Consider the following 72,089-nt stretch of genomic DNA (forward strand, 5'->3'; position numbering starts at 1 on the left):
GCAAAAGCTTCTATAGATATATGAAGAGAAAAAGATTAGTGAAGACAGACGTAGGTCCCTTGCAGTCAGAATCAGGTGAATTTATAATGGGGAACAAAGAAATGGCAGACCAGTTGAACAAATACTTTGGTTCTGTTTTCACGAAGGAAGACACAAATAACCTTCCGGAAATACTAGGGGACCGAGGGTCTAGTGAGAAGGAGGAACTGAAGGAAATCCTTATTCGGCAGGAAATTATGTTAGGGAAATTGATGGGATTGAAGGCCGATAAATCCCCAGGGCCTGATAGTCTGCATCCAGAGTAGTTAAGGAAGTGGCCCTAGAAATAGTGGCTGCATTGGTGATCATTTTCCAACAGTCTATCGACTCTGGATCAGTTCCTATGGACTGGAGTGTAGCTAATGTAACACCACTTTTTAAAAAAAGGAGGGAGAGAGAAAATGAGTAATTATAGACCAGTTAGCCTGACATCAGTAGTGGGGAAAATGTTGGAATCAGTTATTAAAGATGAAATAGCAGCGCATTTGGAAAGCAGTGACAGGGTTGGTCCAAGTCAGCATGGATTTATGAAAGGGAAATCATGCTTGACAAATCTTCCAGAATTTTTTGAGGATGTAACTAGTAGAGAGAGAGAACCAGTGGATGTGGTGTATTTGGACTTTCAAAAGGCTTTTGACAAGGTCCCACACAAGAGATTGGTGTGCAAAATTAAAGCACATGGTATTGAGGGTAATGTACTGACGTGGATAGAAAGCTGGTTGGCAGACAGGAAGCAGAGAGTCAGAATAAATGGGTCCTTTTCAGAATGGCAGGCAGTGAATAGTGGGGTGCCGCAGGGCTCAGTGCTGGAACCCCAGCTATTTACAATAGACATCAATGATTTAGATGAAGGAATTGAGTGTAATATCTCCAAGTTTGCAGATGATACTAAGCTGGGTGGTGATGTGAGCTGTGAGGAGGATGCTAAGAGGCTACAGGGTGACTTGGACAGGTTAGGTGAGTGGGCAAATGCATGGCAGATGCAGTATAATGTGGATAAATGTGAGGTTTGGGGGCAAAAACACAAAGGCAGAATATTATCTGAATGGCAGCAGATTAGGAAAAAGGGAGGTGCAACGAGACCTGGGCGTCATGGTACATCAGTCATTGAAAGTTGGCATGCAGGTACAGCAGGTGGTGAAGCAGGCAAATGGTATGTTGGCCTTCATAGCTAGGGGATTTGAGAATAGGAGCAGGGAGGTCTTACTGCAGTTGTACAGGGCCTTGGTGAGGCCTCACCTGGAATATATTGTGTTCAGTTTTGGTCTCCTAATCTGAGGAAGGATGTTCTTGCTATTGAGGGAGTGCAGCAGAGGTTCACCAGACTGATTCCCAGGATGGCAGGCCTGACATATGAGGAGATACTGGATCGACTGGGCCTGTATTCACTGGAGTTTAGAAGGATGAGAAGGGATCTCATGGAAACATATAAAATTCTGACTGGACTGGACAGGTTAGATGCAGAAAAATGTTCCCGATGTTGGGGAAGTCCAGAACCAGGGGACACAGTCTAAGGATAAGGAGTAAGCCATTTAGGATTGAGATGAGGAGAAACCTCTTCACTCAGAGAGTTGTTAACCTGTGGACTTCTCTACCGCAGAGAGTTGTTGATGCCAGTTCATTGGATATATTCAAGAGAGAGTTAGATATGGCCCTTACGGCTAATGGGATCAAGGGGTATGGAGAGAAAGCAGGAAAGGGGTACTGAGGTGAATGATCAGCCATGATCTTATTGAATGGTGGTGCAGGCTCGAAGGGCCGAATGGCCTACTCCTGCACCTATTGTCTATGTTTCTATGTTTAACTACTCACGTATCCCCAACCCACCTGTTTTTTTTCGGTTAACTTCACCCCATTGTGATAGCGGTGTAAAGATCATTAAATGGCTACAACAGACTTTAATTTACAGACTAAATTATTACAATGGAGTGAATTGCTTTTTGGTTATTTTTATGACTGTCGATTAGATAGCTCAGCAGTTGCTTTAGTCAGTGTACAGACGGTTGCTTGTTTCACTAATGGAAGGGAAAGGGCTTTTGGATCCATTCCAGTCAGGAAATGGAAATTATTTCACCTTTTAAGCTGAGCTTACCAGTTATTGACAGAATCATGATTTAGAAACCTTATCAGTACAATCACTTCTTCTGTGTGGGATGCCAGATTGGGTGAGTGTGACAGGCAATATGTGACACCCTTGACATTGAAAGCTCCTATCGCAGTGAGACTTACATGCATAACTGGTACTACATCAATATACTGGGTTCAACTTTGGGGGTACGATGACCGTTTTAGATGAAACACTGACCTCGCATACCGATTTTAAGATACCATCAATAATAGCTGTAGGCTTAAAAATGTTTTCAATTCTGTTTATCCACTCATTTATTCTATGTTTTTGTTACCAGGGTGAATCGGGACCTGTCGGAATACCCGGACCAGTGGGTGATATCGGACCTGAGGTTGGGAGGAATAGACACGTGTTGTAACTAAACTCATTGTTTTAGTCCAATGCTTAGTTCACAAAAAGGTTTAGTAATACATTCTTCATAGTTGGAGCGAGTGCTTTCGATTTTTTCTCAATTGGCATGCAGCACAATTGCAAATTACTGTCGAATTACTTTTATGGACATTGCACATTTGTGGAAATCCACAGTTTTTGGGTGCTGGGCAGGAACATCTTGGATTAGGAGTTGGTACAATGAATCTAATTTCAATAAAGTAGAGACTACGGGCCCAAGTTTCGGGCCACGCCTAGAACAGCACAGCCCCGACCTGGACGCCCGTTTTTCGCGCCAGAAAGTGCGCCTAAAAAATACTCACCTATTCTCCGGCTCCCTGCAGGTCCTCTGGAGCTGGGCGCGGTGCAGCACGAGCTGTGGGGGGGGCGGAGCCAGGTCCCTGCGCTGAAAACAGTCGAATGTCCTCACTGGGGCTGCGTGGATCAGGCTGCACCTCCCTCGCCCAGCTCCTGCTTCCTCCCGACCCGATCCAACTCCCCCCCGCCCCCGGACCCGACCTGACCTGACCCGACTCGACTCCCGTTCCCCCCAACCCACCCGGACCCGACCCGACTCGACTCCCGCTCCCCCCCCCACCCCGCCCCCGGACCAGACCCGACCCCCGCTCACCCCTCCGCCCCCGGACCCGACCTGACCTGACCCGACTCCCACTCCCACCTCCGCCCCCGGACCCGACCCCCGCATTCGATCTCCCCCCTCTGCCCCCCGGACCCGACCTCCCCCCCTGCCGCCCCCGCACCCGAACTCCCCCCGCACCCGGACCCTCCCCCCGCACCCGACCTGCCGCCCCCGGACCCGACCCCCGCACCCGATCTCCCCCCTCTGCCCCCCGGACCCGACCCGACTCGACTCCCGCTCCCCCGCCGCCCACGCACCCGACCTCTCCCCCCACCCCCCCCCCCGCACCCGACCTCCCCCCTCCGCCCCTGGACCCGACCCGACCCCCCCCCCCCACCCCCGGACACGCCCCCCTCCCCCCGTTCCCTTCCTCCTTCCCTTTCCCCCTCCCTTCTCTCCCTCCCTTCTCTCTCTCCCCCCCTCCCTCCTCCCCCCTTCTCTCCCTCCTCTCCCTCCTCCCCCTCCTCCCCCTTCCCCCCACTCTCTCCCTCTCCCCCCCCCCACTCTCTCCCCGCCCCCTCCCGCCTCCCTCCTCTCCCTCCCCTCGCTGTCAGAAACACAGACAGAGAGTGAGAGAGACATACACAGGCAGACAGAGAGATAGAGACACTGACAGAGACACACTTGGTGTGGCGGGGGCCGTCCCAGCACGCTGTTGGAGGACTCCCGATGCTGCAGTCGGTAAGTAGAAAATGTTTTATTTATTGATTTTTAAATTTTTTATCATTTTTATTAATTTTTTTGATTGATTTATTGGTTGATTTATTGATGTATTTATCATTTATTATTGATGATGGCTCTTTATTTGTAAAACTGAAGTGTTTAATGTTTGTAAATTTCCCTTTAAACCCACTCCCCCAGTAACCTACGCCTGATTTGTAACCAATGCCTGATTTTCTAAGTGTCGGCAAGGTTTTTCTGAGCATACAAAAATCTACACTTACTCCATTCTAAGTTAGTTTGGAGTAAGATTTCACTGCCTAAACTTTCAAAACGGGCGTAAGTGGCCGGACTTGCCCCCTTTTGAAAAAAAAAATCTGTTCCAAACTGAAACTGTTCTAACTGACTAGAACTGGAGCAAACTAAATGCCGAGAATTGCAATTTCTAAGATATTCCATTCTAAACCAATTGCTCCAAAAAAACAGGAGCAACTCAGGCCGAAACTTGGCCCCATAGAGAGGAAGAAGAATATGTTGGACAGCATATTTGAGATGCTATCTTCAAAGCATTTGTCACTTTGAAAGATTCCTGCTATGTTGTAGAATGCTGTACTGGTTTATAATGGTCAGAACTGCCTGAGCCTCAGGCCGTCTCAATGCAGCCTCTTGTACACAAATCAACTGAGCAATGCAGCTTGCCCTATATGTTCTTCTCCCTGTAACTCCACTTGGTTGGAATTAAGACTCACTGCACTCATCTCGTCTAAATTGTTCCTTCTCTTAGCTCCTCCTGTGTTCCCTTCCTCTTACAACCTAATGCCCAAGATTTGCATAATTGAATCACAACTCCTAAATTTATGTTCTCTTCTGGTTATTTACAAACTTGGTCATGTCCTGTACTTTGGTTCTTGACCTTTTGCCTAGATTTGTCAATTTTAAAAAAGCTTTCAGAAGTGCAGGACACAGTGCAAAGGTTGCTTTTCCTCATCTTCATGCCCCCGGGAATACTCAGTTCCCTCAGATGCAGAGGTTAGGGAAAAGGAGCAGAGACTCAGACGGCCCGGGTCCTGCACCTTTAGAAACATAGAAAATAGGTGCAGGAGTAGGCCATTCGGCCCTTTGAGCCTGCACCACCATTCAATATGATCATGGCTGATCATGCAACTTTAGTACCCCATTCCTGCTTTCCCTCCATATTCTCTCCTGACCTCCATCATGCATCTCCAGGATTTCTGGGGCTCTCCTGGGGTGGGATAGGGCTTAGCTAAGCCTTTACCTGCAGAGGGTGCAGGCCTGAGAGAGCGATTCTCTGAGCTGGGACTGGTGTTCCCTGCTTCCTGCCTCATTCCCTAGTCTCTTTGATTGCTGGGCACTATCGGGAATGTTCAGTCAACATGGAGTATCTGCAGGATTCTGGGGCATGGCTGAAGAATGGCAGGTGAGAACTGGACGACCATTCCTAACCCATGCAGGATTTTCAAATGCAGTTGGGATCTGCAGATCTCCACCAGCAGCCAGAAAGTGCTGATCTCCAAGCCCCGAGAAGCAGCTGCAGACCTGTGAAGCCTGTAGCTGCCCCTGATTGGCCCTACTCTCTTCGTTGGTAGGGCCATTTAATTGGCTCAGCGCAGAAAACCAATGGGATCCCAGTGCAGCATTAAAGGGGCAGGACCCGGGCTATCTGGCTCTCCTATGCTCCTTTTTCCTGACCTTTGCATTTGGAGAAACTGAGCATTCCCTGGGGCAAGGATGAGGAGCAGCATACTACAGGTGCACTGCTCCTGTTTGGCACCAGGGGGCGTGAGGATGTGGAGAGTGGAGGAAAACTTTCTGTGAGATGCTATCATAGGAAACTAATAGTTTTGTCTCGACTGATTTATGGATTATGCTGCTGTGACAGCTTGAGAAGAAGAATTACTGACCTGTGGTATAACCTGTCACTTTCACTGAAATTGAAATGCCATTTGTTTTTTGCTTCGAGGCAGCACCTGCCCCAGGTATGTTCTAGTAATGAAGTGTGACAGAGTAGGTCTTCAAATATTGTTTCCATATATAAGTGATCACGCTTCAGTTAGATAACGTGTTTATTGTTTGCTCACATTATATGAAGTGAATTGGGTTTTTTTAAAGTAAAACCAGGAGATAGCTCAAACTGTGTCATGAGTCTAAAGTTTTTTTTAAATCACTAGGGGTTACCCGGTGAAAAAGGACAAATTGGAGATCTTGGCAATCCTGGAACCGCTGTAAGTATTCATTGTCATTAGGAAAGTGAAAATGCATCTGAAGTTGAACAGTTGCTGAAGCAGTTCATTTTCATTCATTTTATTTTCGTAAAAGATGCCCATTTTGGGGCCCAGAATTGGCACTACACAAGCAGCGCATGCACTTGCCAGAGAGCCCGAGTTCAGCCTAAAATTAGGCCTCAGACCTCTTTTTAAAAAGTTTGGCAGCTTGCCGATCTCCGAAACCAAATTTTGGGTTGCTTGCAACAGCCCTCAGCTGAGTGTCGGGAGAGAGGGAGGGGTCTTATTGTGACCATCAGTGGTGCCAAGAGGAGCAGTCCTGTACCTGTCGGAGCCACCTGCATTAAAATAAAATTGCTTACTTTTTGGTGCAATCGTTTGCTAGGCCGCATAGACCCCAACTATTTACAATCTATATTAGCGTCTTGGAAGAAGGGGCTGAGTGTAACGTAGCCAAGTTTGCTGACAATACAAAGATGGGAGGAAAAGCAATATGTGGGAGGACACAAAAAATCTGCAAAAGGACATAGGCAGGCTAAGTGAGTGGGCAACAATTTGGCAGATGGAGTATAATGTTGGAAAGTGTGAGGTCATGCACTTTGGCAGAAAAAATCAAAGAGCAAGTTATTGTTTAAATGGAGAAAGATTGCAAAGTGCCGCAGTACAGCGGGACCTGGGGGTACTTGTGCATGAAACACAAAAGGATAGTATGCAGGTACAGCAAGTGATCTGGAAGCTCAATGGTATCTTGGCCTTTATTGCAAAGGGGATGGAGTACTTGCTACAGCTATACAAGGTATTGGTGAGGCCACACCTGGAATACTGCGTGCAGTTTTGGTTTCCATATTTACGAAAGGATACACTTGCTTTGGAGGCAGTTCAGAGAATATTCACTAGGTTGATTCCAAGGATGAGGGGGTTGACTTATGAGGAAAGGTTGAGTAGGTTGGACCTCTACTCATTGGAATTCAGAAGAATGTGAGGTGATCTTATTGAAACGTATAAGATTATGAGGGGATGCAGAGAGGATGTTTTCACTGATGGGGGAGACTAGAACTAGAGGGCTGCCCATTTAAAACAGAGGTGAGGAGAAATTTCTTCTCTGAGGGTTGTAAATCTGTGGAATTTGCTGCCTTAGAGAGCTGTGGAAGCTGGGACATTGAATGAACTTAAGACAGAAATAGACAGTTTCTCAAACAATAAGGGGTTATGGGGAACGTGCGGGGAAGTGGAGCTGAGTCCATGATCAGATCTGCCATGATCTTATTGAATGACGGAGCAGGCTCGAGGGGCCATTTGTCCTACTCCTGTTCCTATTTCTTAAGGTCTTATGTTCTTATCCACGCCTGTAAAACCTGAGCAGAACAGGCCCGAGGTCTGCTCAAGGCAGTCCAATTTCCCTGAGGGGTCCTAAAACAGATGTTAGGCCCTCATTACCATATGTAAGGGGCCTAATGCCTGTTTTAAAGAGCCGCCCTGGACACCTTGAAAATGGTCCAACCCAATTTCTAGTTGGCATTTATGAGACGTCCTTGGGGCGCACAATGTTGGTCCCCAAAATTGGGGCTCATTGCACATGTAGAACAGGCAAAACAAGGTTCACTTCCTCCTCTGTGATTCCTTTGTGCAGCAGAGTTAAACTTCTTCATTCTGAAAGTTGTATATTACCAATTACAGGATCAATTATATGAGCTGTTTTAAACTGAAACATTTGTTTTAATGTGGATCCCATACTTTCCAAATATATGGACCTAAATATGTGTGTTGCACTGGAATTAATAATTGTTTATATGTGAATCTTATTCACTCATGTTTGAACTGCAAATCATATATCACTTTGGGAAATGTAACATGGATGTGGTACTAATATATTGTTGCAAAATAACTGCTTTCCTACAATTTCTTACAAACCTGTTGACTTATTATCTGATCCAGGGTCCACTAGGTCTTGTGGGAACCAAAGGTTTACTGGGACCTAAGGGTGAAATTGGACTTCAGGGAATGAAGGGTGAAAGAGGCCACGAGGGAGATACAGGACCCATGGTGAGTATCTTGCTTTACTCGGACATGACAGAAGATAATCACTTCACGGAAATTATTGAAGTGATGATCTTTTTATTTAAAACCTTCACTTGGTTTTAGATCTTACTACTTTGGTTAAACGAACATATTACTGGAGTGCAATTCTTGTTTTTTGATGTTTAATTAGATTCTGTGGATTTGCTACATCTTTTAACCCTTAAACTGCCAGAAAATGCAGGGAAATACCAATGTCCCTGGGCTGAGACTATTTTCCGAGTCTGCACTACGCATGCTGTAATGTTGAAACAAACCCTGGATATTACAGCATTAAAGCTATTCAACTGTCAGGATATTGTTATTATTGTAATTACATGTCTATAAATCAAATAGCTATATAAATAAAGTATAAATGCTTTATTTCTGCTCATCCTATAATCCCTATTTCCTCTTACTCTTGCTTTGTCTCTGTTCTGTTTCTTTGTCCCATGTTAATTATTTCAATTTTACTTTGTTTCTGCCTAATATTCTAAACTCTGATTTAATCTCCTTCCTGGTTCCACCATCCATTTTGAAGATTGAAGCATTACTTTTTAAAAATTTGTCACAGCCTAGGATTCTCAAGATTGGGCAAGTCTTAAGCTTAATCTTTTACACAATTTTTTTCGGCATCAGTTACAGCAACACTACTACTGGACAATAACCATCAGTGTAAAAACATTTCTCTTAAGATTGTAAGAAATTGAGAATTGTAAAAGACATAATGGTATTGTAAAAGGTCATGGGTTTGCCTAGCTTGGCAGCCAATATAAGTTGTTGACACAGAAGGATTCCAGTTATATCAGATAAGGAGTTGTACTAAGAGCTCAGTTACAAGGGATAATGCAGAAACAGGCCTCCATAAGAGGTCGAACAAGGAGCCTTGTGATAAACAAACTGTGCAAGAGAAGGTAACCAGAGGTCCAAACAAGAGATAAGCAAAGGAATGATCTCATGGGACGGCTGAAAGTTGAGACAAAGACCTCGACATACCCCTTGGTTTAGGAAGAACCCTTACAGGTTAGATAGTTCTGTCCATATTCTACCCCAGGCCCACTCCTAAAATGAGAATAAAAGATATAACTAAAGAGCTTTTAGCACAGACGGTGGAGGGAAGAGCTGTTCGCGCAAACCAGTCGTCCGATCGGGGCCGATACCAGCTGCTTGTCACGGTCGTATGGCTATACGTCTTTTCTGATTGCGTGTTGTATTGGATTATATTTGAACTATTGCTCCTTAATAAAACGACCTATGACTCCTAAGACCTTTTTGGGTAATGACCTGACTCCTAAGACCCTTTTGGGTGATCTGCGTGTGATCTGTGATCCAAATCTTACAAGATTCCCTTCATTTTCTAAATGATGATCTTAAATTGAAACACTCTAGTTATTGACTTACTGACGAGTGGGAATCGTTTTTCACAATTTATTTTGTTAAAGCTTCTCACAATATTGAATGCATCTATTAGTTCTCTTCCTAAATTTGTATTCTTTAATAAAAAGGGGCCAGATTTTCCAGTGTCTCCTTATACCTAAAGCCTCTCATCCTGTGTCCATCTTAGTGAATCTCTTCTACACCCTCTCCATGGCCTTGACATCCTTCCTAACTTAGACAAAATACATCAGTTTTTCAGAATAAATGCAATTATTTTATTGTACCTCTGTACTGAATAGAAACATAGAAACATAGAAAATAGTTGCAGGAGTAGGCCATTCGGCCCTTCGAGACTGCACCAACATTCAATAAGATCATGGCTGATCATTCACCTCAGTACCCCTTACCTGCTTTCTCTCCATATCCTTGATCCCTTTAGCCGTAAGAGCCATATCTAACTCCCTCTTGAATATGTCCAACGAATTGGCATCAACAACTCTCTGCGGTAAAGAATTCCATAGGGTAACAACTCTCTGAGTGAAGAAATTTCTCCTCATCTCGGTCCTAAATGGCTTACCCCTTATCCTTAGACTGTGTCCCCTGGTTCTGGACATTCCCAACATCGGGAACATTCTTCCTGAATCTATCCTGTCCAGTCCTGTCAGTATTTTATATGTTTCTATGAGATTCCCTCTCATCCTTCTAAACGCCAGTGAATACAGGCCCAGTCGATCCAGTTTCTCCTCATATGTCAGTCCTGCCATCCCGGGAATCAGTCTGGTGAATCTTTGTTGCACTCCCTCAATAGCAAGAACGTCCTTCCTCAGATTAGGAGAACAAAACTGAACACAATATTCCAGGTGAGGCCTCACCAAGGCCCTGTACAACTGCAGTAAGACCGCCTTGCTCTTATACTCAAATCCCCTAGCTATGAAGACCAACATGCCATTTGCCGCCTTCAGCACCTGCTATACCTACATGCCAACTTTCAGTGACTGATGTACCATGACACCCAGGTCTCGTTGCACCTCCCCTTTTCCTAATCTGCCGCCATTCAGATAATATTCTGCCCTCGTGTTTTTGCCACCAAAGTGGATAACCTCACATTTATCCACATTATACTGCATCTGCCATGCATTTGCCCACTCACCTAACCTATCCAAGTCACCCTGCAGCCTCACAGCTCACACCGCCACCCAGCTTAGTGTCATCTGAAAACTTGGAAATATTACACTCAATTCCTTCATCTAAATCATTGATATGTATTGTAAATAGCTGGGGTCCCAGCACTGAGCCCTGCGGCACTCCACTAGTCACTGCCTGCCATTCTGAAAAGGACCCGTTTATCCCTACACTTTGCTTCCTGTCTGCCAACCAGTTCTCTATTCACATAAAAACTGACTGCAAAAGCTTCTATAGAGATATGAAGAGAAACAGATTACTGAAGACAAACGTAGGTCCCTTGCAGTCAGAATCAGGTGAATTTATAATGGGGAACAAAGAAATGACAGACCAATTGAACAAATACTTTACTCAAAACATTACTCCCAATACCATGTGCTTTAATTTTGCACACCAATTTCTTGTGTGGGACCTTGTCAAAAGCCTTTTGAAAGTCCAAATACACCACATCCATTGGTTCTCCCCTGTCCACTCTACTAGTTACATCCTCAAAAAATTCTAGAAGATTTGTTAAGCATGATTTCCCTTTCATAAATCCATGCTGACTTGGACCGATCCTGTCACTGCTTTCCAAATGCACTGCTATTTCATCTTTAATAATTGATTCCAACATTTTCCCCACCACTGATGTCAGGCTCCCAGTCCATAATTACCTGCTTTCTCTCTCCCTCCTTTTTTAAAAAGTGGTGTTACATTAGCTACCCTCCAGTCCATAGGAACTGATCCAGAGTCGATACTGTTGGAAAATGATCACCAATGTATCCACTATTTCTAGGGCCACTTCCTTCAGTACTCTGGGATCCAGACTATCAGGCCCTGGGATTTATCAGCTTTCAATCCCATCAATTTCCCTAACACAATTTCCTGATTAATAAGGATTTCCTTCAGTTCCTCCTTCTCACTAGACCCTCTGTCCCATAGTATTTCCGGAAGGTTATTTGCGTCTTCAGAACCAAAATATTTGTTCAATTGGTCTGTCATTTCTTTGTTCCCCATTATAAATTCACCTTTGTCTTCAGTAATCTTTTTCTCTTCATATCTCTATAGAAGCTTTTGCAGTCAGTTTTTATATTCCCAGCAAGCTTCCACTCATATTCTATTTTCCACCTCCCAATTAAACCCTTTGTCCTTCTCTGCTGAATTCTAAATTTCTCCCAGTCCTCAGGTTTGCTGCTTTTTCTGGCCAATTTATATGCCTCTACCTTGGATTTAACACTATCCTGTGAGCCACAGTTGAGCCAGCATCTCTGTTTTATTTTTAGTCCAGACCAGGATGTACAATTGTTGAAGTTCATTCATGTGATCGTTAAATGTTTTCCATTGCCTATCCACCATCAACACTTTAAGTATCATTCGCCAGTCTATTCTAGCCAATTCACGTCTCATACCATCGAAGTTACCTTTCCCTAAGTTCAGGACCCTAGTCTCTGAATTAACTATGTCACTCTCCATCTTAATAAAGAATTCTACCATATTATGGTCACTCTTTCCCAAGGGGCCTCGCACAACAAGATTGCTAATTAGTCCTTTCTCATTACACATCACCCAATCTAGGATGGCCAGCCCTCTAGTTGGTTCCTTGACATATTGGTCTAGAAAATCATCCTTAATACACTCCAGGAAATCCTCCACCACCGTATTGCTACCAGTTTGGTTAGCCCAATCAATATGTAGACTAAAGTCGCCCATGATAACTGCTGCACCCTTATTGCATGCATCCCTAATTGCTTGTTTGATGCTGTCCCCAACCTCACTACTACTGTTTGGTGTTACGGTCTGTACACAACTCCCACAAGGGTTTCTGCCATTTGGTATTTCACAGCTCTACCCATACAGATTCCACATCATCCAAGCTAATGTCTTTCCTTACGAGTGTGTTAATTTTCTCTTTAACCAGCAACGCTACCCCACCTCATTTTCCTTTCTGTCTATCCTTCCTGAATGTTGAATACCCCTGGATGTTGAGTTCCCAGCCTTGGTCACCCTGGAGCCATGTCTCTGTTCTGCCAATTATAACATATTTGTTAATAGCTGCCTGCGCAGTTAATTCGTCCACCTTATTACGAATACTCTTCGCATTGAGGCACAGAGCATTCAGACTTGTCTTTTTAACACACGTTGCCCCTTTAGAATTTTGCTGTAATGTGGCCCTTTTTGCTTTTTGCCTTGGGTTTCTCTGCCCTCCACTTTTACTTTTCTTCTTTCTATCTTTTGCTTCTGCCCCCATTCTACTTCCCTCTGTCTCCCTACATAGGTTCCCATCCCCCCTGCCATATTAGTTTAACCCCTCCCCAACAGCACTAGCAAACACTCACCCTAGGACATTGGTTCTGGTCCTGCCCAGGTGCAGACCATCCGGTTTGTACTGGTCCCCCAGAACCGGCTGCAATGTCCCAGGAATTTGAATCCCTCCCTCTTGCACTATTCCTCAAGCCACGTATTCATCTTAGCTTTCCTGCAATTCCTACTCTGACTAGCACGTGGCATTGGTAGCAATCCTGAGATTACTACCTTTGAGGTCCTACTTTTTAATTTAACTCCTAGCTCCCTAAATACAGTTTGTAGGAGGACCTCATCCTGTTTTTTACCTATATCGTTGGTACCTATATGCACCACCACAACTGGCTGTTCACCCACCCCCTCCAAAATATCCTGCAGCAGCTTCGAGACGTGCTTGACCCTTGCACCAGGGAGGCAACATACCATCCTGGAGTCTCGATTGCGGCGACAGAAATGTCTATCTATTCCCCTTACACTAGGATCCCCTACCGCTATAGCTCTCCCACTCTTTTTCCTGCCCTCCTGTGCAGCAGAGTTACCCACAGTGCCTGAACTTGGCTGCTGCTGCCCTCCCCTGGTGAGTCATCCCTCCCAACAGCACTCAAGGCGGTGTATCTGTTTTAGAGGGGGATGACCGCAGGGGACCCCTGCACTACCTTCCTTCCCATTGCTCTTTCTGATGGTCACCAAGTCTCTATCTACCTGATTAACCTTTGGCTGCGGTGTGACCAACTCATTAAACGTGCTATTCACGATATCCTCAGCATCGCGGATGCTCCAGAGTGAATCCATGCGCAGCTCCAGTGCCGCAATGCGGTCTGTCAGGTGTTGCAGCAGGATACACTTCCTGCACATGTAGTCGTCAGGGAAACTGGAAGCGTCCCTGAGTTCCCACATAGCACAGGAGGAGCATGACACAGGTTTGGGCCCTCCTGCCATGACTTATCCCTTAAATTAACTTAATTTGGCAAAGGATACCTACTGATAAAGGAAAAGAAAAAGAAGAAAAACTACTCACCAATCACCAGCCAATCACTTACCCCCTTGGCTGTGACGTCACCCTTCGATTTCTTTTTACTTCTTTTTTGCCATAATTTATAATCGTTTGAGCGAAGAGCATGATTGGCTACACAATCAATTCTAGTGTGTTCAACCCATTTGATCAGATATGCAATCAACTTGACATGAAAAATTTGCAAAGTACAGTGTTTAGTATTGTATTCTGTTCCTTAAGCAAAAATAATTGCATAGAATTACATAGAATGTACAGCACAGAAACAGGTCATTCGGCCCTACCTTTCCATGCAAATGTTTATGCGCCTCCTCCCACCCCTCTTCATCTCACCCTCTCAGCATAACCTTTTATATCTTTCTCCGACACATGTTTATCTAGCTTTCTCTTATCTGATAATGTCAATTTAGTTTCAATAGGAATCAAAAATCTGCCATGATTAAACAAGGAAATTCATATTTTCAGGGACCAGATGGACCAGCTGAAGATACAGGCCCCGCAGGACAACCAGGGATGGAGGTTGGTAACAACGTTGACATTTTTAGCCTAAGAATGGCTGAAAAGGGGGGAGGGGGAGGTGACATCTCATTTCATTTTGCATTATTGCTCCTCCCTTTATTGTGAATTTACATTTGGAAATATATTGCTTTATTATTAGGGTCCTCTTGGAGAGCAAGGGCCACAGGGTGAGGTTGGACAACCAGGCAGAATGGTAAATATTATTGTTTGAAACATTAACTACAAATACACAAACCTCTACTCTACAAAATGGTTCATGTGACATGTTTACATCTTTAGGGTCCAAGAGGCCATCAAGGTTCTGAAGGCAGAATGGGGCTCCAAGGAGAAAAGGTGAAGTAAATGCAGAGAATGACTGTATTAATTAATGCCTGATGATGAACACCTTTCATTTTAACAAGACCTCTCGGGCAATATTACCTTCTCAAAGAGGTACCTTACACCAGTGAGTTAGTGAAGGAATGTGCAGATTTACAAGAGTTGGTGCTGGTTCAGTTTCAACATTCATTACAATGCATTGCTCTGCACAAGACTCATAAATGTCTGCATTTTACATACACTTCATAATTTATTGGACTTCCACTAGAGATATATCACCTGTGGGATAACCTCTGCTTGGCCTCTCCAGATGGCGGGGCACTAAATGCCCCCAATAAAATAAAACGCCATGAAAGGAATGTGACTAAATCTGAGGTAATCCAAAGGAAGTCAAAGGGAGAGTCTTCTAAATTCCACTGATCAGTTACTGAGTAGCTCAGATTATTTTATTTTATTGCAATGTTCATCAAAGCTTTGTGGCATTTTTCCGCCTTTCATCTGTCAGTGATACATTTTAAAGATGAATTCAGCAAAGGTGCAAAAGTCAAACCTTTATGCACTTACGCAAAAGTACCTTGCAAAACTGTTGTGTGCCTGGTTCAGAAAATAGTGGCTCCCTAATTTTGAGCTTATAGAAATCTGTCTGCTGCAGCTCAGCTGAACATTGACAATGGTTGTATTAAGCCTCTAGCTATATCTTCTTGCGATTGCCAATCATTTCACCTCAGGGATGGGAAGGACTAGAAGCAGAGGCTCCGAAATTCTGCGATCCCGCTCCAGCACTGTAATCATGGCAAGGCGGAACTGTCACCCACTGGTCTCAAATGCACCCTGGCCCATATGGAATTCCCACAGTCAGAATCTATGAGTAAAATAGTCAGCTTCTCATGCCAGAATTGCATAGCTGAGGTGTCCACCAGGAAGGGTAGAAAAGGATGAGTTGACCAGCCCTTGGGCCTAAGTACCAACAGGTCCTCCTCAATAAGCTTTGAATTGTCAAGAATTGGTCCTTTTCCAAGAAGGCCACTTTCCACAAGGCAGCTGATTGGCTGCCACAAGGAAATTGGCCCCTCCTAATTTGGTGAGACACCTGATAGGTAATGTATGCCAGCTTCATGTGCACCCAGAGACGGAATTGGCAGGAATGTCACTGTATAGTGTCATCCCGCCAGTCTGGTCTGCTTCTCTTACATCAGCAGCAAAGGGAACGGATGCAAGAATCTTCTACCACCCACCCCTCCCTCAAGGAAATGCTGACGCATCCAAAACTGGGCTCTGACCTGGCTTAAACGGGTCCCGCCCTAGTTTCCACCACCATTAGCTTCTCCCACCCCAACAACACCCCCAGTGTGCCAAAATAAAAACAAGGAAATTGGGGACTTAACTGTCTCACTTCTCCTCTTGGCTGAACAAGAAAGAGCATTTGGACTGGTTGTGGAGAGATCTGTGGGAGCGAGTGTGTGACATGTGCTCCATTCCACCAATGAAAAAGACTGCCTAAGCCATGAGTTACAAAAATAAGTGGAATAAATGGACTATCTGATGTTACAGTGCATTGTTTTAAATACCACAAGTAAAAAATGTAAATGTATAAAACTAATATAAACAGAATTAAAATATTTGGTAACACCATTAAAAGCCTCTATAATGTAATGAGAAAACTATTATAGCTACATGAAGAAACCCTATTTGATGGTTTATATTATAATATGAGTGATTATAAAGGCAGCAATCACTCTTGTGAATTAAGAGTTAAAATGATGGACTTCATCAATGGGAGTTTGGGTCATTCAGTTGACTCCCTGCCTGTTAGCATCTGGAAGCCTGTGGGGCACTAGGGACAGTGTATAAAGAAATTATGGATTGTTAATTTGTGACATCAATCTAGTTGCAAATAATGAGCTGGCTAAGGGCTGCTCAAACATTGGGGCCCAAAACAATAAATATAATTGTTTTGTGAGATGATGAATATTGCCCGAGGTTACATGGTGTGTTAACATGCAGCAGTTGTTGGAATAGCTGTGTTGTAGGATGTTGCTGAGCAGAAAGTAGACTGCAAACCCAAATGGAAAAGTTGATGACCAAAGACAGAAGCCAAGACAGTTACAAATATACAATACAATTCTAGGCCATCCAGCAAGTGGAAGAGAAAAATAGGTTGACCTTAAAGGTACAGCTCTTCCTCTCAACTTAACATCTCACATATTACAGCAACTTTAGTTAGCATTATTTATATTTTTATTTTAAGGGTGATAATGGGATTAATGGAGATCCAGGAGACCCAGGAATTCCAGGAACGGTGGTATGTATCCAAAAGCCATTTGAAAATTGCTTCCACTTTGAAACAGATCACAATTCCCTTGTCAAAAAAGTTATAAAATTCTAACATTTAATATTCCAGGCATATTCTCTTCTGTCTTCTAGGGGAGAAGAGGAAAAGCAGGATCAAGAGGACTAAGAGGGAAAAAAGGCTTAAAGGTAAAATGCAGTTCTTTATACCCTTTAATTTATTCAGGATTCATGTTAAAGGGGCACTATTTTCATTAACTAATGTCTGGGAGATTTTTTTTCAAAAATGTGAGATAATGATGTAAAGTATTTGAAAACACATCATCTCACTATGTGTGGCACGATTGTGATGAACATGATGTATGGCTGTCCCTTAAGAGGCTGAGGATATTGCCAGGAACTAAAAATAATGAACAGAAATGTTGGTTATCCGGAGGCACATTAATGAAAACCTAGATATTAAGACCACTGAAGATGCTCAAACACATAAGGAGTTGGACACACCTCTGAGAGTGATCCAAAGTATAAGGACTAAAAAAAACCCTGGACTAAGACTAGTAGAAAAGACCCAAAAACCCAAGAGCCAAATGAGAGAAAATGTGGCCTTTTGTCTGATAACATAGCATGAAAATCCTGCAAGTAAAGCGTGATTTGACTTTAAATGGGTGGTACATGTTTCGGTCATGGTTTCTTTCTTGTATATCTTAATAGATTGTCTGTAACACATTACGTTTTGTTTGTTCCATATTTTAATTATGGCACCTTAAAGGTTAACATGAGGTTTAACTAAAGAAATTACTCAAATGGGGCGATATACTTCAGTAAAAGAACAAACTTAATGGCTTGGGGTTTCCACCGTGCTCTGCTCGTGACGATCTTTTTATCGGCAGATCTAGAGCAAGCAGGGATGGAAAGCTACTCCAGGACGTTTTCCAGGAGTTAGACCCCCTCAGGCCAAGTACCCCCACCCATATGTACTTCAGATAAGGGAAACAGGGCCTCTCTAGCGTGTTCTGCATTTGCTCTGTTGGAATCCTGGACATGGGTCACCTGTTCAGCCTCAGGCATTCACTGATCAAAAGCCTGTGGAGAGGGCCTCAAGGGTTCAGAAGAGAGGCCTGTGGGAGCATTCTCAGAGTGTGGCAATGCATAGGTCACATTACCAAAATGTTAAAGTAAAAAAGAATTTTCTTCAGGCAGCTCAACGGTCGTTGATAAAACAACAACAACAACTTGCATATATAGCGCCTTCAATGTAGTAAAATGTCCCAAGGCACGTCCCAGGAATGTTAGCAAACAAAATATGCCACTGAGGAAGATATTAGGACAGCTGACCAAAAGCTTGGTCAAAGAGGTAGGTTTTAAGGAGCATCTTAAAGAAGGAGTGAGAGAAGGGTAATTCCAGAGCTTAGGGCCAAGGCAGCTGAAGGCATTGGCACCAGTGGTTGAGTGATGAAAATCAGGGATACGCAGGAGGGCAGTATTGGAGGAGCGCAGAGATCTTGGCGGGCTGTAGGGCTGTAGGAGGTTACAGAGATAGTGAGGGGCGAGGCCATGGAGGGATTTGTAAACAAAGATGAGAAAATGTGTACAAAAACTGGTTTACCAGCGCCTCCTTAGTGATTTTAACCATGATCTCTTCTGTTCACATGAATGGAAGTGGATTAGTGTATTGAAGGTTTTAACCCTTGAGTAAACATACAAACATAGAAACATAGAAAATAGGTGCAGGAGTAGGCCATTCGGCCCTTCTAGCCTGCACCGCCATTCAATGAGTTCATGGCTGAACATGCAACTTCAGTACCCCATTCCTGCTTTCTCGCCATACCCCTTGATCCCCCGAGTAGTAAGGACTACATCTAACTCCTTTTTGAATATATTTAGTGAATTGGCCTCAACAACTTTCTGTGGTAGAGAATTCCACAGGTTCACCACTCTCTGGGTGAAGATGTTTCTCCTCATCTCGGTCCTAAATGGCTTACCCCTTATCCTTAGACTGTGACCCCTAGTTCTGGACTTCCCCAACATTGGGAACATTCTTCCTGCATCTAACCTGTCTAAACCCATCAGAATTTTAAACGTTTCTATGAGGTCCCCTCTCATTCTTCTGAACTCCAGTGAATACAAGCCCAGTTGATCCAGTCTTTCTTGATAGGTCAGTCCCGGCATCCCGGGAATCAGTCTGGTGAACCTTCGCTGCACTCCCTCAATAGCAAGAATGTCCTTCCTCAGGTTAGGAGACCAAAACTGTACACAATACTCCAGGTGTGGCCTCACCAAGGCCCTGTACAACTGTAGCAACACCTCCCTGCCCCTGTACTCAAATCCCCTCGCTATGAAGGCCAACATGCCATTTGCTTTCTTAACCGCCTGCTGTACCTGCATGCCAACCTTCAATGACTGATGTACCATGACACCCGGGTCTCGTTGCACCTCCCCTTTTCCTAATCTGTCACCATTCAGATAATAGTCTGTCTCTCTGTTTTTACCACCAAAGTGGATAACCTCACATTTATCCACATTATACTTCATCTGCCATGCATTTGCCCACTCACCTAACCTATCCAAGTCGCTCTGCAGCCTCATAACATCCTCCTCGCGGCTCACACTGCCACCTAACTTAGTGTCATCCGCAAATTTGGAGATACTACATTTAATCCCCTCGTCTAAATCATTAATGTACAGTGTAAACAGCTGGGGCCCCAGCACAGAACCTTGCGGTACCCCATTAGTCACCGCCTGCCATTCTGAAAAGTACCCATTTACTCCTACTCTCTGCTTCCTATCTGACAACCAGTTCTCAATCCATGTCAGCACACTACCCCCAATCCCATGTGCTTTAACTTTGCACATTAATCTCTTGTGTGGGACCTTGTCGAAAGCCTTCTGAAAGTCCAAATATACCACATCAACTGGTTCTCCCTTGTCCACTCTACTGGAAACATCCTCAAAAAATTCCAGAAGATTTTGGATCTTCTTTCACAAATCCATGTTGACTTGGACCTATCATGTCACCTCTTTCCAAATGTGCTGCTATGACATCCTTAATAATTGATTCCATCATTTTGCCCACTACCGATGTCAGGCTGACCGGTCTATAATTCCCTGTTTTCTCTCTCCTTCCTTTTTTAAAAAGTGGGGTTACATTGGCTACCCTCCACTCGATAGGAACTGATCCAGAGTCAATGGAATGTTGGAAAATGACTGTCAATGCATCCGCTATTTCCAAGGCCACCTCCTTAAGTACTCTAGGATGCAGTCCATCAGGCCCTGGGGATTTATCGGCCTTCAATCCCATCAATTTCCCCAACACAATTTCCCGACTAATAAGGATTTCCCTCAGTTCCTCCTCCTTACTCGACCCTCTGACCCCTTTTATATCCGGAAGGTTGTTAGTGTCCTCCTTAGTGAATACCGAACCAAAGTACTTGTTCAATTGGTCCGCCATTTCTTTGTTCCCCGTTATGACTTCCCCTGATTCTGACTGCAGGGGACCTACATTTGTCTTTACTAACCTTTTTCTCTTTACATATCTATAGAAACTTTTGCAATCCGTCTTAATGTTCCCTGCAAGCTTCTTCTCGTACTCCATTTTCCCTGCCCTAATCAAACTCTTTGTCCTCCTCTGCTGAGTTCTAAATTTCTCCCAGTCCCCGGGTTCGCTGCTATTTCTGGCCAATTTGTATGCCACTTCCTTGGCTTTAATACTATCCCTGATTTCCCTTGATAGCCACGGTTGAGCCACCTTCCCTTTTTTATTTTTACGCCAGACAGGAATGTACAATTGTTGTACATTCATCCATGCGGTCTCTAAATGTCTGCCATTGCCCATCCACTGTCAACCCCTTAAGTATCATTCGCCAATCAATCCTAGCCAATTCACGCCTCATATCTTCAAAGTTACCCTTCTTTAAGTTCTGGACCATGGTCTCTGAATTAACTGTTTCATTCTCCATTCTAATGCAGAATTCCACCATATTATGGTCACTCTTCCCCTCTTCGCACAACGAGATTGCTAATTGATCCTCTCTCATTACACAACACCCAGTCTAAGATGGCCTCCCCCCTAGTTGGTTCCTCGACATAATGGTCTAGAAAACCATCCCTTATACACTCCAGGAAATCCTCCTCCACCGTATTGCTTCCAGTTTGGTTAGCCCAATCTATGTGCATATTAAAGTCACCCATTATAACTGCTGCACCCTTATTGCATGCACCCCTAATTTCCTGTTTGATGCCCTCCCCAACATCACTAATACTGTTTGGAGGTCTGTACACAACTCCCACTAATGTTTTTTGCCCTTTGGTGTTCTGCAGCTCTACCCATATAGATTCCACATCATCCAAGCTAATGTCCTTCTTAACTATTGCATTAATCTCATCTTTAACCAGCAATGCTATCCCACCTCCTTTTCCTTTTATTTTATCCTTCCTGAATGTTGAATACCCCTGGATGTTGAGTTCCCAGCCCTGATCATCCTGGAGCCACATCTCCGTAATCCCAATTACATCATGTTTGTTAAAATCTATTTGCACAGTTAATTCATCCACCTTATTACAGATACTCCTTGCATTAAGACACAAAGCCTTCAGGCTTGTTTTTTTAACACCCTTTGTCCTTTTAGAATTTTGCTGTACAGTGGCCCTTTTTGTTCTTTATCTTGGGTTTCTCTGCCCTCCACTTTTCCTCATCTCCTTTCTGTCTTTTGCTTTTGTCTCCTTTTTGTTTCCCTCTGTCTCCCTGTATTGGATCCCATCCCCCTGCCATATTAGTTTAACTCCTCCCCAACAGCACCAGCAAACACTCCCCCTAGGACATTGGTTCTGGTCCTGCCCAGGTGCAGACCGTCCGGTTTGTACTGGTCCCACCTCCCCCAGAACCGGTCCCAATGCCCCAGGAATTTGAATCCCTCCCTGCTGCACCACTGCTGCAGCCACGTATTCATCTGTGCTATCCTGCGATTCCTACTCTGACTAGCTCATGGCACTGGTAGCAATCCCGAGATTACTACTTTTGAGGTCCTACTTTTTAATTTAGCTCCTAGCTCCTTAAATTCGTTTCGTAGGACCTCATCCCTTTTTTTACCTATGTCGTTGGTACCAATGTGCACCATGACAACTGGCTGTTCTCCCTCCCTTTTGAGAATATCCTGCACCTGCTCCGAGACATCCTTGACCCCTGCACCAGGAAGGCAACATACCATCCTGGAGTCTCGGTTGCGGCCGCAGAAACGCCTATCTATTCCCCTTACAATTGAATCCCCTATCACTATCGCTCTCCCACTCTTTTTCCTGCCCTCCTGTGCAACAGAGCCAGCCACGGTGCCATGAACTTGGCTGCTGCTGCCCTCCCCTGATGAGTCATCCCCCTCAACAGTACTCAAAGCAGTGTATCTGTTTTGCAGGGGGATTTAGTACGGCTTTAACTTATTAGAGCTCCATCAGTTCGGGCTTCACTGCACATGTAACGTGTTATGCAAATGAACCATCATTATCTTTGCTGATTAAAACAAACTCTAGGCTTAATTTTTTTGTATTTTAGAGTCCAAGAGGTAAAACAGGACCTGCAGGGCTACTTGGATCAATTGGACCTCCTGTAAGTTGTACATTTTTAACTCTGAGCTGTTTACTGCTTTCAGACTCTCTGGGGTAGATTTTCATCTTTACCGCTTAGGGCTGGATGGCAGAAAGGAAAATCTAGTGGAGAGGATCACCATCCCTTACAGAACCCGCCAGATTTTCCCTTCCAATAATTTCAGTCCTCCTTGCCAGATTTTCCTCTCTGCGCTCTTCCCAGATGATGCTTAACACCCAAGCGGTGAAGACAAAAATCTACCCCTATAGGAAGTTGTTAGGGTAAGATATGAAATAATATTTCCCCACCAATACAGGCACAAGTATTGGAGAGACTATGCCAGCCAGACAAGTGTGGCACTGTGTGAACACTCTCATGGTATATGCTGCAACAACAGCCAAACGTGTGTACCTAATACTCTGACTTCAATCTCAGCCTAATCTCAGTCGGCAAAGTATCAATAATCAGAAAATCATTTTTTAGCAAGCCAGCCAGTATAAGAATATCGCAGCCCATTGATTTAGTCATTTATATCCGGCTCTGTGTGAGGCTGTTAATATAGGAACTGGAGTAGGCCATTCAACCCCTTGAACCTGCTCAGTCATTCAATTAGATCATGGCTGATCTCTACCACATCTCCAATTATCTGCCTTAGCTCCAAATCTCTTGATACATTTACCTAACAAAAATCTATTGATGTCAGTCATATTACATATAGGGAGATATATTTCCATGTTGTCCAAATTAAAAAATATGACTTCAACATTCTACAGACATTTACCCAAATTTATTGCAGGAAGTTCGACCATTTTAATGCTCAGTTATTTCAGGAAGTGGAGGGAATGTCTCCAAAATTAACTTGCAGAATCACAGTTTTATCATTTCTAGGCTGTGTTATCAGGTTGGATTGTCTCGCTCGTGTGGAAATGGGGGACTAGTGACATGACTGACTAGCCGTATACGCCTCCTGGAATGATAGAGAAAGGTGTGCAGGAGTCCACAAGTTGATTGCACAGTTTTGATCCACATGGCTGGTTGCTGGTGCATGAGGCCATATTAAGAGGAATGGAAAACAATATGGTTGACTTGGGCAGGGCGGGATGGGGCCAGGGAGGAAAGCATTCAGTTTATGCTAATAAAATGTTCAACCTGACAATATTGCTATTCCACCTGATTTCAGCTTCTGTTATAAACAAGAGTATTCTACTGCCGTGCTGCGATTATAATATAACAGTTCCTCATATCATGCAGCAAAGTAACATTTAATATTACCACAGTTCAAGTGTGAGTTGATCATGAATCAACCTTTGCCACTCACTACAATAGCATTCTGCGAACAAAATAATACCTTCTCCATTAGGGGAAGTTCTCCTCTGTGCACTGTGTAGCACAATTGGAAATACAGTCTTTGTAAACACATTTATGATCTTGTGACACACAGTACACAGAAAAATCTTCCCTCCTCCCTCTATCTTTCCAGAATAACCTAGATTGCAGTGTGTTTCAAGTCATCGTGAGGTCATGAGCGATATATCACTTAAGCTTTGTTGACACAATTCCGAACATTGTCCCAACATCTAGATGTGTTGCAGCCTTGTAACAGGCTCCAACATATATGTTATTCTATAGCGGGCAATTTCTTAATACCCGCAATGGAACAACTGGAGGTTTTTTTTAAACATAAAGATTAATCTTCAGGGGGGGAAAGTGCAAGAAAACTGGGAATAGTCAAATTAAATACTGTATTATTCCACAGGGAATTCCAGGACTAAGAGGAGAAAAAGGGATTGGCAGGCTGAAAGGGCAGAAGGTAATTGATGTACCATTTACCTGGACAGCATGCTGCTTGAACTGTCAGGAACTTTCACTTAACATTACCACAGCTCAGATTTCTCTCTTGTTAAAGGGATTGATGGGAGATGCAGGACTTCAAGGACCTCCTGGAGATCTGGGGAAGAAGGTATGTGAAGGAATATTGAAAGGTTGCTTGTATCGAAAATGAGCTTCATGTAGTTTAGTGATATTTCTTAATTAACAACCAAAAGTAAAACTGAGCTTCATAAAACAGCAGACTGCATCTCTAATGTTAGATACAGTTTAAGTGCAGTGCATGTTCTCGTTGATGGTAGTAACCTGTACAAAGCAGACCCAGGTTTGATTCCTTGTGCTTTAGCTGATGTCAGCCAGCGATTGGTGTGCACAGTTGTCCCTGGATTACAGAGGGCAAAGGTTAGTCCCGCCTCTCATTGCTATTCCATGGTTCCTGCTGGAAAGTGAATGTGTACAGGTGATAGGTGAGGGAAGAATCGTGCCCACCAATGATAGCTCCATGGATAATAGCCTGACAAATCTCACTGCCCAGGCTCACACATGGAGAATGGCTGAGGTACCAGAGGTTGGATGAATCTGACTATCAATAAGAACATATACGGCCCCTCAAGCCTGCTCCACCATTTAATGTGATCATGGCTGATCTGATCATGGACTCAGGTCCACTTCCCTGCTCGCTCCCCATAGCCCCTTATTCCCTTATCGATTAAGAAACTGTCTATCTCTGTATTAAATGTATTCAGTGACCCAGCTTCCACAGCTCTCTGAGGCAGCGAATTCCACAGATTTATAACCATCTGAGAGAAGAAATTCCTCCTCATCTCAGTTTTAAATGGGCGGCCCCTTATTCTAAGATTATGCCTCCTAGTTCTAGTCTCCCCTATCAGTGGAAACATCCTCTCTGCATCCACCTTGTCAAGCCCGCTCATAATCTTACACGTTTCGATAAGATCACCTCTCATTCTTCTGAATTCCAATGAGTAGAGACCCAACCTCCTCAACCTTTCCTCATAAATCAACCCCCTCATCTCCGGAATCAACCTGGTGAACCTTCTCTGAACTGCCTCCAAAGCAAGTATATTCTTTCTTAAATATGGAAACCAAATCTGCACGCAGTATTCTAGGTGTGGCCTCACCAATACCCTGTATAATTGTCGCAAGACTTCCCTGCTTTTATACTCCATCCCCTTTGCAATAAAGGCCAAGATACCATTGGCCTTCCTGATCACTTTCTGCCATCTCCATGTTCCCCATCACTAATTCCCCGGTCTCGTCCTCTAAGGGACCAACATTTACTTTAGCCACTCTGTTCCTTTTTATATACCTATAGAAAATCTTTCTATCTGTTTTTATATTTCGTGCTAGTTTACTTTCATAGTCTATCTTCCCTTTCTTAATTATTTTTTTGGTCATTGATTACTGGCTTTTAAAAGCTTCCCAGTCTTCTGTCCTCCCACTATTTTTGGCCACTTTGTATGCCCTTGTTTTTAATTGGATACCATCCTTTAGTTCTTTCATTAGCCATGGATGGTTATCTTTTCTTTTACACTCTTTCCTCCTCACTGGAATATATTTTTCTTGAGAGTTTGAAAAATTTCCTTAAATGTTCACCACTGTTCATCAACCGTTCTACACTTTAATCTATCTTCCCAGTCTACTTTAGTCAACTTTGCCCTCATACCTTTGTAGTCTCCTTTATTTAAGCTTAGTACGCTGGTTTGAGATCCAACTTTCTCGCTCTCCATCTGAATTTGAAATTCAACCATGTAATGGTCACTCATTCCAAGGGGATCCTTTACTAGAAGATTGGTTATTAATCCTTCCTCATTACACAGGACCAGATCTAAGATGTTGCACCAATTTTTTTTGGGGTGCGTGGTCCCTTTAATAGACTGCGCGGCCCATTCAAGATTTCACACATGTGTGAAATGTCCCGTTGAAAAGCTGGTGATTGGCCTGTGTGGGACCTTCAGGCAGCCACGTGGCCACACAGATTAGCGGGATCATTGCTGACTATAATGAAGGTTTTTGTCATTAGCGCTATTTAATGGCTTAGTTCAGATTTAACTGGGACTGTATTGTTTTCAGTGGGTCCAATGCAGCAAATTGAACTGATAAAAATATAAACGGCATAATTATTATACATAAAATCTACAGAGCAATTTTAAGATTGGTATATATTGTGATTAACTTCATATTAGTCAAAGTGTTAATCCTATTCTCAAACACTGCTGGTATCTAATTAAGTAAATCCTGTTATATTTAAATTCAGTTTTAGAACTATCCTTGTTCAGCAGATAGATACATATTAATCAATTATTATCAACAAAAACTTCTAGGCTCAAAATCGGAGATATAAAATTTAATTTGGTACTTAATCTTCACGGTGAAATTGAATGGTGATGTGTAAAAGCAAGAGCTGAATAGGATTGCAGTCTGAAAAGATTTTTGTGTCTCTTTGTTTAAGGGGAAACCAGGATCTGAAGGTTTACCAGGATTGCTAGGCCTTCAGGGTCAACAGGTAAATACCACAACCCTAAACCCAATTGTGATGTAAAATATAAATGACAGGCTGCATTCTGTATGAACCAGTCAAAAAGGATTCTGAGTGGCATGGTCACATTCTTGGGTTTGTCAATTTTGACATATATTTTCCTTGATGTGGCTTCACCAGCCATTTGCATATGTGGACTTCACACACCCTATAATCTGTCCAATATCTCGGTAAATGATAGCGAGACTCAGGGATCGTAACTGAGCACCCTTACTTTGTACACCAGCTACTGGAATGTACAATAGCCTTCTTCTCAAACAATGAAATGGATACACACCAAAATGAAATGCAGGCTTTGAAGCAACAAGTAATTTTGTTTACACAAAATAGATGAAAAACTAGTTAACAGTATAACTCAGTAAAATGGATATTTCTCTATGCTCATCAATACACAAAAATAATGTAAAGACAAAACTTGCTTTCTTTTTAAACATAAGGGCTAACCTGCAAGGGGAGTCTGACAGGATTGGATTGGGCACCCATTTTATACCCTTCCCGATGTTACTGTCTGTTAACTTTGATGGAGAGTAATATCGGGCACAGTGTACCGTGGGTGCCAATCTGATCCTGTCTGTTTCTTGCTGGGCAGTTTAAGTTAAATTTAGCCCTCTTGTCTCAAAACAGAAGTTTACTTTCCATGGCCACGATCTAGCCGGGCTGCCTTTTTCTAAGCTGGTATTCACTTATGAAACACAGACAGCCCTTTGGCTGTTGCTTGTGAGATTCATTCACAGAATGCTGACTTAAAACCCACTCCCAATATAATTCTGTGAGAGGAGATCCATAACTAATGAGTTGTCAATCTGCGAGGATTTCAGCTCGTCCATGACCTTGCCCACTTCTCAAAAAAGCTCATCTGTCACGCAAAGTCACTTGGGGCCTACCCTTTGATCTGTGGCCAGGTGACTTGCGACCATCCTGACCTGACACAAAAGGAGCAGATAAAATACCTTGCATGATTTCATTACAGCAAATCACCATTCATCAGAATTAAATAAAGACAATCTCTGACAATGGCCTAAAATCCTAGCCATTGAAAGTGATAGTTCTGTCCAATTGACAACTCGAATTTACTGCTGCTCTCATCAATTCACATTTATTAAGAATGCTGCAGCAAGCTGGTTTAGAATTAAACTAATGTGTTTCCCTTGGAGAAATCCCCTAATCCTTGCACGATGGCTCACTGTATTATTTTTTCTCCCCTGTTTAAAGTGTCTTGGGACATCTTCTACATTAAAGACATCATGTTGTTGTCTTCTGGGTGGTCTTAGGAAATACTGGAGCATGCTATGGAGAATGTGGATGTGGGGTAATTTTATGGGTATATTTGATGTATATTGATCCATTTTAATGTCATAAATAATGCTGATAATTTGGTTCCCTGCACACAACAAAAATCCATAACATAGGATTCAAGCACTAACACTCAATAATTCAGCATCTTGAAACTAATCTTTGTTGTGAACATGAATTGTGTTTGTATCTATTGAAGTCTCCATTGGAAAGTATCATTATCAGAATATGTAATGGAAAGAATATTGGTGAATATCTGGAGGAAGGTTCAAGATATACAACAACAGTTTGTGAAAATTCCCTCAAATCTGGCCTCCAGTATTTCAGCTGTTGCTCTTTTATCATAATTTCATATGCTGACTTTTGGGCAACTTTTTGTTTGCTGTTATAGAACAAATTTGGGATTGACTGAGGAAAGGAGTGCTGAAAAGCTTTATACTGTAATGAAAATGTTAGCACTGCAACTGCATTATTCAGCCAGAGGAGGGCAGCGGCTGGCCATATAAAACAGGCCTGTTATTGTTTCATGAAAACAATGGATTTTTGTCATTGTCATTTTGGAGTTTGAAACAATGAAAATGCCACTAAGCATGAAATTAGGTGAAGGTTTGCTACATTGTGGTGAAGTTATCATGGAAGGGACATTCATGAATATTTAACATATCGTCTAATCTCCATGATATTGTGGGTACTTTGGCATTGTTACTGCAAGCTCTTGGAGAATTTGATGACATTATCCATTTAGAATAGGCTATCAGTTATCTATCCAATTTAAATAAAATAATTTAATTTGATTAAAAATACTGAAGCATTTCAAATGGTATGGAAGCCCCACAGTTTAGCACATTCAATTAAGATGTCAAACCCTCAAATTACCGAAGACTCTCATAATTATTTTTAAATATGAACAGCATCCATCTGGAAGCCAACAATGTAACATTTAATGAGATGTTACTAAGTTCAGTATTGCAATTAAATCCAAGTATTTGCTTTCTTATCAGATTGCAAGTAGATGATAATTCAAATTGGGCCATTTACTGCCATGAATACTAATTTAACCAATTGATTTAAGGGGATGGCAATTCTTGGGGCCACTACTTTTTATTCCAAGTACTTCCCCGTTTTATATTAGAAAAACATATGTTCAGGAAAATATTTTCCAATGTTTTTTTTTAAAAAAGCACTTTTCTAAATTGAAAGGCACCAGATCTGGTCCCCTCCTTCCTGTGAAATTGTTCAATGACGTCAGGGTCCTGGATTAACTATGTGGACAGCAATGCAGGCACGAGTTCTGACCACCCTGAGGGTTGCCCTGGAGCTGCCTAATTCAGGGATAGCTTGCTTCTGACTGGGGACACAACGTGCCCAATTGGTGCCAAACTATACCAGGGGCTATTGACTCTGAATCAGCTCTAAGGGTAGTCTGATGGTCTGAAGTGCTTGCTTTCAATTGAGCCACTCCCATTAGTGATATCATGGACCATCCCAGCAGGCAGGATGAAACCAACCTGGTTTACTATAAAAAAAAGGAGTAGGTACTTTGAATAAGGAGTATTCTCTGTAGATGTTCCATCCACTTTAAAAAAAAATGGTATTTAATTATAATTCAAGAATCTTCTTAAAAATATTAATAGCTTGGAGTATTGGTCCCATCATTTGATGAAATTAAGAGTGTAGAACCTTACACTATTTCAATTGTGAAATTGGAGACAAAATTAAATTAAAACCTCATACTATATGGCCAGCCCTGTTGATGGCACCAGGCTGGTTTTATCTTGTGCCCACCCCAATTGTTAAACTGTAAAGCTGGGGAAAATGATGCGTATAATTGTCCCAAGCCTCTTCGTTAGGCTTTGCCCTTTTTTAAAATGCTGTTCTTATTTAATGAATTCACAAAGTCTGAAAGTCAGATTTTCATCAAAATGAATTCCAAAAGACCCCATAGCAGGGGCACCTTCCAGTTCAGTTACATTATTATTGTCACATTTTCTGTAACTGAAGGGGGTAGAAATTCGTTCGCTTAGCACCCTCGGAACAGGAGAGCTAAAGGGGTCGGAGCCGCGAGCGCCGGCATTCACGCCGCTCGGCACAGTCAATGTGTCAATGCCAACGGTGCTGACCAGTATCGCCCAGGAGTGTCGAGCCGCTGTGCAACACCCCCGGTTTTGACAGCGCAATGATTTTTGTTTCACGCTGACCCTGTAGCGCCCCATAGTGGGACGGCCTGGGAAAGCGGGCGGTCCGAGCAGTTCCGGCAACAGTGAGGGAAGGAATAACTAAATGAGGTAAGTGTGATTGTTTAACGTTTTTTTATTTTTGAGATTTATCTTGATGTGGGGTGAGCGAGGTATTGGGAACGTTTTTTGTGGGGGTTTTTTGCGCTTTCTTTTTCTCCACAGAAGCCTCTCTTAGGACACTCCCGGGCCTGCTCTTTAGCAACGGATTTTCAGTTGCTCAGCTGCCTAACACCCTAAGAGAGGTGTGGAACTCCTCCCTTAGCACCCCACTCCACACTCGAGGCCCAGCTCTGAATTTTGTGGCTGCAGGCGCAAACCATTTCCCAGCGCAAATATAACGCCCCGCTACCATTAGCGTTCGAAGTAGCCTCCGACCGAATTTCCACCCCAAGGACTTTTTCAATATGTATCACATCCCATGACTGAGTAGCAGATAACATCTGGATTAGTTTTCAGTCGTGGACAACTACATAATCTACAATAGATTTGAGGTACTTACTGAAAGTAGGCAAATGGTAAATGTAAAACAGATTGAGTAACAGAACTTGGGGTCTGCAGATTTAATTAGCCGTGATTTACACACTGAATTCTCTGGTCTGATTGCCTATTATCCAATAGATCATTCACCACAGCAGTAAATGAATGTGGTTTAAGTTGAATACTTTAGAAAAAGAGGGAAGAATCCTGTGACTAAGGACGTTGTCTAATCTTCCATCCCAGTTCCAGACAGAGCAGGTAGAAATGGGTCTGAAATTGTTGATACTCTGATATGTATATTGCAGTACTAGGGGCACAATATTGTTATGGCATGGAACAGCCTGGAAATGTGTATGTGCTCTGTTGTACATCGTTCTCGTGTCTGGAATAGAAAGTCATGAATAATGTTAGAAATTTGGCGATGCCTAAAAATGTTGCGAATGTATAAAACAGATAGGAATGCTGTGTTTAAATCGTTGTTTTGAACTGGAGACTAATTGTCTATTGGAGATGCTCAGAAATGCTAATGTCTTGGTACGCTGCGAAGATGTAATAGTATTTTGCACTATGGCAACCATTAACTGTGGTTTTCAAATTAAAGCTTCAGTTTGTTCATGTATCTTGAAGACAATTTGGAGAGGAAAGGCTTAGGGCTAGAATTTCCGATGGTTTGCTGCCCGGTTTCTGGGCAATATTGGCCATTGTGGGCACTAATCAGGTAAGCGGAAAATTCCCTACCTGAGTTACACCGGCAGTTTCGAGGTACCGCTGGGGAGCGGACCGCCGGCCTGTACCGTCCTGAGATCGCCCTGGCACGATATTTGGGTCAGCAGTCACCCATAGGTGAGTATGAAAAAAAACGCCCATGGGGATCAGCAGAGCTGGGCAGTAGGTGAGTACCTGTGCAAGGAAAAGGTTAGTAATTGTTTTTTTCTGAATTATTTAAAAAATATATTGTTATTTAGTTTAAAAGGGTCTTGGGAATGTTTTTTTGATTTTTTTTTTAGGGATTTTTAAAAAAAAATTATTTTTATTGTTTTTCTGCTGCTAGGCTTCAAGGTAAATTTTTATAGATTTTCTTATTTATCGCCCATTTTATTTAGGAACTACCCTTAAATTGCACTTTTCCGCCCAGAATGGGGGTGCAACGCCCATGTTTTTCGCTCGGCGGATTTTTTGGGGCAAGTTTTCGCCGATAATAATCTTCAGTCTTTTGGGCGCTGGTGGGCTGATAGAAAATTCTAGAATTAATGGAAATTATAAGTTAACATAAACATGTTTTTACATCGTAAAAGAGATAACGAGCAGTTTTCTGGTTTGGGCCTCATAGTTCAAAGGATTGGCTTTGTATTGAGAGAATAGGAACAAGATGGATGAAATATTTTCCACATGAAGAAACCCTGGGTTAGTATAAACAGAGAGATATCAAAGGAATTCTACAAAAAAGCGACTTCGATAAGGTATAAACAATGCCATATGGCCAGAATGGTAAGACATGTTTAAGGCGGGTTCTTGAGACAAAGAACTAGAAGTCTTATTGGATATTAAGGTTTTGAGGGGAACCTCTATGGGTCAAAAGGTCTTGTCAATATCCAGGTTCAGGCCCACCCCTTAAAAATAGGTTAAAAGTGACCTCTCGGAAGCTTGTAGTCACAGATGGTGGCGGGGAGAGTGGATCAGGTCAAGCTGGCCGAACACTCTTCAAGAGTGATCCCATGCTTTATCGAAGGAAGCTCTAGACAGAGAAAGAGGCTGCAAGCTAAAGAGAACTGCTCACGTGCACCAGCCGTTTGTCCAATCGGAATCGGTATCAACTACCTGTTAAGGTTGTATGGTTTTGATACATAGCTAACGTGTTATATTCTGTCTTAAACTCTGATTAAACACAATATATCCACCAGATTGGTTTTACAGTTGATCCTGATTATTGAAGTGAATAGAGATGGCCTTAACCTGGCATATTTCTAACAATAAGGAAAGGGTCTGGGTTTCAACAGGACGAGGAGTAATATAATTCCCATGTATTTGCAATTTCCAAAAAATGCAGCAACCTTCCCCATCTGTTTGATCTTTTACTTTGTATAAAGGTTTTGGTCAATCCTCCTCCTTGTTTTATGGTGCCTCCAATGTGATAGTAAAAATAGAGGAATACATGATATAATACTTGAAATAATATTACTCAGCATTACTGGATAAAATGGACAACCGAGAATATAATTTTCATTTATTCACTTGCAATAAATATCTATAATTGTACGAGGTCGGTTTTCACACATTACATCATGGAGTCAGACCCTTGTATTGCATGAGTAACACAAAGTGATATCATTTTTCGATCATGGCAGGGTGAGGTTGGGCGCCCAGGTGCTGAAGGAATGGAAGGATTGCCAGGATTGCCGGTAAATGGTGCTCACGTTAATTAGTATTAATATTGTATTTAATTAAAACTTTACATTGTTTGCTGCATTTTAATCATTAGCTGAACTATTGGTCCAAAGTTCAAATATTGTTTAAAAACTGGATGCAGATGCATGTACTTTGGTGCATGTATTGTCCAGAACAAGATCCCAGCTTCAATCCATGCATGGTGCTCGGTCAGCTACCTTCAGATGGCACTGCGCTAGAGATGGTACAATGAGCCTCTGGAGCTCAGGGTGGGGGAAAGGAAACAACAGCCAGGGGATGTGGTTCTGATTAGCGCCCATTGCTACAGGGAAGTGCTCATGGACAGACATCATCTGAGGACAGGAACAGGCTCAATTGTGATGCTTCCACAGTTGAATTGCCGGCCAACACTGCTGTGGCCCACATGAGATGAATGGCACCTCTGGTGAGGTTGTGGAGGTGGAGTACTTGTTGAACTGTACCCCAGTAGGCATCGACAACTTCAGAGAAGGAGAAAATTCAGTGGGCAGGGGCTTTTTAATAAAGAAACAAAATGAATAGAAAATGCTTTTTATCTGGTTAATATATGTATCAGCTTAGAGCTCAGGTTCATTTTTAAGTGCTGTCTTTAGGAGAGAAGTATCTGTAAATATAAGTTGTTCAAGTTGCACTATTTTATTTCATGAAAATAAAACTGCTTCTGTTTTGTGCTTTGTTGCAGGGTGTATTTGGACCAAAGGTAAGCAGTTTCCTACCAGTTCAGTGAGTGTATAATGTGTCTTGGTACAAGTTAGACTGTTTATAAATTTTAAAGTGCATCATGGTGAAAACCATTCAAAGATTTATCAAGATCAAGTAAACACAGCTCACAAAACTGAGACTACAGAAAAAGAATGTTAGTCGTATGTTGTGTCAAGTTGCTCTGTATGATATTAGTGGTGAGTGCATTATTCTGTTTGTATGACATTCTTCTGCCCACTAATTTAACCAATCTGTTAACTTGTTCAAAAGAAATGTTTTTTTACACAGCGAGTTATGATCTGGAATGCACTGCCTGAAAGGATGGTGGTGGCAGATTCAATCATAACTTTCAAAAGGGAATTGAATAAATACTTGAAGGGGAACCTTTTGAAGGGCTATGGGGAAAGGGCAGGGCAGTGGGTCTAATTGGATAGCTCTAGCAAAAAGCAGGCACAGGCACGATGGGCTGAATGGTTGCCTTCTGTGCTGTATCGTTCTATGATCCAAGGTGATTGACTTCAGTAAAATAGCAGAGAAATGTATGTAAATGTCTTAACGTTTGTTGCTAATATTGAACGAAGTGATTTCTACTTGATGGTGTGTGCAGTAAATGAGACACAAGGAATGCCAAGATGTTTCTTGAACAGATGGTTTTCAAGTAATTGATTTGCTCAAATGCAGTAGAGTTGGTTATTTTACTGTGATATCATTTGCATTGCCTTTCATTTGTGCATATCTTCCGTGAAAATCAAGATCCATTCATTGATACAGCGTATTACCAAATCTTGAGCTGCATACTTAAAAAAACTAACAAAGCAGAGCTCTGTTAGCGTCCCTCATTGTGTGACAAGATTTGCTATTTATATTCTTGTTGCCTTAGTTGCGGGCTTTAGAATGGCTTTTGACAAGTTGGAAAACTCTGAGATTCTGGGCCCAAATTTGGTAGGAGTTGCTCCTTTTTTTTGGAGCAACTTGATTTTTCTGGAGTCATTCTGCATATTTAATTTGCGCCAGTGTAAGTGTGTTAGTTAGGATTTTTTTTTGTTTCTTTTTTTTTCAAAAGGGGACGTTACCAGCCACCTATGCCTGTTTTGGCCATTTAAGCCAGTTTGGACAGCTAATAGATGCTCCAAACTAACTTAGACCAGCGTATATGGCCACTTGTGGCCACACAGAAAACCCTTGCGGAGAGTTAAGAAATCAGCGCAGGTAAATACATTCTAAAGCACCAAGCACTAAACAAAGCACAAAAATAAGCATTCAATAACAAATAAAAAATATAAGGAAGCTGAGGGGACCTGCACCTAGCACCAAGACTTACAAAGCACTAAACAAAGCACAAAAAGTAATAAGCAATTAATTAACAAATAGAAAATGGAAGGAACCCTGCACCTAAAGCACCAAGACCAAAGTAATAAGCAATAAATTAATCAATAACAAATAAAAAAATAAAAGTCCGACCAAAACATGGCCCGGGAAGGCAGCGGGCCACCGATGAGGGAGCCCATTCGGCCAGGGATAGGGGCAGCGCGCTTCGGCCCCTCCCACACCGCCTGCAGCACATTTTCACAGATTCTGGGGGCGAGGAGCTAATGCGCATGCGTGCACACTCTAGCGCGCATGTGCAGAGGTCCCGGCACTGTTTTCAGTGGCGGGACCTGGCTCCACCCCCGAATCTAGTTGCCACGCTGTGCCACCATCAAGGAGAGGCTGGGGAGCGGCCAGACTTGGTCTGAAGATGTTTGGAGTTCTACAAAAACGGCGCACCTTTGGTGAGTGCGCCAGAAATCTGTACTGGCCAAATTTGGGCCCAAAAGCTCTCAAAATAGCAGTGTGCATTGGGGTCCAAGAGGAAGAGGATGTGGCTGCACTGTGGGAGAGGGGAGAAAATGTTAGGTGGGGTCAACATAAGAGGTACCAGCAGTGTTTGGGACAGGAGAAAACAACTGGACTATCCTGCACAGCTTTCAAACATTCCATTAGTTTCCTTCCATGATTCCAGAACAAACTGCCCTGCGTCCCTTTCCCAACAGGAATTCATCTTTTTTTAAACCTGCCATAGGTTTTGTTCCACCTGGAACCCACTCTACCGAACTCAGGAACCCACTCTACCAATCCCACTAGGAACCCACTCCACCAATCCCAGAAATCTACTCTACCAATCCCACCAGGAATCCACTCCACCAATCCCAGGAACCCACTCCACCAATCCCGGGAACCCACTCCACCAATCCCACTAGGAACCCACTCCACCAATCCCAGGAACCCACTCTACCAATCCCACCAGGAACCCACTCCACCAATCCCAGGAACCCAATCTACCAAACCCACCAGGAACCTTCTCGACCAATGCCAGAAACCCACTCTACCAACCCCACCAGGAATCCACTCTACCAATCCCATTCGGAATCCTCGCTACCAATCCCAGGAACCCTCTCTACTAATCCCACTAGGAACCCACTGTACCAAATCCATCAGGAACCCACTCTACCAATCCCTGGAATGCACTCTATGAACTCCCACTTTACCAGTGTACCTGGAATATTCCTTTCTCAGATAATATGATTTACCTCCTGTCAGTAACAGAACAGAACAGAACAGGGGGTGAGAAATTAATTTGAATTTCTGCTCATAGTTGCTATGCAACAACCTTTGCTGGAAGAGAGAGACTGTGTGACTGTGTCTATGATCATTCAGTTGGGGATATTATGGATTTGTTTGTGATGCCTTTGACCCTGATTGACCCATCTTTGAGGATGTAACAAACAGGGTGGATAAAGGGGAACCAGTGGATGTAGAAACATAGAAACATAGAAACATAGAAAATAGGTGCAGGAGCAGGCCATTCAGCCCTTCTAGCCTGCACCGCCATTCAATGAGTTCATGGCTGAACATGAAACTTCAGTACCCCCTTCCTGCTTTCTCGCCATAACCCTTGATCCCCCGAGTAGTAAGGACTTCATCTAACTCCCTTTTGAATATATTTAGTGAATTGGCCTCAACTACTTTCTGTGGTAGAGAATTCCATAGGTTCACCACTCTCTGGGTGAAGAAGTTTCTCCTCATCTCGGTCCTAAATGGCTTAACCCTTATCCTCAGACTGTGACCCCTGGTTCTGGACTTCCCCAACATTGGGAACATTCTTCCTGCATCTAACCTGTCTAAACCCGTCAGAATTTTAAACGTTTCTATGAGGTCCCCTCTCATTCTTCTGAACTCCAGTGAATACAAGCCCAGTTGATCCAGTCTTTCTTGATAGGTCAGTCCCGCCATCCCGGGAATCAGTCTGGTGAATCTTCGCTGCACTCCCTCAATAGCAAGAATGTCCTTCCTCAAGTTAGGAGACCAAAACTGTACACAATACTCCAGGTGTGGCCTCACCAAGGCCCTGTACAACTGTAGCAACACCTCCCTGCCCCTGTATTCAAATCCCCTCGCTATGAAGGCCAACATGCCATTTGCTTTCTTAACCGCCTGCTGTACCTGCATGCTAACCTTCAATGACTGATGTACCATGACACCCAGGTCTCGTTGCACCTTCCCTTTTCCTAATCTGTCACCATTCAGATAATAGTCTGTCTCTCTGTTTTTACCACCAAAGTGGATAACCTCACATTTATCCACATTATACTTCATCTGCCATGCATTTGCCCACTCACCTAACCTATCCAAGTCACTCTGCAGCCTAATAGCATCCTCCTCGCAGCTCACACTGCCACCCAACTTAGTGTCATCCGCAAATTTGGAGATACTACATTTAATCCCCTCGTCTAAATCATTAATGTACAATGTAAACAGCTGGGGCCCCAGCACAGAACCTTGCGGCACCCCACTAGTCACTGCCTGCCATTCTGAAAAGTACCCGTTTACTCCTACTCTTTGCTTCCTGTCTGACAACCAGTTCTCAATCCACATCAGCACACTACCCCCAATCCCATGTGCTTTAACTTTGCACATTAATCTCTTGTGTGGGACCTTGTCGAAAGCCTTCTGAAAGTCCAAATATACCACATCAACTGGTTCTCCTTTGTCCACTTTACTGGAAACATCCTCAAAAAATTCCAGAAGATTTGTCAAGCATGATTTCCCTTTCACAAATCCATGCTGACTTGGACCTATCATGTCACCTCTTTCCAAATGCACTGCTATGACATCCTTAATAATTGATTCCATCATTTTACCCACTACTGAGGTCAGACTGACCGGTCTATAATTCCCTGTTTTCTCTCTCCCTCCTTTTTTAAAAAGTGGGGTTACATTGGCTACCCTCCACTCCATAGGAACTGATCCAGAGTCAATGGAATGTTGGAAAATGACTGTCAATGCATCCGCTATTTCCAATGCCACCTCCTTAAGTACTCTGGGATGCAGTCCATCAGGCCCTGGGGATTTATCGGCCTTCAATCCCATCAATTTCCCCAACACAATTTCCCGACTAATAAAGATTTCCCTCAGTTCCCCCTCCTTACTAGACCCTCTGACCCCTTTTATATCCGGAAGGTTGTTTGTATCCTCCTTAGTGAATACCGAACCAAAGTACTTGTTCAATTGGTCCGCCATTTCTTTGTTCCCCGTTATGACTTCCCCTGATTCTGACTGCAGGGGACCTACGTTTGTCTTTACTAACCTTTTTCTCTTTACATACCTATAGAAACTTTTGCAATCCACCTTAATGTTCCCTGCAAGCTTCTTCTCGTACTCCATTTTCCCTGCCCTAATCAAACCCTTTGTCCTCCTCTGCTGAGTTCTAAATTTCTCCCAGTCCCCAGGTTCGCTGCTATTTCTGGCCAATTTGTATGCCACTTCCTTGGCTTTAATACTATCCCTGATTTCCCTAGATAGCCACGGTTGAGCCACCTTCCCTTTTTTATTTTTACGCCAGACAGGAATGTACAATTGGTGTCATTCATCCATGCGGTCTCTAAATGTCTGCCATTGCCCATCCACAGTCAACCCCCTAAGTATCATTCGCCAATCTATCCTAGCCAATTCACGCCTCATACCTTCAAAGTTACCCTTCTTGTGGTGTATTTGGACATCCAGAAGGCATTTGACAAGGTGCCACATAAAAGGTTACTTTACAAGACCAAAGTTTACGGGGTTGGGGGTAATATATTAGCATGGATAGAGGATTGGCTAACTAACAGAGAATCGGGATAAATGGTTCATTCTCTGGTTGGCAACTAGTAACTAGTAAGGTGCCGCAGGGATCAGTGCTGAGACCCCAACTATTTACAATCTATATTAACGACTTGGAAGAAGGGACCGAGCGTAACGTAGCCAAGTTTGCTGACGATACAAAGATGGGAGGAAAAGCAATGTGTGAGGAGGACACAAAAAATCTGCAAAAGGACATAAACAGACTGGGCAAAAATTTGGCAAATGGAGTATAATGTTGGAAAGTGTGAGGTCATGCACTTTGGCAGAAAAAAATTAAAGAGCAAGTTATTATTTAAATGGAGAAAGATTGCAAAGTGCTGCAGTACAGCGGGACCTGGGGGTACTTGTGCATGAAACACAAAAGGATAGTGTGCAGGTGCAACAAGTGATCAGGAAGGCCAATGGAATCTTGGCCTTTGTTGCAAAGGGAATGGAGTATAAAAGCAGGGAGATCTTGCTACAGCTATACAGGATATTGGTGAGGCCACACCTGGAATACTGCGTGCAGTTTTGGTTTCCATATTTATGAAAATATATATTTGCTTTGGAGGCAGTTCAGAGAAGGTTCACTTGGTTGATTCCGGAGATGAGGGGGTTGACTTATGAGGAAAGGTTGAGTAGGTTGGGCCTCTACTCATTGGAATTCAGAAGAATGAGAGGTGATCTTATCGAAACGTATAAGATTATGAGTGGTCTTGACAAGGTGGATGCAGAGAGGATGTTTCCACTGATGGGGGAGACTAGAACTAGAGAGCATAATCTTAGAATAAGGGGCCGCTCATTTAAAACTGAGATGAGGAGGAATTTCTTCTCTGAGGGTTGTAAATCTGTTGAATTCACTGCCTCAGAGAGCTGTGGAAGCTGGGACAGTGAATAAATTTAAGACAAAGATAGACAGTTTCTTAAACAATAAGGGGTTATGGGGAGTTGGCGGGAAAGTGGAGCTGAGTCCATGATCAGATCAGCCATGATCTTATTGGATGGCGGAGCAGGCTCAAGGGGCCATATAGCCTACTCCTGATCCTATTAATTATGTTCTTATTAGTCTGCTATTACTCGCTATCAAAGCTCACCTGAGGGTGACCTGCAATTGTGGAATCATACTCCAGTAAGGAATCAATGGGGTTGCTTTTTGTTTTCACTGCCGGGCAGGAATGGGGTAGTACTACAATGAAAATTGCAGCACGGCACTTACCACAGTGTTTACACCCAGTGGTGAAGACCACAATTTTGGTGAGCGTCTTGAAATGGGCAACCCAGGCACCCGCCGGAAACAGACAAGTGCCTCAATAGAACACAATTTTGAAGTTCCAGTGGGTGGAGTATGCGCTGAACATGTTTTGCCCATTGGTACTTGGCATTAAACAGCGAAACCAGCAGCTTTTAAAGGGACCACTGGAGTCCTTCCACACCCACCCACCCCCCCCCCCCATTGCTTCCCTCCCTCTCCTTTAATTTACCGTGACTAGCTCCGCCCCACAATGAAGCTGCCTGATTTCCCACCCTACCCATTGCCGAGCTACCTATTGGCACTCGTTTTATTGCAGGTCGCTCGCCAATTATATTAAAGAGAGGCCCAACCATGACCACTTCCCTTGAGCAGGTGGTCTCCTCCACCCGATGGATGCAGTCACATGAAAATCCATACCAATGTGTTTGATGGGGAGAAAGAGAGGGGAGAGAATTTTTGGAGGAAATTGGCAAGAGATATAACAAGGGGGAAAGCATTGTGCAAACTAAGCACTTGCTAATCATTACAACTATAGCCTGATCTTTGATGGCTATCTGCCAATGTTTAAGCTTCTCACTCTGTGCTACATTACCACAATGTACTGTTTAACTGCTATAATAGTTATACATATAGTTACCAATAATAAATACAACTTTTAGCAAGATAATTAATTGTCGATGGTTTTCAGGGGCTTAAAGGATTTTCAGGAATGCCAGGGACAAAAGGCATTCTAGGACCGCCAGTAAGTAATGAACTTTGTTTTGTATATCTATATCCATATTTATATCATATATATGCATATAAGTTATCTCCCTCATTGCTTTATTTCAATGCAACTTTTGCCATCTTTGTGCTTTGTTCGTGCAGCACATTACTTGCTCCAGAAAGAGGATAGGTGGGTAGGAATGGGGGGCAGTTGATGGAATGTCGACACCTCTCACTCTTCATAGTCTGTGATTGGCCAACAGGAAGACTCTTTGTGGCTGGAGGAGGTATTTGAATCAGTGGAGTTAAATGGGAACAAATCGGACACCTTTCCTTCAGTGATGTCATCAGAAAGGCTTAAAGTCAATGAGTTCCAGCCTGGCCAGTCTTTAATCGAGGCACATATTTGAATATGTAGTAGCGGCAATACTTTGAGTAAAAAGTACTCCCCTAATACTTTGCTTCCCTTTGAGCATATCTTTACTGCGCGTGAAAACAGTACACACAGGTCCTACTGATTAGGGAATAAATGCTGCAATCCGTGTCCATGGACTAAAATCAGGACTTGCTGGAAATACATAGCAGGACAGTCAGTATCTGTAAAGAGAAATTATAGATAAGGGTTTCAGGTAAACCCTTTGGTCAGAACAAATAGATAAGCAAGCATTTTAAGCAGATTTGGGAAAAAGGAGGTTCCTGAAGTAACAACAGAGAGTCCAAACAGAGAGCAGAAATTAATGGGTTGAATGACCTGCAACCTTCTTAAAAGATAAAGCAGGAAATGTTTCCATGGTAAACAGTAGAACAATGCTAATGGGGTCTGAGGATGTGTAAGCAGGGTAAAGTAGCATTGAAACTACCTTTGGACTGAAGTGTATCCTTGAAACTGCTGTACAGTGATAACATATTGACTTCTATATAGAGTTAACACATTCTCTGCATTGAAGTGCACTGTTTGAGACGACTTATGAATAGGACATGCCTTAGTTACATCGTAGAATATTTATGAGAAAACTCAAGCCAAACTCAAGTCATCGACGTCGGTAACATTCACATTTGAACATGTGGTAGAAGGAAGTCCACTAGTTTTGGTTTAAAAAAAAATAAAGTCTTACATTTATATAATGCCTTTTCATGACCTCAGCATGTCCCAGTGCACCTTTACAACCAATTAAGTACTTTTTGAACTGTAGTCCCTGTGAGAGTATAGCTTTGGAAAGAAAGAGAAGTGATGGGAAGAAAGCTTTCTGCCCATCCTCATCTCCTGGTGAACCAACCAAGGAGAAATCCTGATATTGGTTGTTAATCTCGAATGAGGAGTTTGGCAGCATTCAAGTCACTAATTTTGGACGCGAAGAAAAAACAGAAGGCACAAAATGCGACTTTATGGTGTAACAAGAATGTTTCCATTTCTTTTAGGGTCCCCCTGGTCCTCCTGGTCTACCAGGGCCTTCACTGAACATTTCTACAGAAGAATTCCAGGTGCGCAGTGTAGTAAGTCTGTACATGTTTGCCCCCCACAACATACAGGTTCTCACTTGAAGGTTCTAACGTATACTGGAGTAAGGTGCCATTGGGACCAACCACATCTTATATCTCCGCTCCTTGATTTATGAGTTGAAACAGTATATTTCAGTAGGCTATGCTACTGTGGGGTTATCACCGCTGAGCCAACTGATATACAATAGCACATGCACATACAATAGTGAATTGCACAGGGAGGAGGAAACCATCTCTGGTGAGGTTTTTCTCCTTCAACTTGGTGTACTGAGCCAACTGTAACACCGTTATTGTTGATCTCACTGAGATACTGACTCAGTGTAGACGGTGCTCAAACCTTCCTGGTCTGTGTGACTCAGTTAGACACTTGGTAGTGCTTCTACCAGCTGATCCCAGTGGGTATGCTATAAATTGTCCACATCACAAATTATACAAAACTTCCATGTATCTTTCTACTGTCCCATTTCATTCAGGATGTCCCAACTTCAAGTAGCATAGCTTAAAAAAATTGTGGCAGCAGTCAATGTTCCCTGTAAGCTGCACATAAGAACATAAGACATAGGAGCAGGAGTAGGCCATTTGGCCCCTCGAGCCTGCTCCGCCATTCAATAAGACCATGGCTGATCTCTACCTCAACTCCACTTTTCTGCACTATCCCCATATCCCTTGATTCCCTTAATATTCAAGAATCTATCGATCTCTGTCCCAAATATACTCAATGACTGAGCCTCTACAGCCCTGTGAGGTGGAGACTTCCAAAGATTCACCATCATCTGAGTGAAGAAATTTCTCCTCATCTCAGTCCTAAATGGCCGACCCCTTATTCTGAGACTGTGGCCTCTGGTTCTAGGCTCCCCAGCCAGGGAAAACATCGTCCCTGCATCTACCCTGTCAAGCCCTGTAAGAATGTTGTATGTTTCAATGAGATCACCTCTCATTCTTCTAAACTGCGATATGTGTGCGCACTAAGTCCTTGCAGCAGAGCTGGTCTCCAGTCGTCTTGGTTAATCCTTGTCAATGGACCAAGACCTAGCTCGTGTGGTGGCTAGTGTGCAACGTCCACCACACATTTAAAAACAATCACACACAGGCATGTTCCACCCTTCAATATGTAGTTTGGGACCTTGGACTATCAGGTCACTCATTGTAATACCTGTAATCACTTTGGTGTGGAAGCAAGTCATGCTCGATATGAGGGACCGCCAAGAAGAGAAGAATTATCTTGTAATTATGATCCAATAAATAATAGACACCTTTTGCTAATTACAAAAGTAAATCTCAATACATAATTAAACAATTGAAGTCTGCAGTGAAGCAACAGTAATCCCATTTATACTGAGAACTTGATTCTCAAATAGAGTTACATCTTCAGTGTGAATCCTGAATGTATGGCTCATGTGACACACATTTAGTTCCCCAGGCAGTCCTGTGACACTGCAGAATTTAAGTGCTACTTTTTTTTTACGAGCTCTGTCAATAAATAGCAAGGCTCAGATTAGAACATTTCCTCCACTTATATTTTGCCCCAGGTGAGACAAGACATATTTCACAACCATTTCTAAAGGCGTAAAACAGGACTGCACAGTAGGCCATTTCTGTTTTTGGGAGCCGCACAAAAAGTGAGCAATGTAAAAGCCTGTGAGCGGCCTGCGTAGGACCTTTCAGATTGTCACACACTCACGCACCTTAGCGCGAACATTGGCAGCAGTCTGAAAATCCTCCAAGCCAGAGAACGCAGATGAGTGGCCAGTTCTATAGAAAACCAGCACTGCCTCAAGCACTCACCCAAGATCTCTCTTTCAAGACATTGAAGGTTGAAAGGTTGTCGGTTCAGTATTGTCACTTAAGGACTCCACTCTAAAAATACTGAAAATTAATAACTGTCACACTTGTGTCCAAATGTACACGGTCCATTGTGTCAAAGATTACAGGTACAGTGCATTCTCGTTAAACGTATAGCTATTTTTTCACATTTCTATGCACATCGAGAGTATAAATTGAAGAGGAGTCTACATAATAGATACTGAACAACATATTCATGTAGAGAAAATGTTTATTTTTAAATGTTGGTTAGAACTGCTTAAAAAGATCAGAGCACAATTTTTACAGTACATGTATGGAGTTGGGTAAATTATTCTCAGGATGTGGCCGCGGCTGAGTTTTATTCCCCATTCCTTGGTGGTGGATTACCATGAACTACTACAAATAAGTGACATGGCAGGTTACTGCAGGTGGCATTAAAAGTCAAGCCCATAGTGTGGGATTGGAGGCATATGTCGGCCAGACAAGGTCGAGGTGAAAGAATCGCTTGCCTGTAAGATTTATAACACTCCAGTAGCTTTTTCTGGTGTCAAGAATTCCAAATCACAACTTGCCATGGTGGAATTTGAAGTCGCTACACTACCAAACTCTATCATTTTCAAGGGGAAGACTGTAAGTTTAGCACACTAGAAAACAAGAAATTATGAAGGCTTGTTAAAGTTATATACTTGTTGGTGGGGACAGCGGATATACATGTTATTGCACTACTTGGGTACATAGTTGAGATAGGACTATGTGCGTAGATGAGATGAATGCCAGGTGAATTGCTATTTTGCCACCTGCTCCTAGACAATTACAAGCATAATATGTTAAAAAGTCTTCCAATTTATTGCAGAGGATCTCAGTTTGTTTGGGGCCCAATGCCTTTGAGTCATTCCAAACAAGTCCCAGTCTTAAACCAGTTCCTGTGTTATAAAAATGTCCCTAACACATTGCCATAAGCTAGTTTAAATTTCTGACTCCCTGACCTTTTGATACTTTGTTATCTGTGTCACTGTAAAGGCAGGCGCCATTTTACAGCAGCTCACTGTGCAGTGCATCATTGCACAGACACACTTGTTGGAGTCCCCAAGTTGCTTCACCACAAACCACTGGTTAATGTTCGATCATTTCCCAGTGACGTTACAAAAATAGAAATATAAGCATCGACCAAAGAAAATTAGTATCTCATTAAAGCTTTAAATTGTTTGCTGTATTTTAATCCTCAAGTTGCTCTATTTGTCCAAAGTTCAAATATTGTTGACAATTGGATGCAGATGGCTCTTTGGTGAATGTATTGCCCAGAGCAAGTTCCCTGCTTCAATCCATGCTTGGTGCTTGGTCAGCTGTGGTAGAGATGGTACAATGTGCCTCTGGAGCTCAGAGTTGTGGAATGGAGAAACCAGCCAGTGGTTGTGCTCATGACTGTCATCCATTGCTGCTGGAAAGGGCTTGTGGGTGGACATCATCTGAGGACAGGAATATGTATATTTAAATCTGGAATATATATCGATATTTTTTGGAAAAAGAGTAGAAAATAAAATAGAGGTATGGTAGCATAGTGGTTAAGTTACTGGACTAGTAATCCAGAGGTCTGGACTAATTATCTGGAGATGCGAGTTCAAATCCCACCACAGCAGCTAGGGAATATAAATTTAATTAATTAATAAATCTGGAATTAAAAGCTAGTAGTAGTAATGGTGACCATTAAACTACTGGATTGTCATAAAAACCTATCTTGTTCACTAATGTCCTTTAGCGAAGGAAACCAGCCATCCTTACTCAGTCTAGCCTATAAGTGACTCCAGGTCCACAATGTGGTTGACTCTTATCTGTCCTCTGAAATGGCAGCTCAGCGCTACCTTCTCAAGTGCAATTAGGAATGGCAATAAATGCTGGTCCTGCCAGTGACACCCACATCCCTCCATTTAAATAATAATTTGCTTTTTTATTTTCCCTGCTAAAGTTGATAACCTCACATTTTCCCACATTATACTCCATCTGCCAAATGTTTGCCCACTCACTTAGCCTGTCTATATCCCTTTGCAAATTCTTTGTGTCCTCCTCACAACTTGCTTTCCCACCTAACTTTGTATCATCAGCAAACTTGGCTACATTACACTTAGTCCCTTCATCCATGTCATTAATATAAATTGTAAATAGTTGAGGCACCAACACCGATCTCTGTGGCACCCCACTAGTTGCAGTTTGCCAACTGAAAAATGACCCATTTATCCCGACTCTCTGTTTTCTGTTAGTTAGCCAATCCTCTATGCATGCTAATATATTACCCCCAAGACCGTGAACTCTTATGTTTTGCAAGACCCTTTCATGTGGTACCTTATTGAATGCCTTCTGGAAATCCAAATACACCACTTCCACTGGTTCCCCCTTATCCACCCTACTCGGTACATCCTCAAAGAACTCCAGCAGATTTCCCTTTCATAAAACCATTCTGACTCTGCTTGACTGCATTATGATTTTTGTTGAAGGGGGAGAGGGAAGGCTTCTTTTCCCACGAGCAGGCCCACTATATAGAGGGTTGACGCTCGCCCCAGCCCACGTAGCAATTCTCGAAGTTAGCAGACAGAGACGGATGGCAAAGTATAACCATCTTTATTACGAACATCCGGGAACATCCCTCATCACAGCCGCCTGTGAGTGGAGATGCTCCCCGAACATCACAATCATACAACTTTTATACATTTCAAAAACCCCTCTGTTCCCGGACAAGACCTCCCGAGATTTCTAATTGGACTACCTTATCAGTGCTACTTCTCTAATTGGACTACCTTATCAGTACTACTCCGGATTGACAGGTCATGAGCTCTGACTGACAGGCCAGGATCTCGTGACCATCTTAGACCGTTCCCAGAATGGTATCTCTAGGGTGGAATTTGTTATACATTTCCTTTCGTGTCATGAAGTCTATCTCGGGTCTCTTCTCATGTCCTTATCAGCGGTCTGTTTAGGTTCTCTCCTATTGACATTCCATGTTGGAATACTATCTGGTATCCCAACCCATAACAGTACCTTCTGGAGCCTTGGTGCTGGAATGTACAAGGCGTGAGAAGAAAGGTCTTTACCTCCTTATGGGTCGGTGCAGGAACCAGCACTTTAACCCTTGTCCCGCTGGTACCCCTAATGCCAAATTTCTCTTACAATTTTCTAAATGTCCCGCTACTGCTTCATTAATAATGGACTCCAGCATTTTCCCAATAACAGATGTTAGGTTAACTGGTCTATAATTTCCTGCTTTCTGTCTCCCTCCTTTTTTAAATAGGGGCGTTACATTTGCGTTACATTTACTAACTCATCCAACTTCCTTCCATTATCTTCACAGTTCTGTTAAGCTAACTTCAAATCCTACCGTAGCATTATACATAAAATACATAAACAAGGTTCAAGTCTTAACTTAAAAATAACAGATAATTGCTTAGCAACAGGGAGATTGTATATAGTACATAATATTGTACCCTCTGTAGGAAACCAAAACATTAGCACTTCTAAGCATCTATCTGGTCTAAGGAGACTTTTCTTCTGCAATTCGAACATAACAATTTAAACACAGCATTCTTCGCGTTACAGTTTTAATCGCATAACCATATACATTTTTAGGCGCCTCCAGTTTGTAACATTACAGTGCCAGGGTTACAGTTAATACCTCGGGCATAGTGTTAACTACATTGAATCACACATTCCAGGCAACGTGTTGGGCAATTATTGTCCTCCCACTTCATCGCAGTGCAACCTCAAATCTTGTTAGTTAGACCGGGTGGTGTCATAAAATTCGCTGTCTTCATCCCTGAATAAATTTTGCATATGAGAGATTTATTTGAAAATATATGCCTCCAAATTAATAGCAAAGTGTGTAATAAGTGCTAACAAGCCTGCAATTTTTTGCTTGGTGTTTTTTCTTTCCTTTTGTTGATAGCTGCTTTTGAACAAAGCTCGCAGTGTGAATTCCCAAAGTATATGGAAGGCTGTGGAAACTTTAAATATGGAGATTTTGTATATTGTTGCCCCACCCACTGGAACCAAGGACAATCCTGCCACAACCTGTAAAGAACTGCAGCTATGTCAGCCACATCTCCGTGATGGTAAGGACCATGATGGATAAGGTTACCACAAAGCTGGTATTCTTCAGACCATTGTACTTCACTGTTTCTATCCTGTTTTTGGTTGAAACTGAGACACTTCACATAGTTAGCACATATGTTGTTATCGGGTTAATGAATCATCGAGTGCTTTAGCAATCTAGAGAAATTTCATAATCTATAATTATTTTGTGGGAATGAAAACTCATTCACACATGGGGGATAATCCCAAAGGTGTTGCACTCTCTCTCAGGAAACTGATGACATATATGGTGGCATGGGTTCATAAGAGTCACCTGCTCCATTAATTTATTTTTAAATATTTGACAGCATAGTTACAGTAAGGGTGTCATTGTGTATGTGTGTGGTTTTGATGGCTCTTGAAGTCTTCTCCCTGTATTGAGACAATGAGAGTGCCTCAATGGTAGTATAAAGTATCCTCAGGCAAGCAAGGAGTAGTAGGGGTAATCTTTTTTTAAGTTTACTAGTTTTACCAGAGAATTGAACAGAGAATTCCAGCAGAACAGGAAACTACGGGAGATCATAGCTTCGAAATGACACTGTTCAACAATGAGTGTACGATGCTCGACACATTTACACTGAATTCATGAGTCTGCCATTTTAGTGGAGGATTTGATCAAATTAAAATAAATGAAGGCGTTTAATACAAACAGATTAAGCCTTTGTATGCTAATCTTCACACAGCATAATTTTAAGACCTATGTCACGGCATCCATTTATAGGAGATTAGCAGTGTAGTATCTACGTAAAGATGTAACTGAAAACTTTAGCACTTGTGTCACTGAAAAGAATGCTCCGGAAGTTAAATGCAATGTAATCCAAAAGATTAAAGTTTTTCTTTGCTGAAGAACAACTACAACAACAAGGCTAGTGCATGGCCTAAGTGCAGTGGCACATAATATCCTCAGTATCTCCACAGCAATTTCAGATCGGGCAGTAAACAAGGGCTATATTTCATTCTCCACATTGTTGTCCACTATTGTCCATTTGCTGCCAGTGCAATGGTTTACGCCAACAGAGATTCTCGACTTCTATTTTTTTGGTATGCCAAATGGTAATTGTGAAGTAAACTTGAAGTTATTTTAATCTTCATTGGTAAAGGTTGGTGATTATCCGAGACAGACAGACATCAAAATTGTATGATTTTATTTGTTTCTTTGTTTCTTGCTAGGTTTCTATTATATTGACCCCAATCAGGGCTGTCCCTATGATGCACTTCTTGTTTACTGCAACTTTACAGCTGATGGAGCAACATGTTTACCGACTGTGGAAAATGAGGTACTACAGGCACAGAAAGATTCCACAAAACATCGCAACATTATTCCATCCCAGAACTGGAATTGTCTCCTGTCTTAAACTCACACCTGCCCATTCGCGTTTGCACTGTGCTGTTGTTTGATTATAGATATCACCTATCAGGAGTAGATTTTCCTCTTCATCTGGGTAAACAGTGGAGGAAATAGATGAGAAACTGTTATGGAAAACACGCAGAAAAGGAGTTGAGGCCAAGATCAGATCAGCCATCATCTTATTGAATGGCGGAGCAGGTTCGAGGGGCCAAATCGCCTACTCCTGCTCCTATTTCTTATGTTCTTATGAAAGTTATGGGGAGGGAGGTGATGTCAGGCATATAATACATATGCCCAAATTTGGGCAGCAATATTATAATGCAATGCAAGCATCAAGATGGCATCATGTGATGTGTTTCCAGTTAGTTATGTGTTTAATAGCTCTGGACACAAGGAACACCAGTGCGACGGGTATAGAAAATGGGTAAGATTTCCATTCCCAGACTGACGTTCCCCTTTCCGAACAAAACATTTGATAAAAAGGGAAAATAACGTGCTTGAGGGGTAAAAAATGATACATAATGAACAAATGTTCACCAGTTGAACATACTTCAGTTATGTAGAGCGAGTAGAGAGGCTGAAATTGTTCTCCTTAAAGCAGAGGAGGTTGAGGAGAGATTTAATAGTGATGTTCAAAATTATGAGGGGTTTTATAAGAACATATGAAATAGGAGCAGGAGGAAGCTATAACGGCCCATCGAGCCTGCTCTGCCATTTAATAAGTTCATGGCTGAACTTCTACATCAATTCCACTTTCCCGCCCTCTCCCCATATCCCTTGATTCCCTTAGAGCCAAAAAATCTAAGAATTTTTGAATAGATCAGAGAAACTGTTTCCACTGGCAGGAGGGTCAGTAACCAGAAGACACAGGTTTAAGATAATCAGCGAAAGACTGAGAGGGGAGATGAAGAGAATTAGTTTTTCCGCAGTAAGTTGTGATGACCTGGAATGCATTGCCTTAAAGAGTGGTGGAAGCAAACTCAGTAGTAACTTTCAAAAGGGAATTGCAAATTTACTTGGAAAGGAAAAAAGTGCAGGGCTACGGGGAAATAGCAGGGGAGTGGGAGTAATTGGATAGTTCTTTCAAAGAGCCGGCACAGTCAAGATAGGCCAAACTGCCTCCTTCTGTGTTGTATGATTCTGAGTTGAAGAATTAAGGAGCTTATTGCGGATAAATTGTTTTATTCTTTTATTTTTTTAAGAGGAAGAACTTTTATGGGAAAATGACCTCTTAAACTAACAGCCTTTTTCAAAATATTCTCCAGGTACCCACAAAAAGCTGGTTCAAAGAATATTCAAAGGAAAGTACACATCAGTGGTTCAGCTCCACAGAGGGAGGATTTTTGGTGAGATAACTTTAAAATCTGAGATTTAAAGGGTTTCCAACTCCGTTTTTTGCCCCCGAGCAGCGGCAGTGAGGTGTTCTGGGCGGGCGGTTAGCCTCCAGCGCCCCCGCAGCGATCCTCGGGTCCGGTTTAGCGGTGGTGCTGAGCAGCACTGCCCAGAAGAGCCCGATGTGCAACGTCCCTTGCGTCACACAAGGTTTTGATTCTTGCCTGACATATGCCGCAAAACATGCCCTGCAGTGACCGCCTGGGAAATCTGGCAGTCCAATGATCCCGACAGCAGAGAGGTAAGTAATGGACTCCTAAGGTAAGTGTGGTTGTTTTATCTTTTAATTTTCTTTGCGCTTTTTATTGTGGTGGAATGGGCAATGTTTTGGAAATGTTTTTGTGTTTTTTTTTTGGTTTTTTTCCCTCCCCCAGGCATCTCTCGGAGCGCTCCCGGCCCAGCTCTTTAGCTTGGGAATTTCCCATACTAGCGCCCAAAGAGAGGTATATAACGCCTCCCTTAGCGCTGAGCCTCCTAACTCAGGGCCCAGCTGCCCACGCCTACCTTTTGAGGCGCAAACTATTCCCGGGCGCTGACTTACCCACCTTGCTGCCATTATTGCCCCATAAACATCAAAGCCAAAAATCCAGCCCAAAATATTATTTAACAATTAAGAAAGAACTAGAGTGCACCATTGAGTTTAAGTTCAAGATGCTTATTTCCCACACTTTGTTTTAATTTATTATTTGCAGTTTGATTATCGTGGAATGAACATTGTACAGCTTCGTTTTTTAAAACTTCACAGTACATATGGCACCCAAAAAGTAACCTACAAGTGTAAACCAGGTCTTAATTCATTCAAGATGAATATAAGTGACCACAGAACAATTCAATTCATGGGTGACAACCAAAAGAAAATATATAATGGACACAAAGGATTCTCCATCAATTTTGATGGATGCTCAGTAAGTTTTCAGTATTTTATTTAATAATGCTGTAGACTTTTTGATTTATGTCAAACACTAACAATATATGTGACACAAACCGGTCATGCTGAAAATAACATTTCATAAGCAGAAATTGATCTCTTTTCCAGTGTCTCACTTGGTAAATGCATTGCTCCATGAAGAATTGAACAATAAGAAATATTTATATAGCACCTTATTGCATCCCGAGGACATCCCAAAGTACTTTCCAACCAATAGATTACTTGGGAAGTTTAGCATTGTTGTCATGGCTCAGTTGGTAGAACCTTCGTGTCTTAGTCAGAAGATTGTGGGTTCCAAGTCCCACTCTCGAGACCTGAGCACAAATATCTAGGCTGACACGCATGCATGAAAACACGGAACTTGCGATCTGTCAACAACTTTCGGGAAAAGGACGTCCGTGGGTGGAAAGTTGGGCTATTCTGCCCAGTGAATACCCATGAAATTCTTATGCCTTACATCTGATTTTACCAGTGTAAGAGTTTAAAAAAACATTAAAATAAAATTGTTTCAATCATTTATACATTAAAAATCTTGTGCAATAAGGTAAGTTTATTTTAGCCCTGTAAAATATGTAAAATTATTTTTCAAAAAATTTAATTTTTGTTTTTAAGTATTTAATTAAATGCCATTTTAATTAATTCTAAGGAGGAGACTTTCGCCTTCATTTTCATTGGTTTTCTCATCGGTACAGCTGTTTTTGTGAGAGAAACCACCTGGTGAAAGTTTCCTCCTTAGTTTTTCAATGGTATCGCCCAAATCTCAAAACTCCCACCAGGAGCAAACCGCTGACGTGCACCGCCGAGAAAATTGCCAGGGCGTAAGTTTGGCCTCAACAGCAGCCTGTCCAGATCGCCAAGGAACCGCCCTGTGAAAGCAGCTTAAACAGGGCGGTAGGTGAGTACTCTGCAAAAAAAGGTAAGTTAAAGGTTATTTATTTATTTATTTATTTATTATTGTAAAATGGCGATTAACTGTAAAACTATCTTGGGAATGTTTTTTAACTTTTAATTTTTTTAGTGAAATTTTTTTTTAAAGTTTTCCCCCCTCCCTAGGCCCAAGCACAGCCTCGGAGTAAATTTTTTTTAAATTTAAGAACCACCCGTTTCACTTAGTTTCGCCTTGAACCGTCAAGAAACCACCAAGAATATTGGTACAAGATCCATTTTCTCACTGGGTGATATTTTTTACCTTAATTATGGAAATTCTCACCAGCGCTGGTTGCAGAATGTTAACGGCTTTTCTGGGCGCCAATCGAGCATTGAGGGGCTTTTAGGAAAGTCCAGCCCTAAAGATCTAATGCATTTTTTCTTATTTGTTTGATGTCTAGCTGTATTTTTGGGAATATTCCCATTCATATTTGTGGGGATTTCGTACATACGGAATCCCCATAAGCATGAATGGGGATTCACGTCTTTCATTCATTGGGTGGCCCACGTGATCCGAGGGGTGCTTGCAAACTGCGTGTGCTCCTGGGATACATGGGCATCTACCCACGGGTACCCAGAGAGACCCAGGAGTGCGACTCTCCGAATCTGCCGGACTACCAGGTACGTGGACATTTTATTTGCGGATTAGAGGCATTTCCCCGTAGGAAGCCCCCAACTGAAAATTCAGAGCCATTATTTTTAATATGTATAAATATAAAGGAGTGCAAATGTTTTCAAGCTTTTCAACATAGTTGATATTATTGACAATATTTTTTGTTACCTGAGTATATAACAGAAAGAATTCTCTTTATTTCAATTCATTTGGTATAGATCCTGTGTTTCTAATTTTATATAAACAGTATGTGTGTGCCCTGACACTCCTGAATCTGTTGCAATGTATCAGCGAGGAGCAACATTTTAACATCTTATTGTCTTGTTTCAGTTGAATGATACTGGGCCTCATGAAATTGAGTTTGAAGTCACCACTGATGAAGTTGATCTTCTACCTCTGAGAGACTTGGCAGTATTTAACAATGGCGATGGAACTCAGGAGTTTGGCTTTTCTATTGGTCAAGTGTGTTTTTACTAAGCATTCAATCCAGCCTCCGGTAGACCAATGGACCATATAAATACCTGCTTTGCACCAGCCAAATAAACCAACAACTGAGGACAAGACAAACTGTTTTTTTTCTACATGACCTATTGCAAGAAAAGTACTTTTACAAAAGCGGCAGCAATTCTTTTGAAGATGTTATTTACAGAGGCCGACATTAACCTTTGGACTAAGTTCCTATTGAAGGGCCATATATTGTTTACGCTGCTGGTGCAACTTTAAAACATTTGCTGCCAGCTTCTGCAGCATTTGCCTACCACCTTACACATGTTAGATGGTGCTGATTCAGGGTCAAAGCTGGGTACATACTGTATTTTCATATTCAATTAAGCACCTAAAATTAACCTTTCAAAATCAGTTTACTGAGCACTGATTCCACGGTTTACAAAATGATTACAGTTATTACAGGTGTTCTTATTTGAGGAACTCTTTTAGCATATTCATGTCAAACATTGCTGTTGCTGGTCAATATTCCACTATAATACGAACACTTGGCCCAGACCTTATCCTGCCAAATACGAAATAAAACAGGCTCCGTCCTGACTGCAATGATATGCACAGGTCAGTCATTCCCATGCTTCATTCTGAGGCACAGGATCAGTGTTTACTTACAGTAGTTGTGATACTGGCATGAAATTCCAGCCCTGATCTGCAGCAGAACCTCAATCACAACTGATGTTGGTAGATTTAAAATAGATAACTCCAAACACTGTCGCCATGGACCATATGTCCATTACACCAGCCAAGCAAACCAACAATTGAAGACAGGACAAACTGTTTCCAAGCTTCGGCATAAATCGCTGAAACTATTCTTGTGATCCTAAGAAAACAAGAGTTACAGAACGCATTTGGTTCTTTGTATTTGTTACACATTTATAATTGATATTTCATATATATTCTATCAAAAAGACATTCTATTGAAAAAAATACCTCATTTATGGACTACACTATACAGTTATACAGTTGAACTGAAGGAGGCCTTTACTCAGTCAGGATAATCTGCCGGAACATAACAATTTTGTTTGTAGCCCATGGTGGGAAAAACTGATGGGTCCTATTTGTCCATGTTGTGGATAACTTCTGCATATTAAGTACCACATATTGTCATTGTGTCAAAAAAGGAAACCGCTTCAGGGACTGGATGAATGGATCGATGCTTAAACACTTATGCGGGAGAAAGACAACAGTGTGCACAAAGCCTTTCCTGGTTTTGCATTTCTTGCACATTTGCAATTTTGTATTAATTAAGAAGGTTTCTATTTTAATCTTTTTTTTGGCTTTGAGACCTGCAGATTTTATACTTTGGGTCAGTTTTTGTATGTTAAATACTTTTAGAGCTCCCTCTGTAATACTAATTATGTACAAGGTGCAAAAGGTTGATTCGAGTTAAAATCAGATGGCACATGCCTGGAATATTGTATTTATATACCTTACCTGGCAGTGAGGCTGCTCTTTGTGCTTTCCAATAATACTTTATCATAGCTCTTATTTTTGTCATTCATTTTGTGTAATATGCATCCTCACGGTTATAACATGATCCTGAATGAAAGTGATATGCTGGTCATTTTTGCTGATTAAAATTCCTATTGTTTTGTTAATAAATAAAGGTATTTTAAATTTACGTAGTGTACAATATCCTTGTATTTCTCTCACCTTGACATAAAAGATCAATGTGCTGTAGGTAATTGCTTTAATCAATATTTTTTTGCAAAACTTAAATCATTTCAGATAAAGTACCCACTTGACATTGATGAACTTGATGTTCTTCTGCTGTGCAAAAGAAAAGAAAGACTTGCATTTATATAGCACCTTTCACGGCTACCGGATGTCTCAAAGCGCTTTACAGCCAATGAAGTACATTTGGAGTGTAGTCACTGTTGTAATGTAGGAAACGCGGAAGCCACTTTGCGCACAGCAAGCTCCCACAAACAGCAATATGATAATGACCAGATAATCTGTTTTGTTATGTTGATTGAGGGATAAATATTGGTCAGAACACCGGGGGTAACTTCCCTGCTCTTCTTCAAAGTAGTGCCATGGGATCTTTTACGTCCACGGGAGAGAGCAGACGGGGCCTCGGTTTAACGTCTCATCTGAAAGGCAGCACTCCCTCAGCACTGCACTGGAGTGTCAGCCTAAATTTATCTGCTCAAGTCCCTGGAGTGGAACTTGAACCTACAACCTTCTGACTCTTTCTGAATAAATTTGAATTAACAATAATGAACAATGTACAGAACAGAAAACATTCGAGTATTAACTTCAGGATCTTTGTAATTGTGTCTGCTCAATTTTATTGCAAATAATTCTTTCTAGAGAATAATTCTCTCATAATTAGAAACAAGTCACCTTCAGTATTTCAGAAGGTGAAGTTAAGTTTTTAAATATTCCCCAAAAGACAGGAATTTATATTTATATAGTATCTTATTACATCATTGGGACATCACAAAGTGTTTTATAATTCATGGATTTCTCTTGCAACATCAGTCACTTTTGTTATTTAAGCCAATTTAAATTCAACAAAGTCTGCAAAACAGCATATTAGATTAAATAATCTAATTTTATGATGCAGGTTGAGGGAAGAATATTGGCCAAGACACAGAACACCCTGCTCTGTGAATAGTGTTATGGGATCTGAACGTGCAAATGGATCCTCGGTTTAATATTGCTTCCCAAAGGCAGCACTTCAACAATCCAACACTCCTTCAGGTGGAGCACAGAAGTGTCGGCCCAGATTATGTGCTCAAGTCAGTAGTGGGGCTTGAATCATCTGACTCAAAGACGAGAGTGAGGAGCCAAGTTGTTGACTTTTCCATTTCTCTCCTGCATTTTTGTTGGACCAAAGAATGTTTCTACCTACAGTAATTGTGATCATGAATGAATCTTGCTCCCCTCCTCTTTTCTCTCCTTCCTTTCCTTTCTCTCACCATTCAACCCCTTTCTTCCCCATCTCTCCTCCAATCCCCTCCCCACTTCAAGGAGCATGTTATCTGTGCAGCTATGCAAGAAGAGGAGGGGGATTGAGATTGGGAAGACTTTACTTCAAGTAACATGTTTTCAATCATCAGCAGTTGGAAAAATAAACTAAAAACTGAATATGCAGTGGAATGTAGCATCTTCCTGCCTCTGTGGAGAAAGGTTTGTTGTACAGGTACAGATGATTCCTTTTGAAGCTGGAGAGTGAGAATGAGTGAAAAAGTTAAAAAGTGTGTGAAATGGGCTAGCATAAGCAACTAGATCTGCAGATTGTGGGTACTGCTGTAACTGGAGTGAGGGTTCAGCAGTAGTTAGTAAAAACCCTGTGGGAAACACTGAATGAAACCTAAGTCTATAGCAATGCACATATCAAAAAGGCTTAAAATGTGCCTGCTCCTACTTTGAGCTCAATTCTTTCTACTTTTTCATATATGCACAGTTTCAAAATGCAATCAAATACCGAGAGGAACCTTGTTTTTCACATAGGCAACAGACATTTGCATAGCAATTTTGAAGGTTAATTTTAGTGTATTTCAGAAGTCCACATGGTTTAGAAGCTCCGATTTTATTGCTCTGTTATTGTTATGCCAACCATGCCTGGCTACTAGCTAATACTATTTCTGTTGTCAGAATGTCTATAAGATGCCGCGACTACAATAGTGTACTTGTAGTCTGTCTAATTGGCAGCCTCCAATTAGTCTCTGATAAAAATAAGTTTGTCTTGAAAAAAAATGGATGATGGGATTTTAAACCAGCATTATCAATATTGTATCCCTGCATCAAAACAGGGAACTAACTATACAGTATTTAATGGTTTGAGACAGAGTGTAAGACACAAATGGAAAATGTTGAACATTTCTTACTCAAAGCCTTCTTTCTTGGAAGCTGCACTTGACTAAACTATAAATAAATAAAAGACAAAGTAAACTTTTGGAGAATAGTTAAAAGAAACCCAGGAAAATATTCGAGTTTTCCCAAAAGTGAGAGAACTAATTAAAGAAAAGAAAGACTTTCATTTATATAGCGCCTTTCACAACCACTGGATGTCCCAAAGTGCTTTACAACCAATTAAATACTTTTTAAAGTATAGTCACTGTTGTAATGTAGGAAAGACAGCAGCCAATTTGTGCACAGCAAGCTCCCACAAACTAAATGTGATAATGGCCAGTTAATCTGTTTTAGTGATGTTGATTGAGGGATAAATATCGGCCAGGACATCAGGGATAACTTCCCTGCTCTTCTTCAAAATAGTGCCTTGGGATCTTTTACATCTGCCTGAGAGAGAAGAAAATAAAACACAATTAAAAAAATGCAGAGAAAGTTTAAGTTCAAAACTCCAAGAAAACATATGTTCTGTGAAATGAGGGGAACCAGACAGAAGTTGAGTTTGAGGAAAAGATGGGAAACTAGTTACAGTAAGTTTCTAAGATCTGGGGAAGAAAGTACAGTACCTGTAGCAAACATAATAAACAGTGGCAGAACCATCCATTGATTCAAGCAGTCACCTGACCATCAATAAATGTGCACATTCTAGTTTTTATATACAGGAGGTACTATTTCAAGATTTAAGGCACAGATTTCTGCAGAAATCTCTGCTACCTTATTGATGAAAGGGAAATCATGCTTGACGAATCTTCTGGAATTTTTTGAGGATGTAACTAGCAGAGTGGACAAGGGAGAACCAGTGGATGTGGTGTATTTAGACTCTCAAAAGGCTTTTGACAAGGTCCCGCACAAGAGATTGGTGTGCAAAATCAAAGCACATGGTATTGGGGGTAATGTACTGATGTGGATAGAGAACTGGTTGGCAGACCCGGAAGCAGAGAGTCGGGATAAATGGGTCCTTTTCAGAATGGCAGGCAGTGACTAGTGGAGTGCTGTAGGGCTTAGTGTTGGGACCCCAGCTCTTTACAATATACATTAACGATTTAGATGAAGGAATTGAGTGTAATATCTCCAAGTTTGCAGATGACACTAAACTGGGTGGCGGTGTGAGCTATGAGGAGGACGCTAAGAGGCTGCAGGGTGACTTGGACATGTTAGGTGAGTGGGCAAATGCATGGCAGATGCAGTATAATGTGAATAAATGTGAGGTTATCCATTTTAGGGGCAAAAACACAAAAGCAGAATATTATCTGAATGGCGGCAGATTAGGAAACGGGGAGGTGCAACGAGACCTGGGTGTCTTGGTTCATCAGTCATTGAAAGTTGGCATGCAGGTACAGCAGGCGGTGAAGAAGACAAATGGTATGTTGGCCTTCAAAGCTAGGGGATTTGAGTATAGGAGCAGGAAGGTCTTACTGCAGTTGTACAGGGCCTGAGTGAGGCCTCACCTGGAATATTGTGTTCAGCTTTGGTCTCCTAATCTGAGGAAGGACGTTCTTGCTATTGAGGGAGTGCAGCGAAGGTTCACCAGACTGATTCCATGGATGGCTGGACTGTCATATGAGGAGAGACTGGATCAACTGGGCCTTTATTCACTGGAGTTTAGAAAGATGAGAGGGGATCTTATAGAAACATATAAGATTCTGACGGGACTGGACAGGTTAGATGCGGGAAGAATGTTCCCAATGTTGGGGAAGTCCAGAACCATGGGACATAGGATAAGAGGTAGGCCATTTAGGACTGAGATGAGGAGAAACTTCTTCACTCAGAGAGTTGTTAACCTGTAGAATTCCCTGCAGCAGAGAGTTGTTGATGCCAGTTCATTGGATATATTCAAGAGGGAGTTAGATATGGCTCTTATGGCTAAGGGGATCAAGGGGTATGGAGAGAAAGCAGGAAAGGGGTACTGAGGGAATGATCAGCCATGATCTTATTGACTGGCGGTGCAGGCTCGAAGGGCCGAATGGCCGACTCCTGCACCTATTTTCTATGTTTCTACCATTGTGAGGTAATGATTTTAATTGAAATTGTGCAGCAGTACTATTAAAATTAATCTGCATTTATAAGCCAGTAAATACCATTTATTGTACGCAGATAACTGTGTTCTGGAGGTTGTTTTGGCAAAATATCCATGATGTCAGCTGTGGCTCAGTGGGTAGCACACTTGCCTCTGAGTCAGAAGGTTGTGGGTTCAAGTCCCACTTGGGACTCAAGCACAAAAATCTAGGCTGACACTCCAGTTGCAGTGCTGAGGGAGTGCTGCCTTTCAGATGAGACTTTAAACCGAGGCCCTGTTTGCTCTCTCAAGTGGACATAAAAGATCCCATGGCACTATTTTGAAGAAGAGCAGGGGAGTTATCCCCGGTGTTCTGGCCAATATTTGTCCCTAAATCAACATAACAAAACAGATAGATTATCTGGTCATTATCACATTGCTGTTTGTGGGAGCTTGCGCAAATTGGTTGCTGCGTTTCCCACATTACAACAGTGACTACACTCCAAACGTATTACATTGTAAAGTGCTTTGAGAAGTCCGGTGGTCGTGAAAGGCGCTATATAAATGTAAGTCTTTCTTTTCTTTCTCATAACTGTACCTTAATTCCTTGCTGCCATTTTTTGCAGTTGGAAAGTGTCGGAGTGATAATTATTTTCATCAAAAGTTCCACAGCTAAAGCTTGCAAACTTAGTTAAACACACAGTTAAGCACACAGTTTATGGGCTCAATTTTCCCCAAAGCTTCTTTTTTGGCACACTTGAAGATTTATGCCTGTTTTTGGGGGGCTCAAGTACGCCAAAAAAAAATGTTCTGAATTTCCCCGTTGGATTTCTTCATTTTGGCGTGGTCTAACCTGTCCTTTAGTTTTGGGGGTGGAGCCTTGATCTGCACCAAAAAGATCGGGCTGCCATGGTAACCAGGGACACAACGCGAGTTGAGGCTGCACATTAAAACACATTGAAATATATAGCAGCAATTTACCTCCAATGCTCCCAGCCGAAGGGCTTGCAGGTCAGGTCCGGTCCGTCGCCTGAATTGCCTCCCCGGTCTGCCGCCCGAATCGATCCCCCAGTCCCGGTCTCTCTGTCTCTCTGTCTCGCTCTCTGTGTCTCTCTGTCTCTGTGTCCGGTCATCTGCTGCAATTATCTGCGCCAATTTCCTTACCTGCGCCAATTTCTTTAACTCTCCAGAGGTTTTTCTGCAGAGGTCACATACGCTGGCGTAAGCAGAACTGGAGTAACTCTCAGCTGACCAAACTTCCCTAAATGGGCAGAATTGGCGCGGGTGGCAGGTTACGCCCCCTTTGGCTGAAAAAAAACTTCCCTAAATAAATTGTAACTAACTGAGTTACACTGGTGCAAATTGATTGGGGAAACTATGGTTTTTTAAACTTAGGCCAAAAAAAGCAGCCTGCTCAAAAAAAACGGCGCAAATCACACGGGAAAATTGAGCCCATTGTTTTTGTGTGAGGTACATTAAAGTAGGTCATATTTTCAAATCAAATTGAAATTTGATGGGGCTGCGCTGGTGTTGCTTTTTAATGAATAATATTGATCCAAACAGGCTACATTTTTACAATAAAATGCGACTCCAGCTCTGAGACGTCCAGTGGTTGTAAAAGGCGCCATATAAATCCAAGTCTTTAGTTTTTTTCTTTATTTTCTGCAGTAATGTATGAAAATGTAGGAAATAACAGCATGGCAATAAATCCCTTCCATCAAATAAGTCATTCTGAATTAACTGTGTCACTCTCCATCTTAATAAAGAATGCTACCATATTATGGTCACTCTTCCCCAAGGGGCCTCGCACAACAAGATTGCTAATTAATCCTTTCTCATTACACATCACCCAGTCTAGGATGACCAGCCCTCTAGTTGGTTCCTCGACATATTGGTCTAGAAAACCATCCCTAATGCACTCCAGGAAATCCTCCACCACTGTATTGCTACCAGTTTGGTTAGCCCAATCTATATGTAGATTAAAGTCGCCCATGGTAACTATTGTACCTTTATTGCTCGCATCCCTAATTTCTTGTTTGATGCTGTCCCCAACCTCACTACTACTGTTTGGTGGTCTGTATACAACTCCCACTAACGTTTTCTGCTCTTTGGTATTCCGCAGCTCCACTCATACCGATTCCACATCATCCAAGCAAATGTCCTTCCTTACTATTGCGTTAATTTTCTCTTCAACCAGCAACGCCACCCCACCTCCTTTTCCTTTCTGTCTATCCTTCCTGAATGTTGCATACCCCTGGATGTTGAGTTCCCAGCCTTGGTCACCCTGGAGCCATGTCTCCGTGATGCCAATTACATCATATCCATTAACAGCTATCTGCACAGTTAATTCGTCCACCTTATTACGAATACGCCTCACATTGAGGCACAAAGCCTTCAGGCGTGTCTTTTTAACACACTTTGCCCCTTTAGAATTTTGCAGTAATGTGGCCCTTTTTACTTTTTGCCTTGGGTTTCTCTGCCCTCCACTTTTACTTTTATTCTATCTTTTGCTTCTGTCCCCATTCTACTTCCCTCTGTCTCCCTGCATAGGTTCCCATCCTCCTGCCATATTAGTTTAATCCCTCCCCAGCAGCTTCTTAGCTTGTGCCATTACCATCCCATTTTTGCCCATCATCCCTTTTGTCTCTTACATCTCTCCTGCCTTCCACCCTATCACAGACCTTCCCGTTTGTTCTTTCCTCCCCTCCCCCTTTCACTGCCCCTGCACTTCCTTAAGAATCTGTTACATCTCGAACTTTTCCAGTTCTGACGAAGGGTCACAGACCTGAAACGTTAACTCTGTTTCACTCCACAGATGCTGCCTGACCTGCTGAGATTTCCAGCATATTCTGTTCATATTATCTGAAATAATATATTTGTTTTATTGCCTGTTTTTATTATTCTTTTCAGATGATCTCCCATGGCATTGCTTGCTGTGAGCCCTCTGACTATTTGATATGTGTTCCTCTGAGTTTTAACTTTCTACCCCTTCTCTCTCTGTCTCTTTGTCCACCCCAGTTCCTTCATACCAATATGCCTCTGTCCCTGATCTCTTTCTTTCCCTTGATCTCTTAGCATGACCTCTTCCTGTGTTTACTCTTCCGTCCCTGCGTGCTCTCTTTGTTTATCCCACTTTCTCTCTACCCATCTCTCTTGATCTTTTTCTGTGATCTCTTCCGCCTGTCTGCCTCTGCCCTGATCTTTTATCTCTATATATCCTGCTTCCTCTGTTGCTAATATTTCGCTTTTGTTGCCCTCTCTTATCTATGGCGTTGAAAGACCCAAATAGGAAGTTGAAAATTATAGTGAAGTCTCGGTAAACTCAACACTCAAAATGTCCAATCAGTTCAGAACAGCAATCAACAATGAATATTGAACAATTTGTAAAAAAAACTTAAAATTGTAAGTCAGAGATAGTCATGATCAAACAATACAATGCTCTAGTCAGATTGTATATTGATTATTCTGTCTAGTTCTAATCAAGGGAGATATTCAAATATTGGAGGAAGTAGAAGGAAATCCTCTATCTTTGAGCTTTCAGCTATGAGAAAATACTGGAGAATACTGTGCCTTTCAGCCTTGGAAGGAGGCATCTGAGGTGATATAGAGGAATATGACTGTAAATCATATGCAAAAGATAAATTTTAAAAATGGCCTTCTTCATCTGTAATTATCTTGTGATCTTTGGCATATTTGCCAAATTTGCTGATGATTTACTGGTGGAAAAACAAGTTGTGAGGAGTCTGTAAATAATCTAAAAAAAAAGGATATAGATAGATTTAACGAGTGGGCAAAAATTTGGCAGATGGAGTATAATGTGGGAAAATGTGAGGTTATCCACTTTGGTAGGACAATTAAAAAAGCAATTACTATTTAAATGGGGAGAGATTACAAAATGCTGCAATACAGAGGGATCTTGAGGTTCTTGCACATGAAACAAAACAAGTTAGCATGCAGGTACGGCAAGTAATCAGGAAGGCAAATGGAATGTTGGCCTTTATTACAAGGGGGATGGAGTATAAAAGCAGGGAAGTCCTGCTCCAACTGTACAGGGCGTTGGTAAGACCACACCGGAACTACTGCATACTGTTTTGGTGTCCTTATTTAATCCTTGCCACTGGACCAAGACCTAGCTCTGTGAAGCCCTGTGGTGGCAGGTGTGCAACGGCCACCCCACGTTAAAAAAATCCACGCACAAGCATCTTCCACCCTTCAACATTGTTCGGGACCTGGAATATTAAGTCCTTCATTGAAACACCTGTGAACTTATCCCTTTTTGGCGTGGAAGCAAGTGATCCTCGATACGAGGGACTGCCTATGATGATGGTGATTTAAGGAAGGATATAATTACATTGGAGGCAGTTCAGAGGAAGTTCACTTGGTTGATTCCTGAGATGAAGGGATTGTCATATGAAGAAAGGTTGAGCAGGTTGGCTCTATACTCATTGGAGCTTAGAAGAATGAGAGGTGATCTTATTGAAATATATAAGATTCTGAGGAGGCTTGACAGGGTATATGCAGAGAAGATGTTTCCCCTCATGGGGGAATCTAGAACTAGGGGGCATAGTTTCAGAATAAGGACAGAAATGAGGAGGGATTTCTTCTCTCAGTAGGGTGTGAATCTTTGAAATTCTCTATCCCAGAGAGCTGTGGAGGCTGGGTCATTGAATATATTTAAGGAAGATAGGCAGATTTTTGAATAATAAGGGAGTCAAGGGTGGAGCGGGCGGGGAAGTGGAGTTGAGGCCAGGATCAGATCAGACATGATCTTATTGAATGGCGGAGCAGGCTCGAGGGGCCAAATGGCCTATTCCTGCTCCTATTTCTTATGTTCTTATCTCTGTTCTCCCTCTTTTTGACCACATCTCTCGTTTTCTCACCCGTAGCCTCAGAACACAAAATAGAAAGCTTTTATCAGGAGGTTAAATGAACACCTTAACTGGGCGATAAATGCAAAGAATTTCCATTGAAATTAAAATGCCTAGTAGAACTGAAAAAAAGAATAATGCACGGGAGTGGTAGGACAGGGCAGGCTGGGCTGAATGAAGCAGCATCCAGGCAAAATATTTAAATGGCTAATGTAGCTGAAGAGTACAAAGTGAGAGGCCAGGAAACGTGCCTTGGGTCCGGCAGCACTTGGGTGAGTAAAGAGGAGGATTAGGGTGGAAGTAAAGGATGAATTGCATGGTTACCAAGTAAAGTATAGGTTGGGGTGGGACTAGAGAGGCAAAAGGCACAACAGTGCCACCTACTGTTGGGAGGACTGCACTGCAAAATAACTATTCAATTTAAGTTTAAATATTAGGGTAGTCATACAAGGCATTACACCCCAGGTGTTCCCTCAAGCATTACTGTCATCGGGTATGACAAATTCTGGCGATAACTGACACCAGGAAGTGCATACAGTCACAAGACTTTTAATATACTACTAGTTCATCTCTTGCAACGTAGCTCCCAGGTAGTCAAGACCAAGTGTAGTCTTCAGATGATGCCACATCAGAGGATCAGGACACATATACGTAATTTGAAAGTACTTTTAAAGTCAAACATTCTATCCTTATTTTTATACAACACTTTGATTGTGTTTATCTGTTATTGTTTATAATTAAATAGCTAAATGTATGGCAATTTGGGAAGCAGAAGAGTAGATTTGTTTGGAGTATACAAGTTTCTCTGTAACACAGGCTGAGAAGCTAGGACATACAACCTGAAACATTACAGTGTCACGACTGGTGGGAGGGTGTAATTATAGTGGGACAAGCTTACACAGAGAGTTTCCATTATAAATGCAATCATAGGAATTTATAATGAAAAAAGATGACAAGTACAGAGTAACATTTTTCCACCCCCCTCTCTAAACTTTTATTCATGCTAAAAAATACCATGCAAAACCAGTTCGACCCTGCTCTATGCTTCACACTCCTGACCTCTCCATCAGCAAGAATGCTTATTTCTAGCTTCACATCATTGTCTTTCTGCTACTGAAATTCTTGTCTATGCATTTATGACCTCTAGAGATGATTATCCAATGCTCACCTTGTTGGCCCCGCTTACCCATGTACCTGTCTTCGTGTTTCTACACTGGCTCCTTGTCTTCCAAAACGTATTGAATTTAAAATCCTCATCTTCAAATTCATCCATTCACTCGCTCCATCTTACCTATTTAACCTTTGCCAGAGTTACTTCCCCCTTGTACCCTCTGGTTTTCCAGATCTGGACCTCTGTGCATTCAATGTCCCTTAGTCCCAATATCAGTGGCAAAGCCATTAGCTACCTAGCCCCTGTGTTTTTCTGTAACTCCATGCCTAAATCTCATTTACCTTGTCCTTCCTCCTTTACAAATCTTTTCAAACCTCACTTTTCACCCAAGCCTTCAACCACTCCTAAACTTTTTCCTTTGGCTCAGCATTTCCTTTACTCTTACTACTACTCTGCAAAGGCCATTGGGAAATTTGTATATTAGAGGCATTATATAAATGCAAGTTGCTATCATTACTGTTGTTAGTGCTGTTTCTATTGCTTTTACCGCTTCTGTTTTTGTTATTTGCTATTGTTTATAATGCTGTTGTTCCATCTGCGCCTGATGCCTTATTGTTCTTGAGCTGTCAGATGGCCTTTTCTACCTCATGCAGGGCTGGGATCTTGCTGAGATGGTGGCATGAAGCGGAATGGAGTCGAGGACACTCGTGTCGAAGGCAGAGTCTCGGTTCAGGAAATTTTCGAAGTGTTCCTTCCAGCGGGTCCTGACTGCCTCGGTGTCCTTAATGAGTGCCTCTCCATTCTTGGCCAGCAGTGGGGTGGGACCTTGGGTGCTTGGGCCGTCGGTGGTCTTGACTGTGCTGAAGAATCCTCGCACGTCGTGGTTGGTGCGAGGATTCCACGGCGTGGCCTTGGACAACGTGGATCACTTTCCATACCTCGGGAGTCTACTATCAGCAAGGGCAGACATCGATGACAAGGTCCAACACCACCTCCAGTTTGCCAGCGTAGCCTTCGGTCGCCTGAGGAAGAGAGTGTTTGAAGAGCAGGACCTCAAATCTGGCACCAAAGTTATGGTCTACAGGGCAGTAGTGATACCTGCCCTCCTACATGGCTCTGAGATGCGGACTATATACAGCAGACATCTCAAAGTGCTGGAGAAATACAACCAGCGATGCCTCCGCAAGATCCTGCAAATCCACTGGGAGGATAGATGCACCAACATCAGTGTTCTCGCTCAGGCCAACATCCCCAGCATCGAAGCACTGACCACACTCGACCAGCTCCGTTGGGCGGGCCACATCGTCCACATACCCGACACGAGACTCCTTAAGCAAGCGCTCTACTCGGAACTCCTACACGGCAAGCGAGCCCCAGGTGGGCAGAGGAAATGTTTCAAGGACACTCTCAAAGCCTCCTTGGTAAAGTGCAACATCTCCACCGGCATCTGGGAATCTCTGGCCCAAGACCGTCCGAAGTGGAGGAAGAGCATCCGGGAGGGCGTTGAGCACTTCAAGTCTCGTCGCCGAGAGCATGCAGAAATCAAGCGCAGGCAGCGGAAGGACCGTGCGGCAAATCAGACTCCCCACCCACCCTTTCTTTCAACCACTGTCTGTCCCACCCTGTTACAGAGACTGTAATTCCCACATTGGACTGTACAGTCACCTGAGAACTCACTTTTAGAGTGGAAGCAAGTCTTCCTCGATTTCGAGGGACTGTCTATGATGATGATGAGCTGTTGCTATTTATACAGCTGCTGTTGTTTGTTATTATTGCTGTTATTGTAATGGGAGTTTATTTTATTGTTATAGTTCTTACTACTGGCCTATATGTTAGCATAAAATATGTTCCTCTTCTTACTATTATTGTAATGGTTATGATTGTTGCTGCTCTTCCTGTCGTTACAATGGTGATTACATTAATGCCCAGGTCGTGCCGAGTCCTTCAGTCACCGCAGGAGGTCCAGCTGGGAGGCCCAAGTCACGCCGATTCACTCAGTCGCCGTCGTCGATGTGTGATGTGGCAGGAAACCTGAGGTAGGCCTGAACTAACTCTCTTCTCAATCTTCCTCACTGCCATGCTCCACCTCACAGTTGACAAGCTCCCCGCTGGAGTGGAACTAAACTACAGAACCAGTGGAAAGCTGTTCAACCTTCGAGGTCTCCAGGCCAGGTCCAAGACCACCCCGACCTCTGTTGTCGAGCTACAGTACGCAGACGACGCCTGCATCTGTGCACACACAGAGGTTGAACTCCAGGACATAGTCGACGTAATTACTGAGGCGTACGAAAGCATGGGCCTTATGCTAAACATCAGTAAGACAAAGGTTCTCCACCAGCCTGTCCTCGCCGCACAGCACTGCCCCCCAGACATCAAGATCCACGGCACGGCCCTGGACAACGTGGACTACTTCCCTTATCTCGGGAGCCTCCTATCAACAAGAGCAGGCATTGACGACGAGATCCAACATCGCCTCCAGTGCGCCAGTGCAGCCTTTGGTCGCCTGAGGAAAAGAGTGTTTGAAGACCAGGCCCTCAAAACTGTCACCAATCTCATGGTCTACAGGGCCGTAGTAATACCCAGCCTCCTATATTGCTCAGAGACATGGACCATATACAGTAGACACCTCAAGTCACTGGAGAAATATCGCCAATGATGTCTCTGTAAGATCCTACAAATTCCCTGGGAGGACAGACGCACCAACATTAGTGTCCTTGTCCAGGCTAACATCCCCAGCGTTGAAGCACTGACCACACTTGATCAGCTCCGTTGGGCAGGCCAGATAGTTCACATGCCAGACACGAGACTCCCAAAGCAAGCGCTCTACTCGGAACTCGTCCACGGCAAACGAGCTAAAGGTGGGTGTAATGACTCGAGAGTCTGGTTACTGTAAACTCACTCAGGTGCAACCTGATCCATCTTTATTCCAACCCAAGTGTGCCAGCGTGACAAAGACATGCAGCTTATATACAGGTGACCAAGCACATATGCCACATGCGTACAGCCCAATGACCTCCGACCGCAGCACCCTCTGGTGTCCCCCAAGCACTAATACATAACAGTGGGCAGCGGAAACATTATAAGGACACCCTCAAAGCCTCCCTGATAAAGTGCGACATCCCCACTGACACCTGGGAGTCCCTGGCCAAAGCTCGCCCTAAGTGGAGGAAGTGCATCCGGGAGGGCGCTGAGCTCCTCGAGTCTCGTCGCCAAGAGCATGCAGAAATCAAGTGCAGGCAGCGGAAAGAGCGTGCGGCAAACCAGGCTCCCTGCCCACCCTTTCCCTCAACCACTGTCTGTCCTACCTGTGACAGAGACTGTGGTTCTCGTATTGGACTGTACAGCCACCTAAGAACTCATGCTAAGAGTGGAAGCAAGTTTTCCTCGATTCCGAGGGACTGCCTATGATGATGATGACATTAATGCCCACATTTAAAGGCTTGGAGAGTCCAGGTCGGTGTTTGCAAAGTCTAGGTCGGTGTTTGCAGAGTACAGGTCGGGGCTGGGAGAATCCAGGCCGGTGTTGGCAGAGTCCGGGTCGGTGTTTGTAGAGTCCAGGCCAGTGTTGGCAGACTCCAGGTCGGTGTTTACAGACTCCAGGTAGGTGTTTGCAGAGTCTAGGCTGGTATTGGCAGACTCCAGGTCGGTGTTTACAGACTCCAGGTCAGTGTTGGCAGAGTCCAGGTCGGTGTTTGTAGAGTCCAGGCCAGTGTTGACAGACTCCAGGTTGGTGTTGGCAGAGTCCAGGCCAGTATTGGAAGAGCCGGGCTGGTGTTTGCAGACTCCAGGTCGGTGCTGGGAGACTCCACACCTGTGTTTGCAGAAACCAGGCCGGTGTTTGCAGAGTCCAGGCTGGCGCTGGGAGAGTCCAGGCCTGTATTGGCAGAGTCCAGGTCAGTGTTGGCAGACTGCAGACCGGTGTTTGCAGAGTCCAAGTCGGTGCTGGGAGAATCCAGGCCGGTGTTGGCAGAGTCTGGGTCGGTGTTTGTAGACTCCAGGCCGGTGCTGGGAGAATCCAGGCCAATGTTGGCAGAGTCCGGGTCGGTGTTTGTAGAGTCCAGGCCGCTGTTGGCAGACTCTAGGTCGGTGTTTACAGACTCCAGGTCGGTGTTTACAGACTCCAGGTCTGTGTTTGCAGAGTCTAGGCTGGTATTGGCAGACTCCAGGTCGGTGTTTACAGACTCCAGGTCAGTGTTGGCAGACTGCAGGCCGGTGTTTGCAGAGTCCAAGTCGGTGCTGGGAGAATCCAGGCCGGTGTTGGCAGAGTCTGGGTCGGTGTTTGTAGACTCCAGTCCGGTGCTGGGAGAATCCAGGTCTGTGTTGGCAGAGTCTGGGTCGGTGTTGGCAGATTCCGGGTCGGTGTTTGTAGACTCCAGGCTGGTGTTTGCAGAGTCCAGGCCTGTGTTGGCAGAGTCTGGGTCAGTGTAGGAAGAGTCCAGGCCTGAGTTGGCAGACTCCAGGCCGGTGTTTTCAGAGTCCAGACCTGTGTTTGCAGAGTCCAGGCCTGTGTTGGCAGAGTCTGGGTCGGTGTTTGTAGACTCCAGGCCGGCGTTTGTAAAGTCCAGGCCTGTGTTGGCAGAGTCTGGGTCGGTGTTTGTAAACTCCAGGCCGGTGTTTGTAAAGTCCAGGCCTGTGTTGGCAGAGTCCGGGTCGGTGCTGGGAGAATCCAAGCCTGTATTGGCAGAGTCCAGGCCGGTGTTGGTAGACTCCAGGCCAGAGTTTGCAGAGTCCAGGCCGGTGTTGGCAGACTCCAGGCCGGTATTTGTAAAGTCCAGGCCTGTGTTGGCAGAGTTCGGGTTGGTGTTTGTAGACTCCAGACCGGTGTTTGCAGAGTCCAGGCCTGTGTTGGCAGAGTCCGGGTCGGTGCTGGGAGAATCCATGCCTGCGTTTGCAGAGTCCAGGCCCGTGTTGGCAGAGTCCGGGTCGGTGCTGGGAGAATCCATGCCTGTGTTGGCAGAGTCCAGGCCTGTGTTGGCAGAGTCCAGGTCGGTGCTGGGAAAATCCATGCCTGTGTTGGCAGAGTCCATGTCGGTGTTGGGAGAATCCTTGCCTGTGTTGGCAGAGTCCGGATCAGTGTTGGCAGAGTCCAGGCCGGTGTTTGTAGAGTCCTGGTCGGTGTTGGGAGAATCCGTGCCTGTGTTGGCAGAGTCCGGGCTAGTGCTGGAAAATCCGGGCCAGTGTTTGGATGGTGCTCAGTGGGCTGGCTCTCGGTGCAGCGGCGGTGGGATTGGGGGCGGGCCCGGAGTAGGAGTCGGAGCCCGGAGCGTGGGGGAGCGGCTGGAAGGTGAGGAGCGGGTTCGTGGACTGAGGGAGGGACAGCGGGCCCCCGGGTAGGGACAGCCTTGGCTCCAGGTCAAGCGCTGTTTCCTGGCGGCTAGGCCGGGGATCCGGGGACAGGCTGTGTGCGGGGACGGTGTCAGGGCCTGTTTCCGGGGCCGCTCGCCCAGAAACTCCCCACTTCCAGCAAACTCCAACCAGCTTCCATTCACATCCCATCACTCACATCTTACTACATGTCTAAAATCATGTTATTATGTTTAAATGGGATTTTAATGATATCCCTGGTGTTCTGGCCAATATTTATCCCTCAACCAACATCACTGAAACATTATCTGGTCATTTATCACAGTGCTGTCTGTGGGAGCTTGCTGTGCGCAAATTGGCTGCCACCCTAACCCTAACCCAACAGTGACTACACTCCAAAAGTACCTCATTGGTTGTAAAACGCTTTTTGGAACGTCCTGAGGTCATGAAATTCGCTATAAAATGCAAGTCTGTTATTTTAAAATCCAAATCTCACTCCTGACATTCCTCCAATGTCAGGGAAAT

General features: G+C 43.1%; 3 protein-coding genes across 9 annotated transcripts in view; 2 read left to right on the forward strand and 1 right to left on the reverse strand.

Moving 5' to 3' along the window:
- The first annotated feature begins 2,519 nt into the window (after positions 1-2,519).
- LOC139232508 (collagen alpha-1(II) chain-like) lies at positions 2,520-55,995 on the forward strand. The gene is made up of 21 exons (XM_070862826.1): positions 2,520-2,566; positions 6,026-6,079; positions 8,015-8,122; positions 14,451-14,504; positions 14,644-14,697; positions 14,784-14,837; positions 17,071-17,124; positions 17,247-17,300; positions 22,654-22,707; positions 24,443-24,496; positions 24,593-24,646; positions 26,984-27,037; positions 33,423-33,476; positions 34,184-34,201; positions 41,283-41,336; positions 42,719-42,781; positions 48,534-48,699; positions 49,889-49,995; positions 51,332-51,412; positions 52,151-52,363; positions 54,257-55,995. The coding sequence occupies exons 3-21, from the start codon at positions 8,081-8,083 to the stop codon at positions 54,401-54,403; spliced, it is 1,431 nt and encodes a 476-aa protein (XP_070718927.1). The 5' UTR covers positions 2,520-2,566; positions 6,026-6,079; positions 8,015-8,080; the 3' UTR covers positions 54,404-55,995.
- Positions 55,996-69,692: 13,697 nt separating this feature from the next.
- LOC139232744 (autotransporter adhesin BpaC-like) overlaps positions 69,693-72,089 on the reverse strand; it is a 2,794-nt gene continuing 397 nt past the window's right edge. Inside the window, exons 2-3 of the mRNA XM_070863251.1 lie at positions 70,170-71,420; positions 69,693-70,071 (exon numbers count right to left, since the gene is read on the reverse strand). Coding sequence (XP_070719352.1) covers positions 69,693-70,071; positions 70,170-71,420 — 1,630 coding nt within the window. The remainder of the gene's footprint in view (positions 70,072-70,169; positions 71,421-72,089) is intronic.
- LOC139232509 (endoplasmic reticulum mannosyl-oligosaccharide 1,2-alpha-mannosidase-like) overlaps positions 71,209-72,089 on the forward strand; it is a 68,230-nt gene continuing 67,349 nt past the window's right edge. For 5 of the 7 annotated variants that reach the window (XM_070862827.1, XM_070862835.1, XM_070862831.1 and 2 more), the window contains exon 1: positions 71,418-71,544. The gene's annotated coding sequence lies outside the window, so the exon portion shown is untranslated. Of the gene's footprint in view, positions 71,246-71,417; positions 71,545-72,089 lie in introns of those variants that run through there. The other 2 variants (XM_070862829.1, XM_070862828.1) reach the window with 2 other exon arrangements.

This window comes from Pristiophorus japonicus, chromosome 20 (assembly GCF_044704955.1).
Source record: "Pristiophorus japonicus isolate sPriJap1 chromosome 20, sPriJap1.hap1, whole genome shotgun sequence".
Classification (NCBI taxonomy): Eukaryota; Metazoa; Chordata; class Chondrichthyes; family Pristiophoridae; genus Pristiophorus; species Pristiophorus japonicus.

Bases quoted from the DNA above. Each gene is read 5' to 3' on its own strand.
- LOC139232508 (XM_070862826.1), top strand. From the start codon at position 8,081: ATGAAGGGTGAAAGAGGCCACGAGGGAGATACAGGACCCATG. The intron at 24,497-24,592 runs GTAATTGATGTA...CTCTTGTTAAAG, and splicing joins GCAGGCTGAAAGGGCAGAAG to GGATTGATGGGAGATGCAGG. The intron at 27,038-33,422 runs GTAAATACCACA...CGATCATGGCAG, and splicing joins TAGGCCTTCAGGGTCAACAG to GGTGAGGTTGGGCGCCCAGG.